This window comes from Triticum urartu, chromosome 1A (genome assembly GCF_056163025.1).
Source record: "Triticum urartu cultivar PI428250 chromosome 1A, HENAU_Tu73, whole genome shotgun sequence".
NCBI lineage: Eukaryota > Viridiplantae > Streptophyta > Magnoliopsida > Poales > Poaceae > Triticum > Triticum urartu.
The window spans coordinates 544,964,986-545,037,074 of record NC_141873.1 but is presented as its reverse complement, the minus strand read 5'-3'; the positions used below and the strand labels follow the sequence as shown (position 1 = coordinate 545,037,074).

At 46.4% G+C, this 72,089-nt stretch overlaps 1 pseudogene; it reads right to left on the bottom strand.

The window, feature by feature from the left end:
• Window positions 1-38,030: 38,030 nt before the first annotated feature.
• On the bottom strand, window positions 38,031-38,620 carry LOC147992459 (uncharacterized; annotated as a pseudogene).
• Between the last annotated feature and the right edge of the window lie 33,469 nt (window positions 38,621-72,089).

Sequence of the window (72,089 nt, the reverse complement as noted above, 5' to 3'; positions counted from 1 at the left end):
GCTCTTCTTTCTTGGTTGATAATCTAGATAGCTTCTGATTTGAGATGGACATGCACAATCTGCACAAATGGGGATCCTCAGCAGCCGTTTTATAAGCTTGCCGAATGGACGGGGCTCCGATGCCGGACGACGGCCGGGCCCGGCACCACCCACGCGCATTCACGGCTAGCTGACAAGGGGAATCCACTTTACACAACGATTATCGACTAGGCCATGGCAAAATCACATTTGGAACATCTTTTCCAGTTGCCACCGGCCACCCTTGTGACGCCCCGAGACCGATGTGCCAGCTGTCCTCCAGTTATTCGCTGTTGTGGCCTTGTCATTTGCTTGCGTGTTGCATCTTGCCATGTCATCATGTGCATTGCATCATCATGTTTTTCAAAACTTGCATTAGTCCGGGTCTCCCAGTTCCGTCCGTTGTCCGTTCTAAGCCGAGACACACTTGCACACGCCCGCGGCATGTCTGAAATAGTATTTTATAAGTGGCCGGAAATGTTCTCGGAATGGGATGAAAGTTGTCGTGTGGTCTTATTATCGTGTAGATAGACCGCCTGTCAAGTTTCATCGCATTCGGAGATCGTCTGTTGCCCCAACGGATAACTATAGCGGCAGTATAGCCGGTCTAACGTCGGACGTTTTCGGTCTCCGAAAACTGTTGCCGGACTTTCCCTCTCTTTTCCTCCCTAGACCGTCTTCACATTTCACTACACACCCTCATGCCCTACCTAACCCCTCTCGTCAGCCCGCGGCCCTCCTCGCACGCGCGTCCGAAAAGCTGTCCCGGACCCGACTCGGACTGTCGCCACCGTTGTGTCCGGAACATCCCCAAACATCTACAAAACGTCACCGTTTTCTTATTTGGACTCCCTAGCTATTTTATTCGTAACCATCCGATTTTGATCGTAGGATCCAGATAGTCCCTAACCAAAAATCCAATACTATAAATAACCAGTCAAACCCTAGCCTATCCTGTCCAATCCACCAATCCTCCTCGCCGCCGCCACTCTCTTCATTGGGATCCTCCCAGAGCCATCCACCCATTCCCAGTCGATCCCGACCAACTCCCTCGTTTTCAGCACCGAACCAACATTCTCCTCCCCTCGATCCACCCAATCCCGCAACCTCCTCCTCCCGAGAGCCCCGGCCAGAGTACCACCGAGCAGAGCATCGGCCGACCCCAGCGCCTCGTCTCTTCGAACGAACCAGGGATGAACGCATCGCCATGCACCCTTGCTCTTTCTTCTCTTTCCCTCTCTTCCTCCCTGACCCTTTTCTCGTGCCCGTGTCTCGCAGGAGCTCATCGCGCGCCGACCGTCCCGAGCTCCAATCCGTGACTCCCCTTGCTGGAGTTGAACCCAGGCACCTTCCCGCTACTCCCTGTGCCCTCGTTCCCGAGCTCCATCGAGAGGAGAGGAGCCCCCGCAAGCCACTGCTCCGCCGCTGCCCTCGTGCCCATGACCAAGCTCCTCCCGATCCAGATCGACCCCGCCGCCTCACGTCGCTGCTCCGGCCACCAGGCCTCGCCGGAGCTCCGACCTCGTCGGAGATGAGTAGCCGCCGCCCTGTTTCCTGTCCTCCTCCCTCTGATTGGACTCCCTAGCTATTTTATTCGCGTCCGTCGATTTTGATCGGAGGCTCCAGATAGTCCCTAACCAAAAATCCAATACTATAAATAACTAGTCAAACCCTAGCCTATCCTGTCCAATCCACCAATCCTCCTCGTCGCCGCCACTCTCTTCATTGGGATCCTCCCAGAGCCATCCACCCATTCCCAATCGATCCCGACCAACTCCCTCGTTTTCAGCACTGGACCAACATTCTCCTCCCCTCGATCCACCCAATCCCGCAACCTCCTCCTCCCGAGAGCCCCGGCCAGAGTACCACCGAGCAGAGCATCGGCCGACCCCAGCGCCTCGTCTCTTCGAACGAACCAGGGACGAACGCCTCGCCGTGCGCCCCTGCTCTTTCTTCTCTTTCCCTCTCTTCCTCCCTGACCCTTTTCTCGTGCCCGTGTCCCGCAGGAGCTCATCACGCGCCGACCGTCCCGAGCTCCAATCCGCGACTCCCCTTGCCGGAGTTGAACCCAGGCACCTTCCCGCTACTCCCCGTGCCCTCGTTCCCGAGCTCCATCGAGAGGAGAGGAGCCCCTGCAAGCCACTGCTCCGCCGCTGCCCTCGTGCCCGTGCCCGAGCTCCTCCCGATCCAGATCGACCCCGCCGCCTCACGTCGCTTCTCCGGCCACCAGGCCTCGCCGGAGCTCCGACCTCGTCGGAGATGAGTAGCCGCCGCCCTGTTTCCTCTCCTCCTCCCTCTGATTGTCTCTCCTGACCACTCACTCCCCTCTCCCATTTCTCTCTGTCAGGGATCGAAGCATGGCCGCCGCCCGTCCAAGGACGCCGCCGCCCCATGGATCCTTCTCCGCCTGGAGCTTCTTCACCTGCATCCGCCCCCCTCCGTCCAGATCCGCCGTCTCCGCCTCCCTTCCTTCGTCTCCGGCGAGCAGCCATGCCGCCGCGGCTCTGCTTCCTGTTGAGTAGTAGCGAGCGCGTCAATCGACGAGTCCTGCCCGTGTTGACCGAGCCTCGACCCCCTCCCTTTGCTTCGCTTGCGCAGCCCAGCGCCTCCCCTTCGCCCGTTGACCCCAGCTCAAGCCGGCCCACTCCTCCACCGACTGTGCTTGGCCTGATGTGAGCAGCTCCTGTCCTTTCCTCTGATGGGCCAACCAGATCCGGCCCGTATCGTTTTTTTACATAGAGTGTTTTCCTATTTTTCAGGGAGTTGCACTTTTGCAGATCAGCCCCTAAACTTCATGCATTTAATATCTCACAAATGGAGCATCACATGTAAAAACTTTGTATATGAAACTTGCTTAGTTTTTCATCTAGTTTCATAATATGTCTTTTTCATCCATGTTCAAAATGTTTAATATCCTGTTTGTTTAAATTTGCTTAAATAACGTGCTAAAATGGTTTAATTCATAACTAAATAACCGTAACTCGGAATTTAATAAACTTTATATGTAAATGGGTTAGAAAAATGCCTAGTTTAACATGGTGGCATCACTTTGCATGTTTAACACCCCTAAAATTGTGTTCAGGGCAGAACAGTACCATAACCAAAATATGCATATGGGGATTTACCGGAATTGTTGTTCGTTGCTTCCGGCCTCATTTAAACTTGACTAGATAGATAGTTTTACTTTGCTTCACCTCTTGCCATGCTAACAACATTTAATATTGTTGGGTACATAAACGAGATCGAACTAAATAATCGTTGTGGTGTTCCATCAATATGCATCCCGTTGCATATAGAGCTCCACTTAATTTGTAGGGTTGCTTGTGCATTTTGCCATGCCATGCCTCTTTAAACCGGACATGCATCATGCTTGATTGTGCATCATGCCATGTTTATGTGGTGGTTGTTTTACTATGTTGTTTGCTTCTTTCCGATGTTGCTTCTTCGGGTTGGTTCTGTTAACGTCGCGTTTGTGAGGACCCATTCGTCTACTTCCGTTTGTCTTCTTCATGGACTCGTTCTTCTTCCTTGCGAGATTTCAGGCAAGATGACCATACCCTCGAAATCACTTCTATCTTTGCTTGCTAGATGCTCGCTCTTTTGCTATGCCTATGCTGCGATACCTACCACTTGCTTATCATGCCTCCCATATTGTGAACCAAGCCTCTAACCCACCTTGTCCTAGCAAACCGTTGTTTGACTATGTTACCGCTTTGCTCAGCCCCTCTTATAGCGTTGTTAGTTGTAGGTGAAGATTGAAGTTTGTTCCTTGTTGGAACATGGAGATGTTGTTCCTTGTTGGAACATGTTTACTTGTTGGGATATCACAATATATCTTATTTAATTAATGCATCTATATACTTTGTAAAGGGTGGGAGGCTCGGCCTTATCCCTGGTGTTTTGTTCCACTCTTGCCACCCTAGTTTCCGTCATATCGGTGTTATGTTCCCGGATTTTGCGTTCCTTGCGCGGTTGGGCAATAATGGGAACCCCTTGACAGTTCGCCTTGAAAAAAACTCCTCCAGAAATACCCAACCTTGGTTTTACCACTTGCCTCACCACCACCTACTTTTCCCTTGGGAGTCGCTCTCTCGAGGGTCATCTTTATTTTAACCCCCCGGGCCAGTGCTCCTCTGAGTGTTGGTCCGAACTGAGCTGCCTGTGGGGCCACCTCGGGGAAACTTGAGGTTTGGTTTTACTCGTAGCTAGTCTCATCTGAGTGTGCCCTGAGAACGAGATATGTGCAGCTCCTATCGGGATTTGTCGGCACATTCGGGCGGTGTTGCTGGACTTGTTTTACCATTGTCGAAATGTCTTGTAACCGGGATTCCGAGTCTGATCGGGTCTTCCCGCTAGAAGGAATATCCTTCGTTGACCGTGAGAGCTTGTGATGGGCTAAGTTGGGACACCCCTGCAGGGATTTGAACTTTCGAAAGCCGTGCCCGCGGTTATGGGCAGATGGGAATTTGTTAACGTCTGGTTGTAGAAAACCTGAAGTTGACCTTATTTAAAATGCATCAACCGCGTGTGTAACCGTGATGGTCTCTTTCCGGCGGAGTCCGGGAAGTGAACACGGTGTTGGAGTTATGCTTGACGTAGGTTGTTCTAGGATCACTTCTTGATCATACTTTTATCGACCGTGCTTTGCCTTCTCTTCTCGCTCTCATTTGCGTATGTTAGCCACCATATATGCTAGTCGCTTGCTACAGCTCCACCTCATACCTTTATCTTACCCATAAGCTTAAATAGTCTTGATCGCGAGGGTGCGAGATTGCTGAGTCCCCGTGGCTCACAGATTACTTCCAAAACCAGCTTGCAGGTGCCAATGAGCCCGTGCAGATGACGCAACCAAGCTCAGGAGGAGCTCGATGAAGATCTTGTCCTTTGTGTTGTTTCGTTCTAGTTGTTCAGTAGTGGAGCCCAGTTGGGGTCGATCGGGGACCTTGTCGCATTTGGGGTTCTTCTTTTATTTTGGTTCCGTAGTCGGACCTTGATTGTATTTGGATGTTGTAATGCTTTATTCATGTATTATGTGAAGTGGCGATTGTAAGCCATCTATGTATCTCTTTCCCTTATGTATTACATGGGTTGTGTGAAGATTACCTCACTTGCGACATTGCTTTCAATGCGGTTATGCCTCTAAGTCGTGCTTCGACACGTGGGAGATATAACAGCATCGAGGGCGTTACAAGTTGGTAATCAGAGCCTTCCCCGACCTTAGGAGCCCCCACTGCTTGATCGAATTAGCTGACGAGTTGAGTCTAGAAAAATGTTTTGAGTCATTTAGGAATTATATATCGGAGAGTTTAGGAATTCTTTTTACTCCCCAGTCCCTTCATCGCTCTGGTAAGGCTTCCTGACGTAGAGTTTTGACTCTTCTCTTCTCAAATTTCACTAAAAAAAATTTAGGATCACGCGGGTATTTTGGAATCGTTCCGATCGATTTGTGACGAGAACATTGTTCTTGGTGCCTCCTGTCATTTAGGGGTTGTGGTAGTGTCCCGGGGAGTTGAGCTCCGAGGTGTTGTCGTCACAATTTTATCGTTGCAGTTCTGGAATACCTGAGATTAGTTTCACCGACATCGAAAATCTCTTTTATGCAGTTGTTGGTGAGATAACCTCGACGCCACCCAGTAGTGGGGCGGGAGTTCGGGAGTATTGCCATAACTCGTATAACGGATGCGTTTCGAAGGTTGAGGTAGACAATTTCCGAAGGTTTCTTGGTTATGTGTTGAAGGATGGATACAGCTGGATGTAGGATTTGCTAGTTTTGGGTGAGATATTATGCTTCACCTGTATCCCCAACACCTGATTGGATAACCGGAAAGTTTCGGGAGTTTATAAGTGGGAATTCAAGTAGCTCTTAGGATATCTTTCCGACAGATGTATGATATGAAATTGGGGTTCGACGTCTAGTGGTCCGCCTATCCACGGTTGGTTTTACAGTGGTCTCGTTGTGTCTTAAAGAGTCCTTGGCTATGCCGACTCGGGGACGCTTCGTATGTCATGTGCACTGCCTTGTACATGATGGTGATGTACGATCGAGCCCGTGTAGGCCCCACCACGAAAACTTCGGACGAAATCTCTATCATATGTTTGTTCCGGCTTATTTTGAAAGCCAATCCTTTGTTTTGTTTTGAGTTGTGGTATTCGAGTTGCTTCAGAGACAAATGTGGATTCCATCCCTTTCCTAAGCGGTGTTCTCATATTTGTATGTGAATACTAATCCTTCATGATCATCGAGATTGCCATGTCAATCCTTTTTAACCGGTGTACTTCTCTTCAAGTGGATCCGATCATTGCAACATCCGCAAGATCAAGTATCAGTTCTTCTCAACGGTGTTTGTTTCATCCGTCCCCAAGTTGTCTTTGTTTTCCCGCCCACCCACCCTTTTTCTTCAAGGAATCTGATGTCTTAATCAAGTATCCTCTTATTCATGTGAAGCCTCTTCTTTCTTTTCAATCAATGTTCATACCCGGTGATTCTCATGAAGATTTTAACGGAGCCTCAAGGTCATCACCCTTAATTCTTTTCTTCTCCGGTGGATTCAATTCAGGCTTTTGGTGTTGATCATATCTTTTCCTCGTTTCAGAAGTTTTATCATACCGGTGCACCTCATAATCATCCACTCTTCGCTATTCATTTGTTCCGGAGTGCTCAAGATATCTCGAAGATTCGTGTTTCCACTCTGCATTCGTTCAAGATCTTTCGAGGATGTTCTCTCATTCAAGCCTTTTAATTCTACCGGCACTATCTCTCTTTTAAATCGTTCTACGGTGTTTCTTTTGAGTGGGCCCTAACCCATAGGTCTTTTCCCAGGATCTTACTGACTCTTCTAATTTTTCCCGGAGTTACTCCCAAATTCTTTTCGAAGTTTGACGTAAGAATGAACTGTCATCAGTCAAATGTCTTTCTCCAAGATCTGTCAAATTCTTTTCATCATTGGTTCAACCTTTCCAATCTTAATTCCGGAGTGCCTCTACAATTTTTGGTGGTGCTTCTCATTGTCATCAACATTTGAAGACCGAAGAAATGTTTCCTTTATATATTATCCGTTCTCTCAAAGATTCGTGATTCTAGCTTGATGCCATACTCTCATAATTGTTTTGATTGTCAGAATTTTTTTCATCCTTCCGGAGCAATTCAGGAGTCTTTTCAGTTTGATTCTTTGGAGCCCATCATCTCATAATTATTCATTCCAACTTTCAACTCTCGTTCTCCAAATCATACCGGTGCATCATTCAAGTATTCTCTTATCAGCTCGTGATCTATTCGTTCTCATGTATATAAATTCTCTCAAGCAGCTTCGTTCATTTGCAAATTCTTCCCGGTGATTCGTTATCTTTTATTCGTTCTTTTTCAATTCTTACGGTGGTCCGTTCAAGATTCTTCTTCCTTCATTTATCATATCAATTTATTCGTTGTTTCAATTCTTACGGTGGTTCGTTGAAGATCTTCCCAAGTTTGTGCTATATCTATCTTAATCCTTTCTACGAGAATAAGTAGTATGCCAAAAATCCATTGCTTGTCATCAATTTGAATTGGTGAAGGATAAGCATAATGTAATTCTTATTATTGTTTCATCCAAGTGATATAATTCCTTATTCCGGAGGTTCATCAAAATTCTTGATTTCAGTTGTTTCATCTTTTCTTTTCCGGAGTTCCAAGTTTTTCTGCATTATATCGTCGCGAAGCTCCATTTAAATCATCGCAAGGCTTCACCTTATATTCTCAACTTCTCTTTCTTTTTGTCATCCTTTCGTTTACCAGAGTTCTTCATCAAGGTTCTACATGATGGTTCATAAAGGATTTAATTCCTTCTCAAAGTGTTCATCAAGATTCTTTTCAGATGAGCTCAAGCATTCTTCATCTTGCAATCCGGAGTGCAATTCTTCCTTCCGTATCAATAGAGGTGGTATTATATCATTCCTGATAATTTGAGTTCATGTTTCATGATTCACATGTCGTCAAGAATGAGGTATTTAAACCCATCACTTTCTTCATTGGAATTATCTTGGGTTATATTTCACCTAAAGCTTTCCTTTAAGGATTGTCGCTCTTATGGTGTTTATCAATGATCCAAGTTCTTCAGTTATCCTCCCGGTGAGATAGCTTCTCGTCTCCTTGTTCTTATCAATCCAATTCTTTTTCCCGTGAATGGCAGGTTGTCACCTCATAATTTTGAGATGTATTCTATAAGTCCATATCAAGCTTATCCTTTTCGTTGTTGATAACCCAACAACTTCGTTCTAGCTTTTGGTGTAAGCGTGCTCTCTCAAGACCTTGTTTTTCTCCCCCGTTCATTCAGTTCCATTCTCTCACTTCTTCTGGAGGCATTGTGATGTTGCTCTCTTCAAACCTTCTTCTTGTTCTTGTCAGGATCATGTTCTTTTCGTGTTATCCATTTTACCGGAGTGTCGCGCCCTCTTTTCAAGTTCTCTCATATTATCAAGTTTTGCGTCCCTTCTCAGACGGAGTGCTATCCAAATTATATCATTCTTAATCCTTCTCTATTTTGACTTAACCGGAGTGGTTTCAATATATATCTTGCCCTCCAACCTCAAGGTTTTTCGCAATGTTCTTTGTCCCTCTTTTCTAACGAAGTGTTTTCGACCTTGTTCACCTTCGTTGTATTCTTTTCTCGAATTTGTTCAACCTCTCAAGGTTCTTTGGTTTCACTCGTTTGTCAAAGAAGCAACTTAGTTTTACCTCTTCTCTATCTCTTCCGTTTTCTCTCCGGTGCCATTCTAGATCTCGGGACGAGATCCTCTCGTAGTGGTGGAGTGTTGTGACGCCCTGAGACCGATGTGCCAGGTGTCCTCCAGTTATTCGCTGTTGTGGCCTTGTCATTTGCTTGCGTGTTGCATCTTGCCATGTCATCATGTGCATTGCATCATCATGTTTTTCAAAACTTGCATTAGTCCGGGTCTCCCAGTTCTGTCCATTGTCTGTTCTAAGCCGAGACACACTTGCATGCGCCCGCGGCATGTCCAAAATAGTATTTTAGAAGTGGCCAGAAAATGTTCTCGAAATGGGATGAAAGTTGTCATGTGGTCTTATTATCATGTAGATAGACCGCCTGTCAAGTTTCATTGCATTCGGAGATCGTCTGTTGCCCCAACGGATAACTATAGCGGCAGTATAGCCGGTCTAACGTCGGACGTTTTCGGTCTCCGAAAACTGTTGCCGGACTTTCCCTCTCTTTTCCTCCCTAGACCGTCTTCACATTTCACTACACACCCTCATGCCCTACCTAACCCCTCTCATCAGCCCGCGGCCCTCCTCGCACGCGCGTCCGAAAAGCTGTCCCGGACCCGACTCGGACTGTCGCCACCGTTGTGTCCGGAACATCCCCAAACATCTATAAAACGTCACCGTTTTCTTATTTGGACTCCCTAGCTATTTTATTCGCGTCCGTCGATTTTGATCGGAGGCTCCAGATAGTCCCTAACCAAAAATCCAATACTATAAATAACTAGTCAAACCCTAGCCTATCCTGTCCAATCCACCAATCCTCCTCGCCGCCGCCACTCTCTTCATTGGGATCCTCCCAGAGCCATCCACCCATTCCCAATCGATCCCGACCAACTCCCTCGTTTTCAGCACTGGACCAACATTCTCCTCCCCTCGATCCACCCAATCCCGCAACCTCCTCCTCCCGAGAGCCCCGGCCAGAGTACCACCGAGCAGAGCATCGGCCGACCCCAGCGCCTCGTCTCTTCGAACGAACCAGGGACGAACGCCTCGCCGTGCGCCCCTGCTCTTTCTTCTCTTTCCCTCTCTTCCTCCCTGACCCTTTTCTCGTGCCCGTGTCCCGCAGGAGCTCATCACGCGCCGACCGTCCCGAGCTCCAATCCGCGACTCCCCTTGCCGGAGTTGAACCCAGGCACCTTCCCGCTACTCCCCGTGCCCTCGTTCCCGAGCTCCATCGAGAGGAGAGGAGCCCCTGCAAGCCACTGCTCCGCCGCTGCCCTCGTGCCCGTGCCCGAGCTCCTCCCGATCCAGATCGACCCCGCCACCTCACGTCGCTTCTCCGGCCACCAGGCCTCGCCGGAGCTCCGACCTCGTCGGAGATGAGTAGCCGCCGCCCTGTTTCCTCTCCTCCTCCCTCTGATTGTCTCTCCTGACCACTCACTCCCCTCTCCCATTTCTCTCTGTCAGGGATCGAAGCATGGCCGCCGCCCGTCCAAGGACGCCGCCGCCCCATGGATCCTTCTCCGCCTGGAGCTTCTTCACCTGCATCCGCCCCCCTCCGTCCAGATCCGCCGTCTCCGCCTCCCTTCCTTCGTCTCCGGCGAGCAGCCATGCCGCCGCGGCTCTGCTTCCTGTCGAGTAGTAGCGAGCGCGTCAATCGACGAGTCCTGCCCGTGTTGATCGAGCCTCGACCCCCTCCCTTTGCTTCGCTTGCGCAGCCCAGCGCCTCCCCTTCGCCCGTTGACCCCAGCTCAAGCCGGCCCACTCCTCCACCGACTGTGCTTGGCCTGATGTGAGCAGCTCCTGTCCTTTCCTCTGATGGGCCAACCAGATCCGGCCCGTATCGTTTTTTTACATAGAGTGTTTTCCTATTTTTTCAGGGAGTTGCACTTTTAAAGATCAGCCCCTAAACTTCATGCATTTAATATCTCACAAATGGAGCATCACATGTAAAAACTTTGTATATGAAACTTGCTTAGTTTTTCATCTAGTTTCATAATATGTCTTTTTCATCCATGTTCAAAATGTTTAATATCCTGTTTGTTTAAATTTGCTTAAATAACGTGCTAAAATGGTTTAATTCATAACTAAATAACCGTAACTCGGAATTTAATAAACTTTATATGTAAATGGGTTAGAAAAATGCCTAGTTTAACATGGTGGCATCACTTTGCATGTTTAACACCCCTAAAATTGTGTTCAGGGCAGAACAGTACCATAACCAAAATATGCATATGGGGATTTACCGGAATTGTTGTTCGTTGCTTCCGGCCTCATTTAAACTTGACTAGATAGATAGTTTTACTTTGCTTCACCTCTTGCCATGCTAACAACATTTAATATTGTTGGGTACATAAACGAGATCGAACTAAATAATTGTTGTGGTGTTCCATCAATATGCATCCCGTTGCATATAGAGCTCCACTTAATTTGTAGGGTTGCTTGTGCATTTTGCCATGCCATGCCTCTTTAAACCGGACATGCATCATGCTTGATTGTGCATCATGCCATGTTTATGTGGTGGTTGTTTTACTATGTTGTTTTCTTCTTTCCGATGTTGCTTCTTCGGGTTGGTTCTGTTAACATCGCGTTTGTGAGGACCCATTCGTCTACTTCCGTTTGTCTTCTTCATGGACTCGTTCTTCTTCCTTGCGGGATTTCAGGCAAGATGACCATACCCTCGAAATCACTTCTATCTTTGCTTGCTAGATGCTCGCTCTTTTGCTATGCCTATGCTGCGATACCTACCACTTGCTTATCATGCCTCCCATATTGTGAACCAAGCCTCTAACCCACCTTGTCCTAGCAAACCTTGTTTGACTATGTTACCGCTTTGCTCAGCCCCTCTTATAGCGTTGTTAGTTGTAGGTGAAGATTGAAGTTTGTTCCTTGTTGGAACATGGAGATGTTGTTCCTTGTTGGAACATGTTTACTTGTTGGGATATCACAATATATCTTATTTAATTAATGCATCTATATACTTTGTAAAGGGTGGGAGGCTCGGCCTTATCCCTGGTGTTTTGTTCCACTCTTGCCACCCTAGTTTCCGTCATATCGGTGTTATGTTCCCGGATTTTGCGTTCCTTGCGCGGTTGGGCAATAATGGGAACCCCTTGACAGTTCGCCTTGAAAAAAACTCCTCCAGAAATACCCAACCTTGGTTTTACCACTTGCCTCACCACCACCTACTTTTCCCTTGGGAGTCGCTCTCTCGAGGGTCATCTTTATTTTAACCCCCCGGGCCAGTGCTCCTCTGAGTGTTGGTCCGAACTGAGCTGCCTGTGGGGCCACCTCGGGGAAACTTGAGGTTTGGTTTTACTCGTAGCTAGTCTCATCTGAGTGTGCCCTGAGAACGAGATATGTGCAGCTCCTATCGGGATTTGTCGGCACATTCGGGCGGTGTTGCTGGACTTGTTTTACCATTGTCGAAATGTCTTGTAACCGGGATTCCGAGTCTGATCGGGTCTTCCCGCTAGAAGGAATATCCTTCGTTGACCGTGAGAGCTTGTGATGGGCTAAGTTGGGACACCCCTGCAGGGATTTGAACTTTCGAAAGCCGTGCCCGCGGTTATGGGCAGATGGGAATTTGTTAACGTCTGGTTGTAGAAAACCTGAAGTTGACCTTATTTAAAATGCATCAACCGCGTGTGTAACCGTGATGGTCTCTTTCCGGCGGAGTCCGGGAAGTGAACACGGTGTTGGAGTTATGCTTGACGTAGGTTGTTCTAGGATCACTTCTTGATCATACTTTTATCGACTGTGCTTTGCCTTCTCTTCTCGCTCTCATTTGCGTATGTTAGCCACCATATATGCTAGTCGCTTGCTGTAGCTCCACCTCATACCTTTATCTTACCCATAAGCTTAAATAGTCTTGATCGCGAGGGTGCGAGATTGCTGAGTCCCCGTGGCTCACAGATTACTTCCAAAACCAGCTTGCAGGTGCCAATGAGCCCGTGCAGATGACGCAACCAAGCTCAGGAGGAGCTCGATGAAGATCTTGTCCTTTGTGTTGTTTCGTTCTAGTTGTTCAGTAGTGGAGCCCAGTTGGGGTCGATCGGGGACCTTGTCGCATTTGGGGTTCTTTTTTTATTTTGGTTCTGTAGTCGGACCTTGATTGTATTTGGATGTTGTAATGCTTTATTCATGTATTGTGTGAAGTGGCGATTGTAAGCCATCTATGTATCTCTTTCCCTTATGTATTACGTGGGTTGTGTGAAGATTACCTCACTTGCGACATTGCTTTCAATGCGGTTATGCCTCTAAGTCGTGCTTCGACACGTGGGTGATATAGCCGCATCGAGGGAGTTACAACCCTACACTACGCACCTATAGTCAAAGACCGACGCGGCACCGGCATGGCGATGGCATCGTTCCATAAAAGGGAGGGTACGGCAGGAGCGAGAGGGTCAGTGCGGGCCTCGTGTTGTGTCAACACAGGCAGTTGCATATAGTGTATAGTACCACAAACAAAAGTAATTTCGCTTGAGGCATCCATCGCATGCCTGCACAGGTTCGGATATCCCCCAATGCCGTTGTGGTCGTCCACATTACCGGAAAGATTAGCACGTAGGCAGTACTCTTTATTTGCTAATAAAGCTACATTGAAACCATATGGTCTTGTTTACTGACGACTACAACAAAGATGTAGTTCGTCATATAAAAGAAACAAAAGGAGTAGAATAAGAAAGACGATGACTACATCATGACGCCTTACACGCACGACGGTCGTGCCGCATATATCTATTGTTTAGTTATAAGTTCAGGATACAGTATCGGCTTCAAGTTTGCAATTACACTGACACACGCCACAACACAGAGCTACCAACAGCAAGTACTTACAACTTCTGTACAGACTTAGCACTTTCAACATTTGTACAAACCTAGAGAAGAAATCCTCATATAAAAGCAGGTTAAAGAAATACGGCAATAAGAAAGATAGCGAAGGCCACCAACTGAACGCCGAGCAAAATTATAAAAACCGCCACACATAACAAGATGCCACCGAGACAACCGAACAAGAATGAAACAACGCCGACTTGAAAACCACTAAACGCCATTGCACCGAACACACCAAACAGTCTTAGAGAACCCATGATCCTATCCTGACATAAACAATGTAAACAACATTGCACAAATAATGAAGAGCCGTGGAGGAGCTCCCAGCCAAGGTTCATGTTTGGTGGCACTCGTTGACTGTGGACGCTCCTGAGTTGTGCCATGGGGCCTGGTACACTCGCTCGTGCGGTGTGTTAGACTCTTGCAATGTTCTGGCATTGTGATCCCTCGACGACACCTCACATTTTGGAGTGTGTTTCATGGCGATGGCCCTTGCATCTGCTAGCTATGCGTGCCTTGTTCGGGCGTTGCTTGTACGGTTTTCGGCCTGATTTTCCTCAAAAACGGGGTCAACTTATTCAGATTTTGTATCCGGTTTCCCGTATAAACTAGGTCAATATTTTCTTTGAATGAGATTAAATTTAAGTGGGGTCTCCCCCGATGACCATTCAGAAGATAATCTATGATGACCTATCTTCTAGGTTCCAACTTCCTGGCTAAGGAGTGAAATAGTATGAGTGAACATATTCTGTAAGAGCATCTACAACTAGAAGTATCAAAATCCGGCTCCGAAACGTCCGCGGACGCGTCTGAGCGTGTCCGCGGATAGTTTCCGGACATCACACAAAAATCGCCCACCGCAACTATGTACCTCAAACATGAAATCTCAAATCCATACTAACCATGCAGATAAAAGAACCTACATACTACGTGCATATGTGGACTACTCATCATTAGAGATGTCCACTATCTCTGTCCCTAGCTCCGAGTAGATGTGCACGTGTGGTAGCTTGTCGTCCAAACTAGAGGTGAAGAGCTCATCGATCTCCGCCCTCTGCTGCTGGATGAAGCGTCTGTTGGACTCCACATATGTCTCATGTTGGATGGATTCGAGGATGGCGGTCTGTTCGCCATCTTCGCCTCCTGGGCGACCTTGAACTCCGCCAGGGTGTCCTCCATGCCGAAGCTCGCAGCCAGCTACACCTCCTCCAGCTCTGCCACGTCATTTGCTTTCGGATCCTCCTCCTCCTCCACGGGCTGGGGGGTCCTGCTCCGCCTCCTCCTCCTCCTGTTGCTCCACCGGCTCAGGCGAATCCGAAGGCAGCCCGGCAGCGACACGAGTGGCGCGCTTGGCCTTGATCTCCTTCTCGATCTGCAACAGGCATTCAGGCATCAACATTGCATAGATAGGTGGTGATCCTCTGCTGGGCCATGGTTAATTACGAGGCGGTGGGAAGAAGAGGGAAGCTGGCGGACGGGCTTGGGTTCTGTTGCCGCCGTTCGGCTTAAATAGACAGGCTTGCTCCCTCGGGCAGCACGTCGGAGTGGCGACACGCGACGCCATGAATACATCTGCACTAAGAACTGATGGAGCACTAGTAGAAAACAGGGCTTTGGTCCAGGCCGGGTCAGCCCATTAGTCCCGGTTCAGTGTAGAACCGGGACCAATGTGGGCATTGGTCCCGGTTCGTGAGCCCAGGGGGCCGGCCGGGCAACGTGGGCCATTGGTCCCGGTTCATCTGGACCTTTTGGTCCCGGTTGGTGGGATGAACCGGGACCTATGGGCCTCGCTCCTGGCCCACCACCATTGGTCCCGGTTGGTGACTTGAACCGGGACCAAAGGCTCCCCTTTAGTCCCGGCTCATGTCACCAACCGGGACCAATGAGGTGCCTATATATACCCCCTCGCGCAAGAGCAGAGCACACTGCTCTGTTTTTTCTGGCCGAGGGGGAGAGGGCTTTGTGGTGCTCTAGCTCACCTCCTATGCACATGAGGTGTTCGATGGAATGCCCGAGCCACACTACTTAAGCTTTCTCCTCTTGAATCTCGACCTCCAAACTCCATTTTCCTCGAGATTTGTCTAGATTTAGCGGTCCGTCACGCCCCGTCCCCGTCTTCACCACCGTCGATCACCCGCGCCGATCTCATCACCGACACCACCGTGGTGAGCCTCTTGTTCTTATCTTCTTTCTAAAAGGAAAAATATTCTTACTTGTATGTTTAGATAGATACTTGTATCATTTTCTTACATTTATTATTGCATCTTATATAGTGCGATGGTTTTGGTATCCGCCCCTGTCGGCCCTCGTCCTGTCTATGATTCAGATGTGGTATGTATATTATCTTTATAACTATTGGTTCATTTATTGTTTATGAAAATTATGCCGACGAATGTGACATAGATTTTATTTATCTAGGATGTATGTGAATCGGAAATGCCAACCGACCCTATTGTCGAGAGGTTAAATTTAGTTGAAGAAGAAAACAATTTGTTGAAGGAAAAAATAAAAAAAATTGAGGAGGAGAAGATGATATTGGAGTTGCATGTTGCGGATGTCGTCGATGATCACAAGATCAAGATGGATGCAATGTGCTTGAAGATTAGAAAGATTAGAAAATATGCCATTCATACCGAGGCTTGGTATCATTATGCTGTTGGATCAATTGTTACCTTGGTTGCGATTATGATCGCATTTGTTTTCGCATTGAAATGTTTTACATAGTTTCAATGTATGGTTTAATTAATTAGATGCTCTGGAGAGCTATATGTTGTTAGATGAGAACTATGTATGCACTTTGGTTTTAATGTGATGATGAACTTCTATTAATTTGGACACTTAATTATATATAATGCACGCAAATGAACCGGCAATGGATGTATGGTGACAGACACACCCGCGAGTACATTAAGGGCGTGCATGAGTTTCTCGATGCGGCTGAGGCAAACAAGCAGAATGGTTTTATGTGTTGTCCATGCACTGAATGTGGGAATACGAGGTCTTACTCTAACCGGAAAATCCTTCACTCCCACCTGCTTTACAAGGGTTTCATGCCACACTATAATGTTTGGACGAGGCACGGAGAAATAGGGGTTATGATGGAAGACGACGACGAAGAAGACTACGATGACAACTATGTGCCCCCTAAATACGGTGATGCTGCAACGGGGGGAGCTGGTGAAGATCAAGAGGAACCAGACGATGTGCCCAATGATGCTTCAACGGGTGAAGCTGCTGAAGATCAAGAGGAACCAGACGATGTGCCCGATGATGATGATCTCCGCCGGGTCATTGTCGATGCAAGGACGCAATGCATTAGTTAAAAGGAGAAGCTGAAGTTCGATCGCATGTTAGAGGATCACAAAAAAGGGTTATACCCCAATTGCGAAGATGGCAACACAAAGCTCGGTACCGTACTGGAATTGCTGCAGTGGAAGGCAGAGAATGCTGTGGCTGACAAAGGATTTGAGAAGCTACTGAAAATATTGAAGAAGAAGCTTCCAAAGGATAACGAATTGCCCGACAGTACATACGCAGCAAAGAAGGTCGTATGCCCTCTAGGATTGGAGGTGGAGAAGGTACATGCATGCCCTAATGACTGCATCCTCTACCGCGGTGCATACAAGGATCTGAACGCATGACCGGTATGCGGTGCATTGCGGTATAAGATCAGATGAGATGACCCTGGTGATGTTGACGGTGAGCCCCCCAGGAAGAGGGTTCCTGCGAAGGTGATGTGGTATGCTCCTATAATACCACGGTTGAAACGTCTGTTCAAAAACGAAGAGCATGCCAAGTTGATGCGATGGCACGATGAGAACCGAAAGAAAGATGGGAAGTTGAGAGCACCCGCTGACGGGTCGCAGTGGAGAAAAATCGAGAGAAAGTACTGGGATGAGTTTGCAAAGGACCCAAGGAATGTATGGTGTGCTTTAAGCGCGGATGGCATTAATCCTTTCGGGGAGCAGAGCAACAATCACAGCACCTGGCCCGTGACTCTATGTATGTATAACCTTCCTCCTTGGATGTGCATGAAGCGGGAGTTCATTATGATGCCAGTTCTCATCCAAGGCCCTAAGCAATCCGGCAACGAAATTGATGTGTACATAAGGCCATTAGTTGAAGAACTTTTACAGCTGTGGAATGAAAACGGTGTACGTACGTGGGATGAGCACAGACAGGAGGAATTTAACCTTAAGGCGTTGCTGTTCGTGACCATCAACGATTGGCCCGCTCTCAGTAACCTTTCAGGACAGACAAACAAAGGATACCACGCATGCACGCACTGTTTAGATGACACTGAAAGTATATACCTGGACAAATGCAGGAAGAATGTGTACCTGGGCCATCGTCGATTTCTTCTGACCAACCATCAATGTCGAAAGAAAGGCAAGCATTTCAAAGGCGAGGCAGATCACCGGAAGAAGCCCGCCATGCGCACCGGTGATCACGTTCTTGCTATGGCCAATGATTTACACTACGTAATCTATGGAAAGGGTCCCGGTTGACTAGCTGTTCCGAATGACGCTGAGGGACACGCACCCATGTGGAAGAAGAAATCTATATTTTGGGACCTACCCTACTGGAAAGACCTAGAGGTCCGCTCCTCAATCGACGTGATGCACGTGACGAAGAACCTTTGTGTGAACCTGCTAGGCTTCTTGGGCGTGTATGGGAAGACAAAAGATACACCTGAGGCACGGGAGGACCTGCAACGTCTGCACGAAAAAGACGGCATGCCTCTGAAGCAGTATAAAGGTCCTGCCAGCTACGCTCTTACGAAAGAAGAGAAAGAAATCTTCTTTGAATGCCTGCTCAGTATGAAGGTCACGACTGGCTTCTCGTCGAATATAAAGGGAATAATAAATATGCCAGAGAAAAAGTTTCAGAACCTAAAGTCTCATGACTGCCACGTGATTATGACGCAACTGCTTCCGGTTGCATTGAGGGGGCTTCTACCGGAAAACGTCCGATTAGCCATTGTGAAGCTATGTGCATTCCTCAATGCAATCTCTCAGAAGGTGATCGATCCAAAAATCGTACCAAGGCTAAGGAGTGATGTGGCGCAATGTCTTATCAATTTCGAGCTGGTGTTCCCACCATCCTTCTTCAATATCATGACGCACATCCTAGTTCATCTAGTCGACGAGATTGTCATCCTGGGGCCCGTATTTCTACACAATATGTTCCCCTTTGAGAGGTTCATGGGAGTCCTAAAGAAATATGTCCGTAATCGCACTAGGCCAGAAGGAAGCATCTCCATGGGCCATCAAACAGAGGATGTTATCGGGTTTTGTGTTGACTTCATTCCTGGCCTTAACAAGATAGGTCTCCCTAAATCGCGGTATGAGGAGAGACTGACTGGAAAAGGCACTCTTGGAAGAGACTCAATAATATGCAGGGACGAATATTCTTGGTCTCAAGCACACTACACAGTTCTACAGAACTCTACCTTGGTGACCCCGTATGTCGATGAACACAAGAACAGTCTGCGCTCCAAACACCCGGAGCAGTGCGACGACTGGATTACATGTGAACACATCAGGACTTTCAGCAGTTGGTTGGAAACACGTCTCAGAGGTGACAGCACTGTTTGTGATGAGTTGTACTTGTTGTCCAGGGGACCATCTTTGACTATATTGACTTACAAAGGATACGAGATAAATGGGAATACATTTTACATGACCGCCCAAGATCAAAAGAGCACCAACCAAAACAGTGGTGTCCGCTTTGATGCAGCAACCGAGAGCGGAAAGGATACATATTATGGTTACATAGTGGACATATGGGAACTTGACTACGGACCTGATTTTAAGGTCCCTTTGTTTAAGTGCAAATGGGTCAATCTGTTAGGCGGCGGGGTACAGGTAGACCCACAGTACGGAATGACAACAGTGGATCTGAAAAATCTTGGGTACACTGACGAACCGTTCGTCCTAGGCAATGATGTGGCACAGGTTATCTATGTGAAGGACATGTCTACCAAACCGAGAAAAAGAAAAGATAAGGAAGCGAATACATCATACGATGAGCCAAAACGCCACATAGTTCTTTCAGGAAAAAGGGACATCCTGGGAGTGGACGGCAAGACAGACATGTGTGAAGATTATGAAAAGTTTCATGAAATTCCTCCCTTCTATGTCAAGGCTGACCCAAGCATCCTAATAAACAATGAAGATTATCCATGGTTACGGCGCAATAAGCAAATGACACAAGCGAAGAAAAAGTGAAGACTTTCTCCCGCAACTATTATGATGATACCATGCCAACTTTGTAACACACGAACATGCTACCATTGTCCGTTTTGTACATGCACATGCTATGTGGGTGAAATTATGATACCATCCCAACTTTCAACTTTTTCAGAGTTCATTTGAAAGTGATTGTCCATTTTGTACACGAAGTGCATCAAGTTTTCTCTATAAGCGCATCTATTCTCATTTTTTAGTAAGTTAATCACAAACTTGTGATTCAAACAATTTTCAAAGAATTCAAATTTTAACTATTCAAATTTGAAAACTAATGGCACTAACAGAAAGTTTATAATTTTTCTAAAACTAATGGCACTAACAGAAAGTTTATAATTTTGCTAACCAAAAAGCAAACAGAATTAAAAATTAAAGCAAAAAACAAAAGAAAATAAATAATGCAAAAAACAAATCAAAAAAACAGGAAAAAACTATTTTTATAGTAAAGTTAATCACAAAATAAAATAAATAAAGCAACAAAGAAAACTAAAAAACTAAAAAAGTGTTTTCAAATTTGAAAACTAATGGCACTAACAGAAAGTTTATAATTTTTTTAAACTAATGGCACTAACAGAAAGTTTATAATTTTTTTAAAACTAATGGCACTAACAGAAAGTTTATAATTTTGCTAACCTAAAAGCAAACAGAATTAAAAATTAAAGCAAAAAACAAAAGAAAATAAATAATGCAAAAAACAAATCAAAAAAACAGAAAAAAAACTATTTTTATAGTAAAGTTAATCACAAAATAAAATAAATAAAGCAACAAAGAAAACAAAAAAAAACTAAAAAAGTGTTTTCAAATTTGAAAACTAATGGCACTAACAGAAAGTTTATAATTTTTTTAAAACTAATGGCACTAACAGAAAGTTTATAATTTTGCTAACCTAAAAGCAAACAGAATTAAAAATTAAAGCAAAAAAGAAAAGAAAATAAATAATGCAAAAAACAAATCAAAAAAACAGGAAAAAACTAATTTTATAGTAAAGTTAATCACAAAATAAAATAAATAAAGCAACAAAGAAAACAAAAAAACCAAAAAAGTGTTTTCAAATTTGAAAACTAATGGCATTAACAAAAAGTTTATAATTTTCTAAAACTAAAAGCATAAAGAATTAAAAAATAAAGCAAAAAACAAAAGAAAAATAAATAAAGCAACAAAAAACAAAAAAATGCCACCTACTGGGCCACCACGGCCTAAATACGACTAGAAACCCTACCATGGGCCAGGATTCAGGCCCGCAGCAGGCCTAGTAGGCCCACAGGCATTGCAGTGACAGATTAGGCCCAAAAGCCTGCAGTTGAGAGGAGCTCGGGAGGGTGGGCGCAGCAGCGCTTATAAACCACTCCCGAGCCTTCTCAACTAGCGAGGTGGGACTAAACTTTTGGGCGCGGGGCAGCACAAGGCCATTGGTCCCGGTTGGTGGCACCAACCGGGACTAAAGGGGGCATTGGTCCCGATTCGTGGCACCAACCGGGACCAATGCCCCCCTTTAGTCCCGGTTGGTGCCACCAACCGGGACCAAAGGCCAATTTTCAGCAGCCCAAAGGGCGGGAAGCGGCGGCCTTTGGTCCCGGTTGGTGGCACCAACCGGGACTAAAGGGGGGCATTGGTCCCGGTTGGTGCCACGAACCGGGACCAAAGCCTTTTCTATATAAGCAAACACTTAAGAAATTCCCCCACCCGCCATTCTTCTCTCCAACGCCGCCAGGCTGCTGCGCTGCTCCTTGACACCGACCCCTGCCCCGACGTCGCCGTCGCCTCCCCTAGCCGCCCGAGGTCGCCGTCGCCGCCCGCTCGCCGTCACCCGTGCCCTCGCCCGACGCCGTCGCCGATCGCCGCCCTGCCCCGACGCGCGTCGCGCGCCCCGGCCCGCGCGCCCCCGTCATCGCCGTCGCCCTGCCCCGCCCCATTCCTCGCCGCCGAACGCGCGCCCCCTGCCCCGTCGCCGTCCTTGCCGCCGAACCTGCACCCCTGCCCCTCCCTTGGTCCGTCTGACGCCGCCCCTCCCCTGTTCCTTTTTTTCATATATTATATGCTTGTTTTTTTCAGATTATATATATATATATATATATATATATATATATATATATGTATATATGTGAGTACATGTATTGTGTATGCTGCTTCTTTTCAGATTTTTTTTCATACATATGATGATTTGTATTTTGCTTTTTTATAAAAATGTATATATGTTTGTATGTTCTCTGTGTATATATGTTCATATATGCAAAAAAGTTAGATTTATATATTTAGAAAAGGATTATCTATATATGTTCTCTGATTTAGTACATTTTAGGTTAGTTTCATTTTTAGAAAAGTTTTATATATTTAGGAGAGGAAAAGGAAAATAAGAAGAGGAAAAAGGAGAAGAAGAGGAGAGGAAGAAAAGGAAGAGGAGAAGAAGAAAAAATAGAAAAAAACCTCTTTTTTTCTTCTTTTTTTTCTTCGATCTTCTCCTCTATTCCTTTCTATATGCAAAAGTTACAATTTTAGAAAAGTTTTATATATGCAAAAGTTACAATTTTAGAAAAAGAAGGATAGGAAAGAAGAAAATAAGAAGAGGAAAGAAAGAAGAAGAGGAGAGGAAAAGAAGAGGAGAAATAAATAATTAAGAAGAAGAAAAAAGAAGAAAAAGAAGAGGAGAAGAAGAAAGGAATAGTGGAGAGGAAGAGAAAATAGAATATTCTATTTTCTCTTCTTCTCCACTATTCCTTTCTTCTTCTCCTCTTTTTTTTCTTCTTTTTTTCTTCGATCTTCTCCTCTAGCTATTCCTTTCTTCTTCTCCTCTTTCTTCTTCTTCTTCTTCTTCTTCTTCTTCTTCTTCTTCTTCTTCTTCTTAATTTTTATCGGGAACGAGGGTGTCGAGGATCGCCGAGGGGTCGAGGGTCGGGAACTAGGGTAGAGGGTCGAGGGTCATTAAGGTGTCAAGGGTCGAGGGTTCGAGGGTTCTATAGGGTCTAGGGATCGAGGGTCGAGGGTTCCAGGGTCGTCTAGGGGTCGAGGGTTCCAGGGTCGTCGAGGGTTCGAGGGGTCGAGGATCGCCGAGGGGTCGAGAGAGGTTTCCTAGTGTCAAAGTATTGAAGAAATCCATGGCTTCATCATTAGCCGGAAGTAACCAGGGCATGACGAAGTCCTCCAAAGTTATTTTGGAATGGTGTCCCGGATAGGATAATTTGCCTTTTTGTATGAATTTCAGCAAAGGCCTTCCAAATAACGATATTTGGAACGTATTGCTGAACTTTGTACCAAAAAGCGAATTATCTTATCTGGGACTCCGTTCCAAAATAACTTTGGAGAGCTTCGTACCATCATGCACATGTTACTTTCGCCTAATGATGAAGACATGGTTTTGTTGAATCCTTTGACACTAGGCAACCTTCCGACCCCTCGACGATCCTCTCTAACATGAGAGGAAGAACAGGATAAAAAAAGAAGAGGAAGAAGGAAAAAAAGAGGAGAAGAAAGAATAGAGGAGTTCTTCTCCTCTTTTTTTCTTCTTCTTCCTCTTTTTTTATCGGGAACGAGGGTCGTCGAGGTACATATAGATGTAGTGTCGTCGTTGTCGATATATACCCCCTCCCGATAGCTTCAACACGTGGGGGGGGGGGGTCGAGGCCACTAATTAATATATATGATTCCTTACTATGATTAGGTAGCTAGTTCTACGTTTGGCACTAATATATCCATCTGTCATGTTTGAATAATAATTGCCATGTTGTAAATATTTGTAGAAACTATGGACACCACCCTAGACGAAGCAAAAGAAGCGTTGTTGAGGGACATAATCGCAGAAGGAAGTGATGTTGTCTCGTTGTTTCTCAACGACACCGATGGTCTGGAAGGAGAGGGTGAACAAGCTGGCTACGGTGACCTAATGCCAGTGCAAGAAGAAGAACATGAGGACGGCTCCGGTGACCCAATGCCGGTGCAAGAAGGAGACCGTGATGACGGCTCCGGTGACCGAACCGAGTCCAGCCAGGTATATATATTAGTTAAGCCTGTGCTAACTAGCTGATTGATGCATTCATTGTTTTGGTATGTACACATATTAAATAAGTCTTTGTTCTTTTTTCTAGCCCTCCGGATCGAGCACAACTTCGGTAAAGAGACGAGGCCCGAAGAAAAAGTTGAGCTCGGATGAAAAGTTTGAGATCATAGCAATCGCGCCCGACGGCCAACCGATTGAACCCCTCCGGACAAAGAGCGCATTTGTTGCTCAGTGCGGGGTTCTGGTTAGGGACAAGATCCCGATAAGCATCCAGCAATGGTTTAAGCCGGCTACAGAAGACCCTGAGGTGTCTTATGTCAATGATATGCAGAAAAATGATCTTTGGACTGAGCTGAAGTCAAATTTCACCCTACCGCCAGAGGATAATCCAGAGAACCCAGTTAAAGAGCGATTAATCAAGTCTTTTGCTCTTAAGAGGATGGCAGAACTATTCAGGAGGTGGAAGAAAGAGCTGAATAAGTTTGTCGAAAATAATGAGACACCAGAATTCAAGGGCAGATATGAGAAGATCAGAGATCACTGGCCTGCATTTGTGGCCCACAAGACATCGGAAAAGAGTAAGAAGATGTCGGCGACAAACAAGCAAAATGCTGCGAAGAAGATGCTTCACTATCGCATGGGGTCAGGTGGCTACCTCGTAGCCCGGCCTAAGTGGGCCAAGACTGAGAATGATCTGGTTGATAAAGGGATCGAAGCAGAGACAATTAGCTGGCCAGACCGTTGCCGGACTTGGTTCTTCGGGGCTGGCGGAACCTTGGACCCTGTAACAGGGAAGTGCATTTGGACGAACGATCAAATGGACATACCAGTCAGTAACCTTAAGCAGTATATCGAAGCAGCGCAGCAAGGGAAGTTCTTTCCAGACAGAGAGAACGACGAGCTCACAATGGCCCTCGGGAATCCTGAGCACCCTGGACGGACACGAGGCACGCCAGGATCCATTCTATGGAAGGTTGGGTTTCCGGACGCAGGCGGTTACAAATCCCATGAGAGGAGGAAAAAAGTGCAGCAGACCCAAATGCAGGCGCTGCAAGCAAGGGTAGACGCGATAGAGGAACGAGAAGCAAATCACAGCAAATGTACTGCCGAAGCCTCCCCCGAAGCTACCCCGCCATCTCAGCGCAGAAGCAGCGTGGCTTCCACCGAGCTGCTTCAGCCGGAGCATGCCTTGATGGCTCCTGCCAGCTATCCCGTGGATTCTATCACGGAGTCTCAAAATTGCCACCTTATGACGGAATGGATCAATTTGAAGGTCAAGGCGGCTGTTGGCTCTGTTTATCCTACTGAACCCGACGCAACTTTTCACTGCCGGCCGATTCCAGAAGGATATGCTAGGGTGATGGTGGATGAAATAACAGAGGGATTTGAGGACCTCCAGCTTGACCACCCTACCGGTGAAGGGGAGACTCGGCTGGGGTCTGCTCTGAAGACTCCATGCCTATGGCGGAAGGATCTCATCAACCTCCCGAACTGGACGCCTCCGCCTCCTCCTCCTCCGGCGAGTCAGGGCACTCCGTCTCCTCCACCGCCTCCTCCTCCGGCGAGTGACGATCAGGGCCCTCGGCCGGCTCCTTCTCCGGCGCATGGCGGCACTCCGCCTCCTTCTCCGCCTGCGCCGATGCGCCCGAGCAGCCAGCCTCCTCCTTCTCCGCCTCGTTAGCAAGGGCGGAAGAGACCTGCCGCCGCTCCAGCTGCTCCAGCGCATCGTAGTCCTTCTCCTCCGCCTCGTAAGCAAGTAAAGAAGACAACCGCTCCGTCTGCTCGGTCGGCGTCTAGCAGTACAACCAGAGGCGGGAGGACATACAGATTCGGTCCTTCTCTGAAGACTCCAGAGAAGTTACCATATGAGAGGACCCCGGAGGAGAACGCCGAGATCACGCGAACCGAAGTGGATGACTGGTTTCAAGGGTTGAGAGAAAAGAGACATCCACCTCCGGAGGAGAAGGTAGATCCGGTGAAAGTGAAGCGCACTCTGGCTGCCCTGGCAAAACCACCCAAGTCTCCGCCGAAAGGCAACTATGAGCGCATTATTGCAAAGACATGGGCCGAAGCGGAGCGGTCGGGAAGTACAGTCAGTGATCAAAGGCTGAAAGAACGACGAGCAGCTGGGAAACAAATTGCCCAGCTCCGCGAACAAGCGAAGCAATCGTGCCCCCCCCTCAAGGTGCCTAGCGACATCGTCGATCCGAGGATGGTACCCGGTTATGGCAATGTTGACGATTACCTGCCCGACGATGTACATTATGATACCATGGAGGTGCAGATACACAGATACGAGTACGGGAAGCCTCTCGTCAAAGATGAAAAATCTTTAACAACGATGATGCGAAGATTACATGATTGGTACTTGAAAATCTGTAGAGAGTCTGGGGGGAGGAGTACTTTGTATGCGAGAGTTAAACCGGAGCATGACCTCGTTGGAATTGAACTGTTGCCTATTCCATTTGAGGAGTTCTATCAGTTTTTCAATCAATTGGCCCTCGATAAAACAACGATCACCTGCTACTGTCTGTAAGTACTACTACTTCTGTCATTAAGTCTCTCTATATAGCTCATCTCTTTCATTGCATGTATTTATAATTATCCTCACTATATTATGCAGAATGAAGATCGCCGAATTGAAGAAAAGACAAATCGGTGATATTGGGTTCGTTAACACATATCTCATAGATGCAACTGAGGTTCAACATCGTTCCGGAGATACCGAGGCCAACTTGCTACGATCATTCAAAAAAAATGAAAACAAAGATATAATACTCTTTCCTTACAACTTCAAGTGAATGTTACTGTCTTGTGCATATTCGGTTTCCCTTATATATTAGTCTAGGTTATAGTAATGTAATTGATGAGTTATGCATGCGTGTGCAGTTTCCACTATATTCTCCTAGAGATTAGGCTTGAGCAGGGAGTAGTAACCGTCTTGGACTCTAAACGAAAAGATCCCCAGGAGTATGCGGACATGACTGAAATCCTCAAGAATTAAGTTAAATCGATCATTATCCACCATATCAGCAACTTTGTTCATTTCCTGATATCAAGTAATTGTTTTCTCTGTCCGGCAGGGTTTGGAGAAAATTCACCAGAAAAGTTTCGAGACTGCCGAAGGAGCTGGAATTTAGACACCCGAAAGTAAGTACTATAGTAGCATGTTCCGCGCATCTCCTAGTGATTCAGGCACTAGTTTCATCAATACCATTTAGCATTCTTGCTTATCAGTTTGATTGACCTCTATTTCTTGTAAAGTGGTTGTGGCAGGAAAAAGGGAATGATTTCTGTGGATACTACGTCTGCGAGTCCATCCGCCACACGACCTATGAGCGGGGCGGGTACTCTGACGAACAATATGAAGTACGTAAATAACAACATTCACAATTTTATTTTATTACCATCATTTGTATTGAGTTTCATTCATTCATATATATATGTATTGACCCCCTTCTTCAAATTAGATGCTTCGGAAGCGGGATGAACTTCTAGCACCAGCTCGCATGCGAGCAATTCAAGAGGAATTGACGGCATTCTTTCTTGACCAAGTGATCACTGAAGACGGAGAATACTATGTGGACCATGAGTCCGTATGATTATATTTGTAAGAGATAATTATTGTATATATGTAGCCGGTAGTGTCGGATAGATATACGAGAATTTGTTGTTCGACCAATCTCTCGGAGAAGGAGAGGTGGTCGATATCACTTCTCTCTGTATGCATATATGTTCATGACGATCTTCTGTTTCCTTCGTTTGCTTACTAGCTAACTAGCGTGTCTAGTCCTCTCTATACGTATGTATAGTACGTAGCGTCGACCAAGCACGGACGTAAGAGAGGACACTTCTCTCTATTAATTATAGCTAGATAACACAATATATGAAACACCTAAATTAACCCCCCAAAACCCCCAAACCCCCCCCCCTTCCAAAAAAAAAACAAAAACCCCAGCCACAGAAATGCTGACGCGTGGATGCCTATTGGTCCCGGTTGGTGCCACCAACCGGGACCAAAGGATCTCTTGCCTGGGCTCTGCACACTGCCCACGTGGAGGCCCATCAGTCCCGGTTCTGGATTGAACCGGGACTAAAGGTACAGGGCATTAGTACCGACACTTTAGTCCCGGTTCAGGAACCGGGACTAAAGGCCCTTATGAACCGGGACTATAGGCCCTTTTTCTACCAGTGGAGGCGCCCATCGGACCGCCGGTCTGTGTGTGTGATCGCGGGGGCCCTATCGGTCAGTTCAACGTGGCGGGCGTTCCGGGCGTGTCTGAGTCTCCCCATATCCGCCCTATATATGGACCAGATATGGGGTTTATGGGGTTGCCGGTTAGTCCGGACATTTGGGCCGGGTACGGGAACCTCGGTTGGGTGTGTTTTTTCTGACCAGGCAGCCCGTCCGGGCGCTTGGGGTGGGTATGGGGTCCGGTTGTAGATGCTCTAACAACGGTAAGATCCGAAAAACAATAGTAGTTGATAAAAAAAATATGTGCTCCCACCATCTTCGCTAGCATAAACAGAAATACAATGACAAATAGCGCACATAAACAGAAATAGTTTAAATCCCATTCCAGTGTAGCAAGTGACACGGCTTGCAGACTGTACATAGATACACTGTCATTTCATTCGCAGTTTCGGACTTTCAACAGTAAGCAACTTCTGTATGAACAGTGCTGTCTAATACACACTCGTAGCTGAACTAGAGGAGGAGCAAATCACAAGGTGAGGACGCTTCAAACTCTTCAGCCTCGAGCCATGGTCTGGCCGGGCGGCAAGTAAAATTGAGAAGAAGAAGAAGAAGAAGAAGAAGAAGAAGAAGAAGAAGAAGAAGAAGAAGACCCTGCGGGTGTGGCTAGCTAGAGGCGGTGGGTAGGGACGAGGCCATCGTCGAAGTTCTGGGAGTAGCTCTTGAGATCGTACCCAAAACTCACGGCACGGCGCTTCGGCCGCAGCACGGCACGCTTCACCCTCCAGTAGAGCTGCCTCACGGGAGCTGGCGCCTGCCGCCGCGACTCCGCCCAGCCGTGGCTCATCCCTTCCGTCATCTTCCGGCCGCCAATGCTTCTCGTCACGCGCAATGATCCTTCCAGAAAGGCCATCGGTCCTTGATGAGTGATTAAACACGGCTCTACTGCTCTTCTTTCTTGATTAGGTTGCTCCTGATCTGAGGCACAAATGGGGCTCCTCAGCAGCCGTTTTATAAGCTCGCCGAATGGACGAGGCTCCGACGCCGACATCAACGACGTCCGGGCCTGTCACCACCCACGCGCACTCACAGCTAGCTGACGAGAAAAATCCACTTTACACAAGGATTAGCCCATGGAAAAATCACATTCCGGGCAACTTTTGCCGTTGCCACCCTAAACTACACACCCTACAGTCAAAGTCCAACACGGAATCTGCGTGGCCCAAAGGGAGGGTAACATCCAAATAGCAAGGGGTTGGTGGAGGCCTGGTGCCGTGTCGACACAGGCAGTTGCATAATCAAAAGTAATTTCGCTTGAGGCATCCATCCACAAGTGTTGGTGCTTGCCACCAGTGCTATATCAAATGGTCCCAAGAGAAGAAGCACTCGATCGCTTGCTGGTGCTCAGGTTCGGATATTGCCCGACTTTAATTTGGCCGTCCACATTACTAGAAAGATTGGCACGTAGGCAAATACTCTTTATGTGTTAATAAAGCTATGTTGGAACCATGTGCTCTTGCTTAGTGACGCCTCCTTGTATATCCGATCATGAAGATATAGTTCTTTGGGACAAATCTTCATCAGAAAAGAAACAAAAGGAGCAGAAGAAGAAAGATGATGGCTATATCGTGACGCTTTACTCACACGACGGTCATGGCCCATTTATCCATTATCCATCGTTCAGTTAAGCTGAGGTAGCAGGCTTTTGTACAGACCTAGCATTTTCAGCTTCTGTACATGCCTATAGCAATCGACATAGAAAGCAAAATTCTAACCGCACCGGTATCTACCGGCACATCTGTTGCCCTTCGTTTCCGCATCAAGATTTCTATGCTGACCTGTAGTATAAAGGTACCAAATATTTTGTTGCAGGAATACATTGCAATACACTCTGATAGGGGCCCATGTATAGTAGTTTTTCGTCTGATAAAAGTAGACAAGAACAGATGGCTGCATGCATAGAGACTTTCTCGCCACCCATTGAAAACGTAGCACTTCATTGTTCTTGTGAGGTACTACTTCATAGATATCTTTTCTGGCTACGCGTGCGTGCCCCAGTCTTTGGCCAGATTGGCACGTAGGCAATGCTCTTATGTGCTAATAAAACTACGTTGGAACCATGCATGTGGTCGTGTTTAGTGACAACTCATATCCGGTAACGAAGATATAGTTCTTTAGGACAAATCATCACCGGAAAAGAAACAAAAGGAGTAGAAGAAGAAAGACGATGACTACATCGTGGCGCTGTACACGCACGACGGTCGTGCTGCATATATCTGTTGTTCAGTTAAGTTTCAGGATACGGTGTCGGTTTCAAGTTCATGATTGCACCGACACACGCCACGCCACAGCGCTACCAACGGTAAGTAGTTTCAACTTTTGAACGGACTTACCACCTTCAACCTTTGTACAAGCCTAGCGAAGAAATCCTCGTATATAAGCAGGTCAAAGAAAAACGACAATAGAAAAGATAGCAAAGGCCACAAAACAGCCAGACCTAACAAGAAGCCTCCGAGACTACCGAACAAGAATGGAACAACGCCAACTTGAAAAACCACTGAACACTATTGCACCGAACACACCAAACAGTCTCGGAGAACTCATGATCCTATCCTGACATAAACAATGTAAACAACATTGCACCAATAATGAAGATGAACTGACAAATTAATGTTGTTCTGGTTGCGGGGAACAAACGTTCAAGCTTTTGATTTTGCCTTAGTTCTACCTGTGAGCCTAGTGATGGTAGTAACAGGGCATATGGGATATAGCACAAGGAGTGCACACGATTGCCCTTTGTATCTATCTACTTAGACCAACTTTCCGACGTCTTTCTAACCTCGTGTGAAAAGCGGATAGTTAAAGACAAAGCAATAGTGTTTGAACCGATATATCTATAGGAAGCTTCCCACCAGCATAATCCAATTGGGTAATCAACACATCACATGAAGGACGGGCGTTGTTGGTAGTATGCATGGGATGGTGGTGCATATATCCAAGTCATACGTGATCTGTGATAACTTGGATAAATATTATTGTTTTGAACTTTGAAGGGGGTCTGTACCGCCCCCAAGGCGACTCAGGCAGCGCTGAATCCTCCCGGTACAATCTCCTCCCTCCCGGCTTCTCCTCCCGCACCGCCGCCTACTGCATCCCCCGGGAAAAACCCGCTCAGATCTGGTGACGGGGGCCGGCGGCTCTCAACACGGCACCACCCCTCGAGCAGGAGCTCGGGTGATTGCCGATGACACGACGCTTCCCCGGTGTGCGTCGCCAAGCTCTGCGGTGGTGGTCGATGGCGCGGTGGTTGCGGGCATGGGTCGTCGCTTCAGTGATCCTGTTGGTCCGCACGTGGGCGGTGACAACGGAATAGGGTGCGGCAACGGCTCCGTCAGCTGAACGGGGGACTGCAGCTGCGGCGGTGTTGCTGCTTGGTGGTGCGCTGCTGCAAGAGCTTGGGCAAGCTGTGTCCTGAATCCATGGGGGTCTTCACTGGATATGGAGGTCGGCATTGAAGTGCCCTATGGCTGCTCGATGCCTTTGGTCGATGCTGGTGGGTTCACACGGGCTCCTCTGGTGGGCGGTGTCTCTGCCGGTCGTGGTGGTGCAGTGGGCGCGTGGTACCGCACGCTATGGTGCCGGGCTTTGCTAGAAATGTTGATGGGCGTGGGCGTCTGTGACATCGAGTTATTCTTGTCCTCTGTAATTTAGCTTGGGGTTTTCACTTGTGTAAAACTGTAACAAATAAAGCAGGGCATGTAGCATAGGTGTAGCTCATGTCCTGGGCACTGTTGACATGCTCTGCACACGTATAGCAGGCATGGGCAAGCTGATAGTGTCGTGCTGTACTGCACGACCTGAACACACGCAGTGAGCGTGAGGCTGTAAAGGAGAGAGCAGTGTGTAGCTTCTCCTCACTTCAGTCATAAACCAAAAAATAACAAAAACGAACTCAGCACAAAGTTAGTGCTGGGGGGAAACCATAGAGTACCTGGTGTGCATCCTTTCTCTGGTTGATTTCCTGCTGCTGATTCTTCTCCGACGACTCAAGATCCGAGTCCCGTGTGTGTCCACCGTTAGAAAGCGAGACTTTGGGCCTGTCAGTCTGGCCCGGATCTAGCTGGGCAGCAGTGAGGGATTGTCTGCCGCTCGTCCTGCGGCTTGCCATGTGGTGCATGCTAGCAGGACTGGCTATGCGCGGTCGTTCCTGGCCATGTTGCTTGAGACAGGGCTCCAGGCACAACGCCGCTCCGGTCTGGAGTTCATGGTGCAGAGGTGACTGCTGCTCAGCAGCAAGGTGGTGGTTCTCCGCTGGGAACTAGGATGTGCACAATAGACGTGGCGGCTGGCCTTGGTGGGGACCGGTGGACGTGGCTTACCGGCTGGTCTGCTCAGAGGCGTAGGAGACAATATCAGGCGAAAGTCTGTCTCTGGCTATGGTCGGAGGCGACAACGGTGGTAGTGGTGGGCGTCGCTACCTTCTTGAGGGTGCTACTATGGTGATGTGCTCCTCTCCCCTGTCGTCCCTTGATCCGAGGGAAACCTCATATCCGTGCTCTCTCCGACCGAACGATGGCAACGCCTTGCGCTGTTCTCCTCTTGTGGGCATCATTTTTGGAGTAGGGTCAGCCGGAGGGACAGGTGTTGGTTTGATGGTGGTGGTGCTGCGGCCAGCTCGGGGTCGATGGCGGTTGTTCAGTGGTTTCCTTTTCGGTTCGATGGCGGTGCCTTTGGCGCCGCAGGGCAGCCATCTGTTTCCCCCTCATGAATGTGTCTCGCCCCTGTTGTTGTGCAGGTTCAAGACCCTCCCATGTCTGCCGATGTGTTACGACGAGCTCCGTGCTCTTGATGATGTCTTGCTTAATCTTTGCTCATAGATGGCGCGAGATGGCTCCCCAACTTGCTAATCATTTTGAATTGCCGTGGAGGATCTCCCAGCCAAGTTTCGTGTCCGGTGGCCCTCGTTGACTGTGGACGCTCCTGAGTTATGTCATGGGACTCGGTACGCAAGCCTGTGCGGTGTGTAAGGCTGCTTGCAAAGTTCTGGCATTGTGTTAGGAGTACTTTGTCCGAGCGTTGCATGTATAGTTTTTGGTCTGGTTTCCCTCATAAACAGGGTTAACTTGTTCAGATTTTTTATCCAGTTTGCCTTATAAATCGGATCAATATTTTCTTTGAATGAGACAAAAATAATCTATGATGACCTGTCTTCCAACCTCCTGGCTAAGGAGTGAACATATTCTGTAACAATTGTAAGTTCTGAAAAACAATAGTCGATAAAAATATTTGCTTCCACCATCTTCGCTAACATAAACAGAAATAAAAATGACAGCAGTAGCGAGAGAGTGTATTCTTGCCCGACATAAACACAAATAGTTTAAATCCCACATTCCACCGTGGCAAGTGACACGGCTTGCAGAGTACACAGAAGCACATAGATACGCTGTCATTTCATTGGCAGTTTCAGACTTTAACACTAAACAACTTGTGTATGAACAGTAATGTCTAATATACACTCGTAGCTGAACTAGAGGAGGAGCAAATCACAAGGTGACGACCCTTCAAACTCTTCAACCTCGAGCCATGGTCCGGCCGGGCGGCAAGTAAAATTGAGAAGAAGAAGAAGAAGAAGAAGAAGACCCCGCGGGTGTCAGCTACAGGTGGTGAGCAGGGACGAGGCCGTCATCAAAGTTACGGGAGTAGCTCTTGAGGTCGTACCCGAAGCTCACGGCGTGGCGCTTCGGCCTCAGCATAGCGCGCCTCAGCCTCCAGAACAGCTGCCTCACGGGCACCGGCGCTTGCCGCCACGTCCCGGACCTGCCGTGGCTCTTCCCCTCCATCATCTTCCGGCTGTTGATACTCCTTGTCACGCCCAATGATCCTCCCAGAAACGCCATCGGTCGACCTTGATGAGATGATGCGGACGGGAGCTCACGGTTGATTAAACACGGCTCTAGTGCTCTTCTTTCTTGGTTGATCAGGTGGATGGGAGCTTCTGGTCTAAGATGGACACGCACAATCTGCACAAATGGGAATCCTCAGCAGCCGTTTTATAAGCTCGCTGAATGGACGGGGCTCCAACGCCGCCGACGACGGCCGGGCCCGCCACCACCCACGTGCACTCACGGCTAGCTGATGAGGGGAATCCACTTTACACAACGATTATCGACTAGGCCATGGCAAAATCACATTTGGAACATCTTTTCCCGTTGCCACTGGTCACCCTAGTACCCTACACTACACACCTACAGTCAAAGACCGACGCGGCATCGGCAATGGCATCTCTCCCATAAAAGAGAGGGTACGGCATGGTCGGTGCAGGCCTCGTGTTGTGTCGACATAGGCAGTTGCATAGTAGTACCACGAACAAAAGTACTAATTTCGCTTGAGGCATCCATCACATGCTTGCTCAGCTTCGGATATCCCCCAATGCCGTTGTGGCCGTCCACATTACCTGAAAGATTAGCACATAGGCAGTACTCTTTATGTGCTAATAAAGCTACGTTGGAGCCATGTGGTTGTGTTTAATGACGACTCATATCCGATCACAAAGGTGTAGTCTTTGGGACAAATCTTCATCATAAAAGAAACAAAAGGAGTAGAAGAAAAAAGACGATGACTACATCGAGATGCGTTACACGTACGACGGTTGTGCCCCATATATCTATTGTTCAGTTAAGTATTAGGATACGGTGCCAGCTTCAAATTCGCCCCAACATACAGCTACAAACAGTAAGTACTTTCAACTTTTGTGCAGACTTAGCACTTTCAACTTTTGTACAGACCTAGCGAAGAAATATAAGAATGTTAAAGAAATACGGCAATTAAAAAGATAGCGAAGGCCACAAAAACCGCCACACCTAACAAGAAGCTGCCGAGACTATCGAACAAGAATGGAACAAGGACGACTTGAAAAACCACTAAACGTCATTGCATCGAACACACCAAACAGTCTTGGAGAACTCATGATCCTTTCCTGACTTAAACAATGTAAACAACATTGCACGGATAATGATGAGCCATGGAGGAGTTCATTTTTGGAGTAGGGATCAACTGGAGGAACCGGTGTTGGTTTGATGGTGGTGATGGTGCGGCCGGCTTGGGGTTGATGGTGGTTGTTCAGTGGTTTTCTTTTTGGTTTGGCGGCGGTGCCTTTGGCGCCGCAGGGCGGTCATCTATTTCCCCCTCGTGAAGGTGTCTCGCCCATGTTGTTGTGCAGGCTCAAGACCCTCCCATGTTTGTCGATGTGTTGCGGCAAGCTCCGTGCTCTTGGTGATGTCTTAGTTCATCTTTGCTCATAGATGGTGCGAGATGCCTCCCTAACTTTCTAAACATTTCATGTTTGGTGGCACTTGTTGGCTGTGGACGCTCCTGAGTTGTGCCATGCGGCTCGGTATGCACACATGCGCGATGTACTAGCCTGCTTGCAAAATTCTAGCATTGTGATCCTAGATGACACCTCACATCTACGAGTGACTTTCATGGCGGTGGCCCTTCCATCTGCTAGTTAGGTGTACTTTGTCCGGGTGTTGCCTGTACAGTTTTTTGCCCGGTTTTCCTCATAAACGGGGTCAACTTATTCAGATTTTTGAGCTGGTTCCCTTATAAACTGGATGCATATTTCTTTGAATGAGACTAAATTTAAGTCAAGATGCCCCCCTCCCCCCACCCCCCTAGTGTTCAAAAAATGATCTATGATGACCTGTCTTCCAGCCTCCTTAGGGCATCTCCAGCCGCGCCCCCAACAGGCCCTCCCCAGGCGATTTTGCCGCGCCGGCGCCAAAAAAACGGCCCAGTCGCGCCCCCAGAAGCCCGTTTTTCGTCGGCTCGGGCCAAAACTGGCGCCGGTGGACCCAGGCCGAACCCGGCGCCCTGGGGGGCGCTTGGGGAGCCGGCACAAGCGAAAAAGGCGCGTGGGCCCGCCCTGGCGGTGACCCGAGGGCCTTTTCCCACCGCTTCTTGACGCTTTTCCCTCGCATCTCCTCCGCTCGCTCACCTTCCTCCCGCCATTCCCTCCCTCTCTCCCGCCAAACCCCCTCCAGCTCGTCTTCCAGTCGCCGCCATGCCGTCGAAGAAGTACGCCATGCCGCGCGCGGCGGCAACCACGACTGGCACCGTGGCCCAGCCGAAGCAGAGGAAGCCGAGGGCGCCGCCATCGAAGCCACCGGGCATGTCGAACGGCGAGTGGAGGGTGGAAGTTCAGCGACGCGACGCAGTCACCACCGACCAGCGGAACAGGGCCATTGCCAAGAAGGCCCGCGACAACATGGCGCGTGCGGCGGCGTCTTCCTCATCGGTCGACCACGCGGGGATGATGAATCCACCCGTCGTCAGCCACGCCTAGTACGCGCCCTGGGGACAGCAAGGCGTCGAATCTCCATGGGGATCGTCGTCGCCCGGCTACGCCGACGGCGACGCGCACGGGGGGTTCAACCCAAACGTGACCTTCCCCCATGGCCACCCCGCGACGCGCACACCCTCACCCGCCTTCGTCGGCGTGCAGTACCCTCCATACAACTACTCGCCGCCCGCCGCCTACGCGTCCACACCGACGCCCCATCTCCCCCGTGGGCCGCTGCCCTTCTCGCACCTCGGCAACACGGACGACACAGGAGCCGACATGGACGACATCATCGTGACAGGATCGACCGCGGCCGCCGCGTCTCCCTGGTTCGCCACCCAGGACGAGGTAGTGGATCTCAGCGGCGACATGGAGGCCGAGCTCGGCTACGTCTACGGCGAGGACGCGCACGAAGCGCAGGGACCCGAGGAGGAGGACGAGGACGAGGACCAGGAGGAGGAGGAGCCAGCTCCTGATCCGACGAAGGGGCGCCAGAAGAAGAAGCGGGCGGCTAGGACAGGCGAAGCGCGCATCAAGTGGACATCCAAGGAGGAGGAATGCCTCGCCGAAGCATGGAAAGTCGTCTGCCTCGACCCGACCACCGACACGAACCAGAGCTTCGAGACGTACTAGGACCGCATCAAGGCCGAGTTCGACGAGCGGAAGCTCGTCGACCCGTACTTCAAAGGCGTCTACATGCAGCGCGGCTCCAAGGCGATGGCGAACCATTGGGGGCGTATCCAGTTGGCGTGCAACAAATGGCATGGAATCGTCGAGGAGGTCGCGGCTCGCCCGGAGAGCGGCGCCAGCGTTGAGGATCAGGTACGCACGCCGTTCACCCGCATCTCTTCGTCGTCAACGCCCGCCGCCCGCCAACTGTTTGTTCCTCCGCGCAGCCGCTGCATATGTTCACCATGTATCGGCGCGACAACCAAGACGCCGACTTCAAGCACCTCCACGTCTACAAGCGCATTGACAAGTGCGAGAAGTGGGCGGAAGTCCGACGTACCCTCGACAAGGCCAAGGAGACATACAAGCCGGACGCGACGACTCCGGGCGCGTCAGAGGGGCGGCCGGACGGTCACAAATTGGCAAAGAAGGGGAAAAACGCCGACGCGGCAACCGCGCGAGTGCAGGAGTCCATCGAGCATTAGCGTCTTTTAAGAGCGGGAACGACCAAGTTTAAAATTTCCCGCATCCTGGGACCGGCGCTTGGGGGCGTGACTGGGAGCTAGGTCGCCCCCAGGGGCCGAACTAGCGCCGGCACGCCCCCAGGCCGCTCTATTTAGGCGCCCTGGGGGGCCGAATGGTTGAAGATGCCCTTAGCAAGGAGTGAACATATTCTGTAACAATGGAAAGATCTGAAAAACAATAGTTGATAAAAAATGTTTGCTCCCACCATCTTCGCTAGCATAAATAGAAATAAAATGAGAGAAGTTGCATTCTTGCGTGACATAAACAGAAATAGTTTAAATCCCATTCCACTATGGCAAGTGACGCGGCTCGCAGACTACATACAGGCACGTAGATACACAGTCATTCATTGGCAGTTATCAGACTTCCAACAGTAAGCAAATTGTGTATGAACATGTGTATGAACAGTACTGTCTAATATACACTCGTAGCTGAACTAGAGAAGGAGCAAATCACAAGGTGATAAAGCTTCAAACTCTCCAGCCTCGAGCCTTGTTCCGGCCGGGCGGCAAGTATAATTGAGAAGAAGAAGAAGAAGAAGAAGAAGAAGAAGAAGAAGAAGAAGAAGAAGAAGAAACGGGTGTCGCTAGAGGCGGTGGACAAGGACGAGGCCGTCGTCGAAGTTCTGGGAGTAGCTCTTCAGGTCGTACCCGAAACTCAAGGCGCGGCGCTTCAGCCGCAGCACAGCACACCTCACCCTCCAGAAGAGCTGCCTCACGGGCGCCGGCGCCTGCCGCTACAACCCCGACCCGCCGTGGCTCTTCCCCTTCATCATTTTCCGGCTGCTAATGCTCTTTGTCACGCGCAATGATCCTCCCAGAAACGCCATAGGTCGACCTTGATGAGATGACGCGGACGGGAGCTCAGGGTTGATTAAACACGGCTCTGCTGCTCTTCTTTCTTGGTTGACCAGGTAGATAGCTTCTGATCTGAGATGGACGCACAGTCTGCACAAATGGGGCTCCTCAGCAGCCATTTTATAAGCTCACTGAATGGGCGGGGCTCCGACGCCGATGACGACAGTCGGGCCAGCCACCACCCACGCGCACTCACGGCTAGCTGACGAGGGGAATCCACTTTTATCATCACCGTCTACTGGCATCAAGATCCGTGCTTCACGTGACTACCTTCTGACTGTGTCAGGGTCATTAGGCCCCTCCCAATGCTCCACCTTGTACAGGTGCTAAGCCTTCCACGTAGACAAAAAATCTGATGTGGCAAGTTATTTAAGAGAAGAGAGATGGGTGTGGTGACCCCAGGAAGAACCAATGCTAAGCACGTGAACCTAGACAAAACATCTAAAAGAAGGGAGCCCACCAATACATGAAGAGCTTTAGTTGCTAAATTATTAAATGAAGCAAACTTAGCAACCATAAACTGAACACCTATGCATTGGGGAGTATAGTTGCTAAACTATTTAATGTGCTTAGCACCTCATCTAAACACTCATGCATTGACACTAGCTTTAGGCAGAGCTGACCGGCCAAACTCTTTCTCTCTCCTTCTGCGTTGGGAACAGGCAAACATCTACACCGGTCTGGTGCGCATGGGCCCGACACATGCATGCTCTCTTTCCTCACGCCTCTCTCTCAGAATCTCTGCACACGCATGCTTACTCCCTCTCACACACAGGTCCTTTCTCTTACTTTTTTTATGAACTCCCTCACTGGCGCTCTCTCTCTCTCACGTTTTAAAGAAACTACTTCCTTCTTTTCGGTTTATAAGACTCAATTCAAAAATCTCATCAATCAAAATGATGAGTGGTGGAATATTCTTTGTAATTTGTAAAAACACCAAATTAATGCTCTTGTTTTTCTAAAAAAATATGTTTACGAATGCATTAATTGCAATGCATGCATGCATAAAGTGCATGCATTGATCAGTTTTCTCTTAATACTTGCATGCAATGATTTAATGCACCTTGAAGTTTGAATATGTGATGGAGAATAACTAAATTGAACCTTATAAATGAAAAAATTAAAATTTTGAGATAAACCCTATAAACCGGAAAGGAGGGAGTACTACGTTAAAGAAATGTATTGCAGAGCACGATAGTAAAGTACACTCTTTCATATAAGTTGTTGTACTGACAGAGTCAGAGAGAGCTCGTGTGAGATTTTTTAAGAGAGAGAGGGAACGTGAGGAGAGAGATGAGAGAGAAAAGCTGCATGCATGTGAGCATGCAGGCCAGCATGAGAGAGAGGCGTGAAAGGAGAGAGATGAGAGTTCATGTGGTGAACAGTAGTCAACGCATCCCATCAAGATTCAGATTTTGCAGATCTCCTTCGGTGTAATATAAGCACTGATCACTCTGACACAGCTGCAAATTCTCATAACACTGCTCATATCTCAATGCGTGGGAGTCCAGAGGGAACGGTTAGGATAAGGGTGTTGTGTAGCCCGGGCTAGGAAAAATCATACTCATGGCAAAATCACCTTTGGAACATCTTTTCCCGTTGCCACCGGCCACCCTACACTACACACCTACAGTCAAAGACCGACGCGGCACCGGCGTGGCGATGGCATCTCTCCCATAAAAGGGAGGGTACGGCAGGAGCGAGAGGGTCAGTATAGGCCTCGTGTTGTGTCGGGCAGTTGCATACAATATATAGTACCACAAATAAAAATAATTTTGCTTGAGGCATCCATCGGATGCTTGCTCAGGTTCAGATATCCCCCAATGCCGTTGTGGACATCCACATTACCAGAAAGATTAGCACGTAGGCACTACTCTTTATGTGCTAATAAAGATACATTGCAACCATGTGGTCGTGTTTAGTGACGGCTCATATCCGATCACGAAGATGTTTTTTGGGACAAATCATCATCTTAAAAGAAACAAAAGGAGTAGAAGAAGAAAGATGATGACTACATCGTGACGCTTTACATGCATGACAGTCGTGCCGCATATATCTATTGTTCAGTTAAGTTTCAGGATACGATGTCGGCTTCGAGTTCGAGATTGCAATGACACACGCCACAACACAGAGCTACCAACAGTAAGTACTTCCAACTTCTGTTCAAACTTAGCACTTTCAACTTTTATATAGACCTAGCGAAAAATCCTCATATATAAGCAGGTTAAAGAAATGTGGCAATAAAAAAGATAGCAAAGGCGACCAACTCAACGCCGAGCAAAATTATAAAAACCGCCACATTAACAAGAAGCCACCGAGACTACCGAACAAGAATGGAACAACGCCGACATGAAAACCACTAAACACCATTGCACCGAACACACCAAACAATCTCAGAGAACCCATGATCCTATCCTGACATAAACAATGTAAACAACATTGCACAAATAATGAAGAGCCGTGGAGGAGTTCCCAGCCAAGGTTCATGTTTGGTGGCACTCATTGACTGTGGACGCTCCTGAGTTGTGCCATGGGGCCTGGTACACTCGCTCGTGCGGTGTGTTAGACTCTTGCAATGTTCTGGCATTGTGATCCCTCGACGACATCTCACATCTAGATGTGTCGTTTATGGAGAAGCCCCATCCGTATGCTAGCTAGGTGTGCCTTGTCCGGGCGTTCCTTGTATGGTTTTCCTCAAAAATGGGTCAATTTGTTCATATTTTTTATCCGATTTCCCTTATAAACTAGATCAATATTTTCTTTGAGTGAGATTAAATTTAAGCGAGGATCTTCCCCGGTGACTATTCAAAAGAAAATCTATGATGACCTACTTTTAGGTTCCAACCTCCTGGCTAAGGAGTGAAATAGTATGAGTGAACATATTTTGTAAAAGCATCTACAACTGGAAGTATCTAAATCCGGTCCCAAAACATTCGCGGATGCGTCTGAGCGCGTCCGCGGATAGTGACCGTGTTGGCTTTTGATCGCTAGACCAAATTGCCCAGGAGCTACAGAACGTACGTGCAAAGCTAGCTAGCTAGCTAGCAGCTGGATGGATTCCTGTACGTGCCTGTGCACGTCTCGCCGTATGCGCGTACGTGAAGTAGCCTGGCCTTGTGAGGGAGTCCTAAATTAGGGGGTCTCCGGACAGCCGGACTATATCCTTTGCCGGACTGTTGGACTATGAAGATACAAGATTGAAGACTTCGTCTCGTGTCCGGATAGGACTTTACTTGGAGTGAAAGGCAAGCTAGGCAATACGAATATGTATATCTCCTCCTTTGTAACTGACCTTGTGTAACCCTAGCCCCCTCCGGTGTCTATATAAACCGGAGGGTTTTAGTCCGTAGGACACCATATAATCATACCATAGGCTAGCTTCTAGGGTTTAGCCTCTCTGATCTCGTGGTAGATCTACTCTTGTAATACTCATATCATTAAGAACAATCAAGCAGGACGTAGGGTTTTACCTCTATCAAGAGGGCCCGAACCTGGGTAAAACATCGTGTCCCCTGCCTCCTGTTACCATCCGCCTTAGACGCACAGTTCGGGACCCCCTACCCGAGATCCGCCGGTTTTGACACCGACATTGGTGCTTTCATTGAGAGTTCCACTGTGTCGTCATCATAAGGAAGATGGCTCGCCTCGTTGTCAAGGACAACATCACCTCTGGGGGAGCCCTGCTGTAGGCCAAACTCTTCGACTTGGCGGCTTTGTCATGACCGCCTGCTCGGCCGCTGCGCCGACGATGACCTCTCGGGTCATTGAAAATAGCCTCCACATCGGCTCAAAGTTTGCCGAGTAGATGGATCCAATGGAGCTCTCCTCTTTGAACGAGCTCTTGGATCACATCGCCGCTCTGGGAGTCACTACAGACTACGATCGGATCGGGCTTAAACCCGACCAAAGGGAGATTAACTCTCTGTCGGTCACACATCAAATAGCGGTGGTGGAGGAGCAATGCGGCGATTCTCCCTCTATCCTGAGGACGAACTATGCCCGGATTCCCGAGCTCTCCGAACAGGATACGCGCTCGCGGGAGGACGCCGCCCTAACCCTGAATCCAGAATCAGGCCGCATACCGAACCCGCAGGGCAATATCCCGGAGCCCGAACTTCCAAGATCGGAAACTCCCCTGCCCTGGGATCACAGATTGGGTCTGGACTTAAATCCACCCACCCACCCAGATACAAACTATCTTTCCCACATCAGCAAGCGCCCCAAGAGACAGTACATCACTATTGGGCCAGATTCATCCTTGTAATGAACAAGGTCAAGGACTGTCGTGAGGAAGATGCAATTTTGCTCTTTTGCAGCAATTGCATGGACAAGGGAGTCCTCAACGCCATAAGCCGCCGTGACGTAACACACTTCGCTGACTTGGCGGACATAGTATGGAAATACTGTGCGATGGAAAGTGCCTGGAGAACCCAAACGCAATTTTGGGACAATCCGGCTCTGACAAAACCCCTAGTCCAAACTAAAAGGGCGCACTCTTATAAGTCGCCCGACTCAATTACAAAGAAGCAAAAGCCCACTACAAGGCGTGGAACCGTATTGGAGGGATGGCTCAACGGGCCCTGCAAAATTCATAGTACAGCGGATACCATATCAACACACAACCTTAGAGTATGTTGGGTACTCCGGCAGGTTGCCAAAAGCGGTGAGGATCTCCTCACCCAAAATACCTCAGAGCACCTCCCCATGGATAATAACACAGTATTAACAGTGTTCGAGACCTTCGCCTCAAATAATAGGCGTAAGAGAGCACTCCGCGGCCTTGCCGAATTCTAGCACGTGGCAGCAATAAATTCATGGAGCGGCACGGCTATCACCTTCAACGCCAGTGAAGAACCTAAATTCCGAACAGCCCGAGCACCAGCCGCTTTGGTCCTCAGTCCAATTGTGGACGGCTTTTGGCTCACTAAGGTGCTCATGGATGGCGGCAGCGGGTTAAACCTCATCTATGAGGGAACTCTCCAAAAGATGGACATAGACAGAAACCGTATTGAGCAAAGCAGTACGACCTTCCGAGGAATCATCCCTAGTCGGGAGGCACGTTGCGCTGGGAAAATCACACTTGATGTGGTATTCGGCACTCCGGAGAATTACAGGTCCGAAGAAATTACATTCCATGTGGCCTCGTTCAGTAGCGGATACCACGCCCTTCTAGGGCGGGAGGCGTTCACAATTTTTCAAGCCATACCCCATTACGGGTACATGAAGCTCAAAATGCCCGGACCAAAGGGAATTATCACTCTAGCTAGTGATCCGTACATAGCACTCCGTGTCGAGAACAAAACAACCGCACTAGCCCTCGAGGCATTATCCGAAGCCCTTGTGGTGGAGGAGTTAACAGCGCTGCGCTCCACGGTGGATAGGGACGACGTGATACTAGACAAAAGATCCAAGTCCACCTCTTTTAAACCAACGGACGAAATAGTTAAATTCCAAGTCCATCCAACGGACTCTACAAAAACAGCATCCATTGGGGCACAGTTAGACCCCGCTGTAGACGCCGCACTACGGGAGTTTCTGCGTGAGAATTGGGACATATTCGCTTGGCATCCTTCAGACATGCCAGGAATCCCACGCATATTGGCTGAGCATAGCCTTAATATTCTAATAGGATTCAAGCCGGTCAAGCAGACTCTTCGGCGTTTCTCTGAACCTAAGCGACAAGCCATGGGAGAGGAGCTGGCCAAGCTACTGGAAGCCGGATTCATTAAAGAAATAAAACATCCGGATTGGCTAGTAAACCTGGTGATGGTACCAAAAAAGGAAAAATCCTGGCGCCTATGTGTCAACTTCAAAGACCTTAACAAGGCTTTCCCAAAGGATCCCTTCCCACTCCCTCGCATCGATCAAATCATCGACGCTACCGCAGGACACGAATCACTGTGTTTCCTCAACGCATATCTGGTTACCACTAGATTAAGATGGCGGAGTCTGATCAAGCTGCAACAGCATTTATAACACCATACAGCCCCTTCTACTTTAACACAATGCCCTTTGGGCTTAAAAACGCCGGTGCAACATATCAGCGCATGATCCAGACATGTCTGGAAAAGCAGATCGGCAAGACTGTGGAGGCATACGTAGACGACGTGGTTATTAAAACCAGACACGTCGACTCTTTAATAGACGACTTGAGGCTCACGTTCACCAATCTCCGAACATACGACATTAAGCTCAATCCAGAAAAATGCGTCTTCGACGTTCCTGCCGGAAAGCTCCTGGGCTTCATCGTCTCTAGTAGAGGAATTGAAGCAAATCCGGCTAAAATCCGAGCTCTGTCATAGTTGGCTACCCCAACTGACCTCAAGAAAAATCCAAAAATTGACTGGATGCGTGGTGGCTTTATGCCGCTTTATCTCCCGATTAGGATAAAAGGCACTTCCCCTTTATCGCCTTCTTAGGCGCACCGAACACTTCGAATGGACGGACGCAGCCACGGCCGGACTGGAATAAATCAAAGCCATCCTGGCCGCCAATCCAATCCTGGCCGCGCCAACTGTTGGCGAACCAATGCTATTATATATAGCGGCAACTCACCAAGTTATAAGCGCAGTGCTCGTCTTCGAACGAGAGACCGATGGACATAAATTCCCGCTTCAAAAGCCGGTATATTATGTATCCACCGTCCTCACTCCATGCAAATCACGGTACCCACATTACCAAAATATAGCATACACGGTGTTTATGGCATCTCGGAAATTACGACACTACTTTCAAGTGTGTTCGATCACGGTGGCATCCGAAGTACCACTCAATGACATTAAACAACCGTGATGCCACGGGCCGGATTGCCAAATGGGCTATTGAGCTCCTCCCATTCGAAATAACATATAAGCCACGACGAGCCATTAAGTCGCAAGTACTGGCCGACTTCGTAGCCGAATGGACAGAAGCCGAACTCCCTAAAGAGTACGGAGCATACTCCAATTGGATCATGCACTTCGACTGCTCTAAAATGCTGGCTGGTCTAGGGACTGGCGTCTGACGTCCCCCACCAGAGACACGGTGCAATACGTGCTCCAAATACTATATATGGACTCCAATAACGCAGCCAAATACGAGGCCCTACTACACGGCCTCCGGATGGCGGTCTCCATGGGCATCCAACGCCTAGAGGTGCGTGGGGACTCGAACCTCGCAATATCCCAAATAAATGGAGACTTCGATGCCAAGGATCCAAAAATGGCGGCATATCGCAACGCCATCCTCAAAATATCAGCTCGGTTCGAGGGGCTGGAATTCCACCACGTGGCTCGGGAAAACAACCAGGCAGCGGACATCCTAGCTCGTATCGGCGCTAAACTCAACCCTATCCCACCAAACATCTTCCTGGAAAGACTATTTAAACCATCCGTGGTATGGGAAGGGGACACCGGCAAAATTAGTCCGGACCCGGCCAAAACCCCAGATACCGAATACTCTGACACAATCGGAGGCTCTGCCACCGAAATAACACCTTCAGCCCACGTGATAATGGCCGTCATTGCCCCGTGGACAGAACCATTCCTGGCCTACCTAACTAGACAGGAATTACCAGAGGACCAAAATGAGGCTCGCTGCATAGTGCGGTGATCTAAAGCCTACAAGGTCCATGAGGGAGAGCTTTATAAGAAAAGCACAACCGGAGTCCTTCAAAGGTGCATCTCCGAAGAGGAAGGGCGGAAGCTGTTGGCAGAAATCCATGCAGGACTCGGCGGCCACCACGCAGCAGCCCGGGCCCTTGTAAGTAAGGCCTTCCGTACAGGTTTTTATTGGCCGACGGCCCGGGCAGATGCACAGCATCTGGTTCAACATTGTGTCGGTTGCCAGCTTTTTGCAAACCAAAGCCACATGCCACCTACCGCCCTCCAAACCATCCCCATTACTTGGCCCTTAACGGTCTGGGGGCTCGATATGGTCGGACCCCTCAAAGGGGGAACCCATAAGAGAAAATACTTACTGGTCATGGTGGACAAATTCACCAAATGGATAGAGGCCAAACCTGTCAAAACGGCTGAATCCGGACCGGTGATAGACTTCATATCCGGGATTGTACACCGTTATGGAGTTCCCCACAACATCATCACTAACAACGGCACAAACTTTACAGCCGACGAGGTGAAACTTTGGTGCAGTAACATGGGCATCAAGCTCGATTATGCTTTTGTCTATCACCCGCAAACTAATGGTCAAGTTGAACGCGCGAATGGTCTTATCATGAATGGTATTAAACCCAGATTAGTCCGGTCCTTAAAAGAATCATACACCCATTGGGTAGAGGAGCTCGACTCCGTACTATGGGGGCTGCGGACCACGCCGAATCGCACTACCGGATACACACCGTTTTTATGGTGTACGGCGCTGAGGTGGTACTGCCTTGCGACTAATCCATGACTCACCTCGAGTGCACATGTACGAAGAAAGAGAGGCCGAGCTCGATCGGCAGGACAGTTTGGATGCCCTGGAGGAGGAGCGCAACGTGGCAAAAGCCTGTTCCGCATTCTATCAACAACAGGCTCGAAGGTATCAAAGCAGAGAAGTGCGGGCCAAAACCTATAACGTTGGTAAACTAGTTCTGCGCCTGCCGGAGAAGAAAAAGAACAAGCTCAAGCCCAAATGGGAAGGTCCCTTCATTATCGACCAGGTTCTGACCGGTGGAGTGTACCGTCTGCGGGATGCATCGAATAATCGACTCGAGCCAAACCCATGGAACGCAGCCAGAGTATGAAGATTCTACGCCTAGCGCCGGACTCTATGTTCGTCTCCTTACCTCCATGAATTTTTTGCACATCTATTTTTTCATCTTTCTTTCTCTCTTTTCTTTTCAAAGCCCTAAAGGTCTAAACCTGTGTCTTGGTTACACAATCTTGACGCGCTAACCGCGCTCAATATACCTGGGGGCTTCCTATACAAAAGCTTAATCTAATTATTTTTCCGGGCTTCATGCCCCGCACATGTGTCATCCTTCCGCATGTACCTTTTTCTCCATTATATGCATCGATATTACTTAAGTTTTGGCCAAGCTGGGTTGCCTGGCTCTTGTGTTTATGCCCTACGTTCCCGTTAATTCGGCTAGGGCATAAGGGGAGCACCTCTGTGATTGTTACTGCCGGGTCAGCCAGATGCGTACCTCAGACTGGGTGAAGCCGAAAGCTAGTGTTCTTAAGGGAATATTCGTTCGGTGAATAAAAGATGACTTCCATTTAAATTACTACATGCCCCCAGATGTTTTTAACCTGCGACTCGCAGCCCGGACATGCACATTAGGGCATGCGTACCCAGGGAAAGGAACCCTTAACGGAACTATTCTCCCTGGAAGATGTTTCTTACTACCTATGTAATATAACATAGCTAGTTGGGTACTTGTCTGTTCAAGCACTTATGACTCCTACGCCTGGTTTCCATGCATACCCCGGTTTTTATATAACCGAGTGGGTATTCGGATACACTCCGGACTATCGGGTCTAGAGGTCGAAGCGAAAAGGTCCGCCATGACAAATGATTTACAATCCGGCTAGGGACATTACATATGTCACTTGAAGTACACAGTCACTAAGACTGATTAAATTCTTCTTCTATACCAACCAATAGGCTGTCTAGCCTACAATCCTGTTGGGAATACTTTGCGGCTAACTCTACTTGATCATACACTAAACTGACAGGGATTTCTTTCCCATCGGGCCCCACAGGTCCGACCTCAGCCATGTGGTTTCGGTCAGCCTTGGTGTATCATGTCTTCACCATAGCCCAGGCTTCCTGTGCACCCTGTCGACAGGCCGATATCTTCCATAACCGGAAGCGCCGTCGTGCTCCCTTCAACTTCTTTATAAGCTCCCCCATGCCTCCTGGCGGGGACGCGGACGGCCACAAGGCTTGGGCAATACTCTGCATCACCTGTCGAACTTGTTCGTGCAGTTGTGAGAGCTCTGGCAGAAGATCACCCGAGGACCCAGGCATCTCCTCCGCGGGACGACCCGTCAGCCTACCTACAGACATAACGCTGTTAGCAGGCTTCTTCGCCGAACTCCTTTAAAAAGTTCGTTCAAGCACTTACTAAAAATGCCACGCTGAAGCCGTTTATTCTCCTTCATGGAGTCCGCAATCTGGGCTCGGACATCCTTCAGTTCCACGCCCAGCCGGATATTGGCATCTTGGAGATCGTTTTTCTCCTGCCTGACTCGCGTCAGCACACGCTCGCCAGCGTTTCGCTATCGATCATCACGTGCCGTATCCGCCTCCACGGCCTCCGGATTCACTCCGGGCCACCTGCAACATCTATTGTTAGGTGTGCATGTACGCCGCATACTACCTGGTACTGATATTCTTTGCAATAGACAAAAGAGTTACCAAGGGGACCCTTTGTGGACTCCTTCAATGCGGCAACAACGGCTTCCAGCTGGGCCTTGCACTCGTCCAACTCTTGAGATAGTTGGGAATTCTTCTCAGTAAGAACCTGCACAAATATTGATCCTTAAATCAGTTGCGTCAACTGTTTCAAGTCTCAGGGGCTACTGATACATATAATCGTCAGATTTACTTACCTGTACATCCTTTACATCCTGGTCCATGGCTCTGGCTAGACCATTTTGAGCAGCACGGAGGTACGCGTCTCCAGAATTGAAGGCATCAAATGCCTCTGGTGAGAAGCAAGCGTCACGGAGTACGGCCCGGCGACGCCTATGAATCATGGCGCTCTCCACTTCTGAATTTGTAGCGGCCAGTCTATCCGCATCCTCTGTAGGAGGAGTATCCGGCATCCGCCCCATGTCGGCTTCCGCCTCTATGTCCGGCCCTGGAGCCCGACTGGTGGAAGCATGATCGGCAGCCTCTTCGGACATATTCCGGCGAGTGTTTTTTCTATCAAAGAAACATGGACGTCATTACATTTTGATAAAGACGACAACCACGGAGTGGGGTTTTTTGTCATACCTCTGCGCCGGCGTCTTTGTCCTGACCGCCTTCCTTTTTGGCCTACCCGGCCTCGGTGCCTCTTGTTGGCGAGTTGCTGCGGGTTCGGCATGGCGTCCCGAATGCCTTCCCTGTAAAACACCATATGTATATGGTAGGTGAAGTGTCTAAAAGGGGATCCTAGTTTTTTGAGTTGGGATTTTGGTTTTTCTTACGTGCGATGCAGGGAGCAGTCCGGGATAGTCGGCCGTAATGGCCACCATGGCATCATCACAGCTCAATTGATAGAACTGCCTGTCTATCATCTCCACGAATATGTCCGGATCTTCTTCGAGTCTGGGACCGAGGGCCCGGTCAGGATCCTCTGGTTGTGGAGATGGGCTGTTGACCTCCCTTACAGCTTTTCGCAATTCCTGCCGTAAAATGGCAAGGTAAGTACCTACGACAAAAAATGCGGGAATAATGGGAGTAAGGAGATATAACTCACCCAGCTTGGAGGGTTGTACATGGAGAATCCATCCCGTGGCTTGATGCGGATGCACTCCTCTTCCTCTCCCTTGAACAACTCGGACATAATTTTTGCTAAAGCAGCAGCGGAGTCCGGTCCCTTACGCCCGCAACGGGTGGCATCATCTTCCCCGTTAAAACACCACAGGGGTGCCCTCGATATTAAAGCGGCTGCACTCCCCGCATTATGCATATTGACATAACTTCGATTACTGTCAATCCTAATTGAGCCAGCGCTTTAATCCGGTTCATCAGGTAAAGGACTTCTCCGTTGTCTTCCTCCTGGGGGCTCCGTGGGTGCCAGCTTCGGCGTTTCTTCAGAGGAGCATTGTTGAACTCAGGAAGACCCTGCCGAACAGGGTCCGGAAGCGGGACGTCCTCCATATAAAACCATTCCGAAGGCTAGTCTTTGGACGTCTTCTTCAGAGTACCAGACAAGTATCCGGTTTCGGCGATGCGCCATATTTCGGCTCCGCCCACTTGATAAAGTGACCCCTTCTGTGTGCGAGGGATGAGGCAAAATAACCTCTTCCACAGCTCGAAATGAGCCTCACAGCCCAGAAATAACTCGCAAAGGGCAACGTAGCCGGCGATGTGTAATATGGAAGCAGGGGTGGAATTATGTAGTTGGAGGCCGTAAAACTCCAGGAGCCCGCGGAGGAACGAATGAATTGGAAATCCGAGTCCCCTTAATAAGTAGGGAACAAGGCACACCCGCTCCCCTGTAGAGGGGCTGGGGAAGCTCTCCGCTTGCTCCCCGCCATTGTAGGTGGCGAGCCCGGCTCGGACGGGAACCATATACGCTGGAGGGAGGAATCCCTAGGTCTGCAGTTTGACTAATCGACTGTGTGGGACGAAACATCTCTCCCAATCACCGGGCTTAGGGCTACGGGGACGGGAGGAGGAGCTGTGGTGGTCAGCCATGTTGGAATGGATTTTTCCGAAAAGCGCTCCGATGGATTCTCGCTGTGGGAGGATGGTATGGATTGGATCTGAGAATCCCCATCCCTTTAATAGATGATTTATTTATCTGGCTAGGGGTGTGAATATAAAAACACCCTGGCTCCTCGTATTCATTCGACGCGTGGAGGATAGCCCTTATTGGGCGCAGAAGCCAAGAAGTCCAACATTTATGGGTCCGGACACTGCTTGACAAACATTCAAAATTTGAGAAGAACCCGCCTTGCAATGCCGAAGACAATACTGCGTACCGGACTTGACGTCATTGAAGCCTGGTTCGGGGGCTACTGAAGGAGTCCTGGATTAGGGGGTCTCCAGACAGCCGGACTATATCCTTTGCCGGACTGTTGGACTATGAAGATACAAGATTGAAGACTCTGTCTCGTGTCCGGATGAGACTTTACTTGGCGTGGAAGGCAAGCTAGGCAATACGGATATGCATATCTCCTCCTTTGTAACCGGCCTTGTGTAACCCTAGCCCCCTCCGGTGTCTATATAAACCGGAAAGTTTTAGTCTGTAGGACAACATACAATCATACCATAGGCTAGCTTCTAGGGTTTAGCCTCTCTGATCTCGTGGTAGATCTACTCTTGTAATACTCATATCATCAAGAACAATCAAGCAGGACGTAGGGTTTTACCTCTATCAAGAGGGCCCGAACCTGGGTAAAACATTGTGTCCCCTGCCTCCTATTACCATCCGCCTTAGATGCACAGTTCGGGACCCCCTACCCGAGATCCGCCTGTTTTGACACCGACACCTTGCTTGCTGGATCGATTCAACGGGACGTCTCAGCGAAAAACTCCTGCTAAACTTAGAGAACGAAACGATAGACGAGACTGATTGGTTTTCATGGCTAAAGGCCTGTATCAAGCTTTTGCTTTGTATTTATTTTCTCTTTTTCTTGGTACAAAGGTTAAGGGGTGCGTACCTATATATATTGGCTAGCCAGCATAAGCTAGCCTACTCTGTGTCTAATCCTAATCCTACACGGAGACGTACACATACACATGTAGTACCCATACAGATATGAAGACTAAGCCACATTTAACTCTAACATTCACCCCCTTGAACACGACATCCTCGTTACGACCTGGATCCCAGACATGATTGCTGCTATTTATAGGCATTGCTTTTGCCGTTCTTCGTAGCATTCCAGTGACTGACTTCAATGCCGTCAGCTCATTCGTAGGTTGACGACAACACTTCTTTTTGGTCGCATCTTGAAACTTCACCTATTCTTCGGTGCTTGATAGATTGTTTTTCGGATTCTCATGGAGACATCTTTTGAATCCGAGCGAGACCAATCTTCTCTTTAACTTTGAGTTTCAAGCTCTTGGCGCTTGCTTCAGCCCGTAAAGTGTCTTCTTGAGCTGGTAAACTTTCCCTTCTTCGCATTTCTTCTCGTAGCTGAAGGGTTGTTCCACGTACACTTCTTCTGTGAGGTCTCCGTTGAGTATTGCGGATTTAACATCCATATGATGAACCTTCCAATCCTCTTGTGCTGCCAAAGCTAGGAGTACTCTCACCGTCTCGATTCGAGCAATCGGTGCAAACACCTCCTCATAGTCAACTCCTTGATGTTGTACGTAGCCTTTTGCAACGAGTCTTGCCTTATACTTCACAATGTCATCCTTCATGTCCTTCTTCAACTTGTAAACTGATTTCAAACCTATTGCCTTTTGGTTCGGAGGTCGGGTTACCAAAGTCCACGTGCCATTGCTCTCGATCGCCTTCATCTCCTCATCCATGGCGTGCGTCCAACTTGAACTTTTGCTCGCCTCCACGAAGTTCGCTGGCTCTTCAACACCGAGCAAACATAGTCTGGAGTAATCGAGCGTAACTGGCTTTGCGTACTTGTAGACTTTCTTGAGGGTCTTGTAGCGATGAAGCCTGGAAGAATCTATTGTGGCTTGCGAAGGAGGCGACACAAATTGTCTCGGTGTCGATGTACTTGAGGAAGACGACTGAGTCTTGGGCATGGTAGATGCTGGATCTTTGGCATCCACATCATCGACATCCTCATCGTTGGCGTAGTCGTTGTGACCGTGACTATCATCTTGATTGTCGTCGTCACTATGTGCCTCCTTGTCGATGTCATTGCCGAGCCGAGATCTCTGCCCGTGTCATTGTCGCTATCATCTTGCGACTTATGCGCGTCGTCATCGGTGTCGGCACTATGGTGATCACTGCCATTGCGGTCACCTTGGTTGGGTGTCTTGCCAACCACCTGGATGGCCTCCCCTGCATCATCATCAATTGGAAATTCAACTATGAATATGTTACCATTTGGAGCATCGTTGGCTGCTGTGCTCCAATTCTAGGCTTTGCTTTCTTCAAACACGACGTCGCATGAAATCCGTAGACGCTTGGTTCGTAGATCGTAGAGGCGATATGCCTTGGTGCCGGAACTCCTCTCGTATCCAATAAACACCATCTTGGTGCTACGATCGGCAAGCTTTAAGAGATGCGGCTCCGCCGTCTTCACATGTGCCACACACCCAAATGTCCGTAGATGAGACACATTCGGCTTCCGTCCGTAAATTGCTTCATACGGAGTCTTGCCGATCACCGCCTTCATTGGAGCTTGGTTGAGAAGATCGACCGTTGTCGAGACAGCTTCTCCCCAAAAAGTCCCCGACAGATTCTTGCTCTTGAGTAAGCTCCTTGCCATGTCAACGATGGTTCGATTGCGCCTTCCAACAACCCCGTTCTGCTGTGGCGTATAAAGTGCCGTGAGGAACCTCTTTATGCCAATCTTCTCGCAATAGTCATTGAACTCGTTCGATGTAAACTCTCCGCCGCAATCTGTCCGAAGAGCACGAACCTTCATCTTGTGTTCCATCTTCATTGCAGCCTTCAGCTTCTTAAACGCTTCAAATGCCTCATCTTTAGATCGTAGGAGAACGACCCACATATATCTCGAGTAGTCATCTACCACTGGGAAGAAATACTTCTTCCCTTCGTGAGTTGCTGGGGTGATAGGGCCACATAGATCATCATGGAGCAGCTCGAGTGTATCACTTGCACGATAGGTAGACTGAGCAGGGAATGGCATGTGGTGCTATTTTCCAACCAAGCACCCCTCACAAACTCGATGAACATGGTTCATACGTCTCCAACGTATCTATATTTTTTTATTGTTCCATGCTATTATATTATCTGTTTTGGATGTTAATGGGCTTTATTTTACACTTTTATATTATTTTTGGGACTAACCTATTAACCGGAGGCCCGGCCCAAATTGTTGTTTTTTTTGCCTATTTCGGTGTTTCGTAGAAAAGTAATATCAAACGGAGTCCAAACGGAATGAAACCTTCGGAAACGTGATTTTTGGAACAAACGTGACGCAGAGGACTTGGAGTGACGTCAAGAAACGAACGAGGTGGCCATGAGGCAGGGGCCACGTCTACCCCCCTGGGCGTGCCCTCCCCCTCGTAGGCTCCTCGTGGCTCAACCGACCTACTTCTTCCTCCTATATATGTTCACATACCCCGAAAACATCCAGGAGAACCACGAAACCCTATTTCCACCGCCGCAACCTTCTGTACCCAAGAGATCCCATCTTGGGGCCTTTTTCGGAGCTCCGGTGGAGAGGGCATTGATCACGGAGGGCCTCTACATCAACTCCATCGCCCCTCCGATGATGTGTGAGTAGGGGCGGAAACGGATCGGATGCGGGTCGGATAGTGCTCTTACCACTTTCATTTTCATATTTTCAAAACGAATACGAATCCGAATACGGATGTTATCGGATACGTATGCGGCTCAGATATTATTCGAATACGGATACGTATCGGATATTTTCTTGATTCGGAACGGATACGAATAATATCTACATATTGCTTAAGTAAATTAGTCGATAGCTATGTGACCTAAAATAATCAACTTGTGACATACAATAAGTCAATGATAAATAGGTTTATGAATAAATACTATTGTAATGCATAATAATTTATAAGTTTAATCATACAAAAGAGTAAAATTTGACCACTTATTTGGCTTTTATGTTGGATAATTGGAATATTGGGCCTAGAATTTAAAAAATTACCTCCCATAATCTTATTCGGATACGGATATATCCACTTCCATATCCATATTTGTGTCAAAATCTCCTACCATATTTTATTTTCTATTTTTTTAATAAATTCAGATACGGATAATTTCCATTTCCATTTTGGTTCGGATGCGGATGTTTCGGATACGAATAGGCATTTTCTTGAATACGAATATCGGATATTTCGGATTATCCGCTACCACTTTCCACCCCTATGTGTGAGTAGTTTACCTCAGACCTTCGGGTTCATAGCTAGTAGCTAGATGGCTTCTTCTCTTTCTTTGGATCTCAATACCAAGTTCTCCTCGATTCTCTTAGAGATCTATTCGATGTAATCTTCTTTTGCAGTGTGTTTGTCGAGATCCGATGAATTGTGGGTTTATGATCAAGTCTATCTATGAACAATATTTGAATATTCTCTGAATTCTTTTGTGTGTGATTGGTTTATCTTTGCAAGTCTCTTCGAATTATCAGTTTGGTTTGGCCTACTAGATTGATCTTTCTTGCAATGGGAGAAGTGCTTAGCTTTGGGTTCAATCTTGCGGTGCTTGATCCCAGTGAAAGAAATGGAAACGACACGTATTGTATTGTTTCCATCGAGGATAAAAAGATGGGGTTTATACCATATTGCATGAGTTTATCCCTCTACATCATGTCATCTTGCTTAAGGCGTTACTCTGTTCTTATGAACTTAATACTCTAGATGTATGCTGGATAGCAGTCGATGTGTGGAGTAATAGTAGTAGATACATGCAGGAGTCGGTCTAGTTGTCACGGACGTGATGCCCATATACATGATCATACCCAGATATTCTCATAATTATTCGCTTTTCTATCAGTTGCTCGACAGTAATTTGTTCACCCACTGTAATACTTATGCTATCTTGAGAGAAGCCACTAGTGAAACCTATGGCCCCCGAGTCTATTTTCCATCATACAAGTTTCCAATATATTTTATTTTGCAATCTTTACTTTCAATCTATATCATAAAAATACCAAAAATATTTATCTTATTATAATCATCTGTATCATATCTCACTGTTGCAAGTGGCCGTGAAGGGATTGACAACCCCTTTATCGCGTTGGTTGCGAGGTTCTTATTTGTTGTGTAGGTACGAGGTGACTCGCGCGTGGTCTCCTACTGGATTGATACCTTGGTTCTCAAAAACTGAGGGAAATACTTACACTGCTTTACTGCATCACCCTTTCCTATTCAAGGGAAAACCAACGCAGTGCTCAAGAGGTAGCAAGAAGGATTTCTGGCGCCGTTGCCGGGGAGATCTATGCCAAGTCAAGACATACCAAGTACCCATCACAACTCTTATCCTTCGCATTACATTATTTGCCATTTGCCTCTTGTTTTCCTCTCCCCCACTTCACCCTTGTCGTTTTATTCACCCTCTTTTTCATTCGCCCTTTGTTTTGCTTGCTTCGTCATTATGGCTAGTGCTTTATCTACTTCTTTATCTCTCGAGAATGAGTTCCTTAATTTTAAACAAAGGGAGGGAGAAAATCTAAAAGATGCTTGGTACAGAATTTGCAGTGCGCAAAATAGATCTACTAGAAAGCAATCTACTTCCGTTCTTCTTCGCAATTTTTATGTAGGCATCACTCCTTGGAATAGATATATGCTTGATACCATAACCGGAGGAAATTTCTTGGGTAGCCATACTTTTCATTCTTATAATGCTATCATAGATTTGTTTGGCCCACCACCTCTTTTGGGTAATGGAACTATTTTAACTTTGGAACACATGATGCAACGGCTTGAAATTATTGAAAATAAAGTTGCCACCGTAGAGTTGATTGAAAATTTGGATAGAAAGATCCATAACCAAATTACCCAATACGGATCTAAGGTAGGAGTTGCTCTTAAATTTTTTAAAGAAAAGAAACCTATGGTTAATGAAAAGATAGATCAAGATTCCACTAGAATTGATAAAATTGAGGATATTATTACCAACCTAGGGTCTGCCTTTTCTTTTGTGAAAAATACTCCTTCTAATGCTAAGATTGCCAAATTGATGTATGTTCCTAAAAATAAGGGTGAAACTTCTAGTAAGGGAAGTGCGGACCTCAAATCCATAAGTGTTCACCCCAACTTTCTCACTATCCTTAAGGAACCTTTTGCTACAAATGATTTTCTTTATTTCATGCCTATGAGTTTGATAATTAATAAAAAGAAAGAAACCCCCAAGAGTTATAGGTGTCTTATTGAAGAATTGCCTAAATGGCAATACCTAGATGTATCTTCGCTTTTATGCCTAGCTAGGGGCGTTAAACGATAGCGCTTGTTGGGAGGCAACCCAATTTTACTTTTATTCCTTGCTTTTAGTTCCTGTTTAGTAATAAATAATTTATCTAGACTCTGTTTTGGTTGTGTTTTTTGTGTTTAATTAGTGTTTGTTCCAAGTAGAACCGTTGGGAAGACTTGGGGAAAGTCTTTTTGATCTTGCTGTAAAAAACAGAAACTTTAGCGCTCACAAGAATTGCTGCCATTTTTTATTGGAGGGTGCTATTTAGTTAATTATTTTTTAAGATGATTAATATATAAATTCCTCAAGTCCAGAAATTTATTTTAGAATTTTTGGTGTTATATAAGTATTTGAAACCTACAGATTACTACAGACTGTTCTGTTTTTGACAGATTCTGTTTTTCACGTGTTGTTTGCTTATTCTGATGAATCTATGGCTAGTAATAGAGTTTATGAACCATAGAAAAGTTGTAATACAGTAGGTTTAACACCAATATAAATAAAGAATGAGTTCATTACAGCACCTTGAAGTGGTGGTTTGTTTTCTTTTACTAACGGAGCTCACGAAGATTTTCTTTTAAGTTTTGTGTTGTGAAGTTTTCAAATTTTGAGTAAAGATTTGATGGATTATGGAACAAGGAGTGGCAAGAGACTAATCTTGGGGATGCCCAAGGCACCCGAAGGTAAAATCCAAGGACACCAAAAAGCCTAATCTTGAGGATGCCCCGGAAGGCATCCCCTCTTTTATCTTCGTTCATCGGTAACTTTACTTGGAGCTATATTTTTATTCGCCACATGATATGTGTTTTGCTTGGAGCATCTTGTATGATTTGAGTCCTTTCTTTTTAGTTTACCACAATCATCCTTTCTGTACACACCTTTTGGGAGAGACACACATGAATTGGAATTTATTAGAATACTCTATGTGCTTCACTTATATCTTTTGAGCTATATAATATTTTTTTGCTCTAGTGCTTCGCTTATATCTTTTAGAGCACGACGGTGGTTCTATTTTATAGAAATAATTGATCTCTCATGCTTCACTTATATCATTTTGAGAGTCCTTTAGAATAGCATGGTAATTCACTTTGGTTATAAATTTTAAATGCTAAGAGAAGTTGGATGCTTGATAGATGGTTTTGAGATATAAAGGTGGTAATATTAGAGGTGTGCTAGTTGAGTAATTGTGAAATTGATGAATACTTGTGTTGAAGTTGGCAAGTCCCGTAGCATGAACGTATGGTAAACGTTATGTGACAAATTTGTAGCATGGGGTGTTCTTTGATTGCTTTCCTTATGAGTGGCAGTCGGGGACAAGCGATGGTCTTTTCCTACCAATCTATCCCCCTAGGAGCATGCACGTAGTACTTGATTTTGATGACTTGTAGATTTTTGCAATAAGTATGTGAGTTCTTTATGACTAATGTTGAGTCAATGGATTACGCACTCTCTCCCTTCCATCATTGATAGCCTCTTCGGTACCGTGCATTGCCCTTTCTCACCTTGAGAGTTGGTGCAAACTTCGCCGGTGCATCCAAACCCCGTGATATGATATGCTCTATCACACATAAGGCTCCTTAGATCTTCCTCAAAATAGCCACCATACCTACCTATTATGGCATTCCCATAGCTATTCCGAGATATATTGCCATGCAACTTTCCACCATTCCATTTATTATGACATGCATCATCATTGTCATATTGCTTTGCATGATCATGTAGTTGACATCGTATTTGTGGCAAAGCCACCTTTCATAATTTTTTTCATACATGTCACTCTTGATTCATCGCAATCCCGGTACACCGCCGGAGGCATTCACATAGAATCATATTTTGTTCTAAGTATCGAGTTGTAATTCTCAAGTTGTAAGAAAATAAAAGTGTGATGATCATCATTAGAGCATTGTCCCATGTGAGGAAAGGATGATGGAGACTATGATTCCGCCACAAGTCGGGATGAGACTCCGGACAAAAACTAAAAAAAGAGAAAAGAGGCCAAAAGAAAAAAAGAAAGAAGGCCCAAACAAATAAAAAAAGAGAAAAGAAAAATAAATGAGAGAAAAAGAGAGAAGGGACAATGTTACTATCCTTTTTCCACACTTGTGCTTCAAAGTAACACCATGATCTTCATGATAGAGAGTCTCTTATTTTGTCACTTTCATATACTAGTGGGAATTTTTCATTATAGAACTTGGCTTGTATATTCCAATGATGGGATTCCTCAAATGCCCTAGGTCTTCGTGAGCAAGCAAGTTGGATGCACACCCACTTAGTTTCTTTGATGAGCTTTCGTACATTTATAGCTCTAAGTGCATCCGTTGCATGGCAATCCCTACTCCTTGCATTGACATCAATCGGTGGGCATCTCCATAGCCCATTGATTAGCCGCGTCAATGTGAGACTTTCTCCATTTTTGTCTTCTCACACAACCTCAATCATCATATTCTATTCCACCCATAGTGCTATGTCCATGGCTCGCGCTCATATATTGCATGAAAGTTGAAAGAGTTTGAAAAGGCTAAGTATGAAACAATTGCTTGGCTTGTCATCGGGGTTGTGCATGATTAGAGCATTTTGTGTGACGAAAATGAAGCATGGCCAAACTATATGACTTTGTAGGGATAAGTTTTCTTTGGCTATGGTATTTTGATAAGACATAATTGCTTGATTAACATACTTGGAGTATTACTATTTTTATGTCAACAATAAACTTTTATCTTGAATCTGCCACAACAGAGAAAAATACATTGAAGAATATTCTAGAAAGCATTCCACATCAAAAATTCTGTTTTTATCATTTACCTACTCCAGGATGAGCAGGAATTAGGCTTGGGGATGCTTGATACGTCTCCAACGTATCTATAATTTTTGATTGTTCCATGCTATTATATTATCTGTTTTGTATGTTAATGGGCTTTATTTTACACTTTTATATTATTTTTGGGACTAACCTATTAACCGGAGGCCTAGCCCAAATTGCTATTTTTTGCCTATTTCAGTGTTCCGTAGAAAAGGAATATCAAACGGAGTCCAAATGGAATGAAACCTTCGGGAACGTGATTTTTGGAACAAACGTGATCCAGATGACTTGGAGTGGACGTCAAGAAACGAACGAGGTGGCCATGAGGCAGGGGGTGCGCCTACCCCCTGGGCGCGCCCTCCCCCCTCGTGGGACCCTCGTGGCTCAACTGACCTACTTCTTCCTCCTATATATGTTCACATACCCTGAAAACATCCAGGAGCACCACGAAACCATATTTCCACCGCCACAACCTTCTGTACACAAGAGATCCCATCTTGGGGCCTTTTCCGGAGCTCCGCCGGAGAGGGCATTGATCACGGAAGGCCTCTACATCAACTCCATGGCCCCTCCGATGATGTGTGAGTAGTTTACCTCAGACCTTCGGGTCCATAGCTAGTAGCTAGATGGCTTCTTCTCTCTCTCTGGATCTCAATACAAAGTTCTCCTTGATTCTCTTGGAGATCTATTCGATGTAATTAATCTTCTTTTGCGGTGTGTTTGTCGAGATCCGATGAATTGTGGGTTTATGAACAAGTCTATCTATGAACAATATTTGAATCTTCTCTGAATTCTTTTATGTATGATTGGTTTATCTTTGCAAGTCTCTTCAAATTATCAGTTTGGTTTGGCCTACTAGATTGATCTTTCTTGGAATGGTAGAAGTGCTTAGCTTTGGGTTCAATCTTGCGGTGCTCGATCCCAGTGATAGAAAGGGAAACGACACGTATTGTATTGTTTCCATCGAGGATAAAAAGATGGAGTTTATATCATATTGCATGAGTTTATCCCTCTACTAAAGGAAATATGCCCTAGAGGCAATAATAAAGTTATTATTTATTTCCTTATATCACGATAAATATTTATTATTCATGCTAGAATTGTATTAACCGGAAACATGATACATGTGTGAATACATAGACAAAACAGAGTGTCACTAGTATGCCTCTACTTAACTAGCTCGTTAAATCAAAGATGGTTATGTTTCCTAACCATAGACAAAGAGTTGTCATTTGATTAACGGGATCACATCATTAGGAGATTGATGTGATTGACTTGACCCATTCCGTTAGCTTAGCACTTGATCGTTTAGTTTGTTGCTATTGCTTTCTTCATGACTTATACATGTTCCTATGACTATGAGATTATGCAACTCCCGTTTACTGGAGGAACACTTTGTGTGCTACCAAACGTCACAACGTAACTGGGTGATTATAAAGGTGCTCTATAGGTGTCTCCAAAGGTACTTGTTGGGTTGGCGTATTTTGATAATAGGTTTTGTCACTCTGATTGTCGGAGAGGTGTCTCTAGGCCCACTCGGTAATACACATCACTTAAGCCTTGCAAGCATTGCAACTAATGAGTTAGTTGCGGGATGATGTATTACGGAACGAGTAAAGAGACTTGCCGGTAACGAGATTAAACTAGGTATTGAGATACCGACGATCGAATCTCGGGCAAGTAACATACCGATGACAAAGGGAACAACGTATGTTGTTATGCGGTTTGACCGATAAAGATCTTCGTAGAATATGTAGGAGCCAATATGAGCATCCAGGTTCCGCTATTGGTTATTGACCGGAGATGTGTCTCGGTCATGTCTACATAGTTCTCGAACCCGTAGGGTCCGCACGCTTAAAGTTCGATGACGGTTATATTATGAGTTTATGTGTTTTGATGTACCAAAGGTAGTTTGGAGTCCCGGATGTGATCACGGACATGACGAGGAGTCTCGAAATGGTCGAGACATGAAGATTGATATATTGGACGACTATATTCGGACACCGTAATGGTTCCAAGGGTTATCGGATATATACCGGAGTACCGGGAGGGTTACCGGAACCCCCCCCCCCGGGGGGGGGGGGGGGGGGGGGGTTATTGGGCCCCATGGGCCCAAGTGGTGGAAGAGGGGAGGCAGCAGGAGGTGTCGCGCGGCCCCCTTGCCCCAATCCGAATTGGGAAAGGGAAGGGGGCGGCGGCCCCCCTTCTCCTTCCTTCTCTCCACCTCCTCCTCCCCCGTTCTCCTAGTTGGAATAGGAAAGGGGGGCAAAACCTACTTGGAGTAGGATTGGCCCCCCTTGGGCGCGCCTCCTCCCCTTGGCCGGCCCCCTCCTCCTCCCTCCCTTTATATACGAAGGAGGGGGGCACCCCATAGACACAACAATTGATCTCTTGGATCTTTTAGCCGTGTGCGGTGCCCCCCTCCACCATAATCCACCTCGATCATATCGTAGCAGTGCTTAGGCGAAGCCCTGCGTCGATAGAACATCATCATCGTCACCACACCGTCGTGCTGACAGAACTCTCCCTCTAAGCTCGGCTGGATCGGAGTTCGAGGGACGTCATCGAGTTGACGTGTGCAGAACTCGGAGGTGCCGTGCGTTCGGTGCTTGATCGGTCGGATCGTGAAGACGTACGACTACATCAACCGCGTTGTGCTAATGCTTCCGCTTTCGGTCTACGAGGGTACGTGGACACACTATCCCCTCTCCTTGCTATGCATCACCATGATCTTGCGTGTGCATAGGAATTTTTTTGAAATTACTACGTTCCCCAACATCTACATCGTGTCATCTTCCTTGAGGCGTTACTCTGTTCTTATGAACTTAATCAGGGTCGTACCTAGAAAATCAGAGGCCCTGTGCGAATCAAAATTTAGGCCCCGACATTAGAAAGGGCGGATTAAAATGTATAATGTGTTCTCATCCCAGAAATATAATGTTCATGTAGAATTACACCACCAGATGCACAGGTTCAAGATAGAATTACACCAATGGATGTACTAGTCTACTTATAAACTAATAAAAGAATAGGGTGCAGAGAACTGCCACAACCTTACCAGGACTCTGTAGTTTTAGATCATAGGAGACTGCAAATAAAGCTCGGACGGTTCATTGTAGGTCAGCTACAAAGCAGTGCAAGGGGCAACTCCAATCGCTACAGGGTTCTAAATGATGCACAAGAGCACATGAGAATCGAGAGGAAAACTCCCCAATATATAGAAGATTGGAGTACATGACCATGCCAGTTTGCTACCACTAATGCCTTTCGTTTGGGAAATCAGAAGCATTAGTCCTGAGGAGAATTGGAAAACAATCAAGATGGGTAGGAAACGATGGGTCCATGAGTTAATTTGGGGCCTGTGAAATTGATTTTTTGGAATAGCCGCAATGCATTTGGAGAGAGAGAGGTGATGGATTGGACGGAGAAGCAGCTGCCTTGGGGTCCGACATTTCCATCATTTTTTACTCCAATTAATGATCTGTTTAACACCTTAATTACCTGCAGCCCCCCCCCCCAATTTTTGGGGCCCTGTTCAACTGCTCCGGTTGCACCTGCTGACATACGGCCCTGAACTTAATACTCTAGATGCATGCTGGATAGCGGTCGATGTGTGGAGTAATAGTAGTAGATGCAGGCAGGAGTCGGTCTACTTGTCACAGACGTGATGCCTATATACATGATCATACTTAGATATTCTCATAATTATTCGCTTTTCTATCAATTGCTCGACAGTAATTTGTTCACCCACTGTCGGTGTCAAAACCGGCGGATCTCGGGTAGGGGGTCCCGAACTGTGCGTCTAAGGCGGATGGTAACAGGAGGCAGGGGACACGATGTTTTACCCAGGTTCGAGCCCTCTTGATGGAGGTAAAACCCTACGTCCTGCTTGATTATTCTTGATAATATGAGTACTACAAGAGTTGATCTACCACAAGATCGGAGAGGCTAAACCCTAGAAGCTAGCCTATGGTATGATTGTATGTTGTCCTACGGAGTAAAACCCTCTGGTTTATATAGACACCAAAGGGGGCCAGGGTTACACAAGGTCGGTTACAAAAGAGGAGATATACATATCCGTAATGCCTAGCTTGCCTTCCACGCCAAGTAGAGTCCCATCTGGACACGGGACGAAGTCTTCAATCTTGTATCTTCATAGTCCAATAGTCTGGCCAAAGGATATAGTCCGGCTGTCCGGAGACCCCCTAATCCAGGACTCCCTCACCCACCGTAATACTTATGCTATCTTGAGAGAAGCCACTAGTGAAACCTATGGCCCCCGAGTCTATTTTCCATCATACAAGTTTCCAATCTATTTTATTTTGCAATCTTTACTTTCAATCTATATCATAAAAATACCAAAAATATTTATCTTATTATTATCATCTCTATCAGATCTCACTCTTGCAAGTGGCCGTGAACGGATTGACAACCCCTTTATCGCGTTGGTTGAGAGGTTCTTATTTGTTTGTGTAGGTACGTGGTGACTCGCGCGTGGTCTCCTACTGGATTGATACCTTGGTTCTCAAAAACTGGGGGAAATACTTACGCTGCTTTACTGCATCACCCATTCCTCTTCAAGGGAAAACCAACGCAGTGCTTAAGAGGTAGCAATGGTCGATAAACGGCATCCCAGATACCATGTTCGACATCTTCTTCAAGGCGTAGAAGTTAATGTGTCCGAATCTAGCATTCCATAACCGGAAATCATCATCACTCATGGCGAGCCAACACTCCGGTTGAGATTGATCAAGGCTGAGGATATAGAGCCTGTTTCGCGTGCAATTCTGATGACCCACAAGTGTAGGGGATCTATCATAGCCTTTTCGATAAGTAAGAGTGTCGAACCCAACGAGGAGCAGAAGGAAATGATAAGAGGTTTTCAGCAAGGTATTCTCTGCAAGCACTGAAATTATCGGTAACAGATAGTTTAGTGATAAGGTAATTTGTAACGAGTAACAAGTAATGCAAGTAAATAAGGTGCAGAAAGATGGCCCAATCCTTTTTGTAGCAAAGGACAAGCCTGTACAAACTCTTATATAAAGGAAAGCGCTCCCGAGGACACATGGGAATTATCGTCAACTAGTTTTCACCACGTTCATATGATTCGCATTCGGAACTTTGATAATTTGATATGTGGGTGGACCGGTGCTTGGGTACTGTCCTTACTTGGACAAGCATCCCACTTATGATTAACCCCTATTGCAAGCATCCACAACTACAACAGAAGTATTAAGGTAAACCTAACCATAGCAGGAAACATATGGATCCAAATCAGCCCCTTACGAAGCAACGCATAAACTAGGGTTTAAGCTTCTGTCACTCTAGCAACCCATCATCTACTTATTACTTCCCAATGCCTCCCTCCAGGCCCAAACAATGGTGAAGTGTCATGTAGTCGACATTCACATGACACCACTAGAGGGATGACAACATACATCTCATCAAAATATCGAATGAATACCAAATTCACATGACTACTTATAGCAAGACTTCTCCCATGTCCTTAGGAACAAACGTAACTACGCACAAAGGATATTCATGTTCATAATCAGAGGGGTATTAATATGCATAATGGATCTGAATATATGATCTTCCACCAAGTAAACCAACTAGCATCAACTACAAGGAGTAATCAACACTACTAGCAACCCACAGGGACCAATCTGACGTGTGGATACAAAGATTGGATACAAGAGATGAACTAGGGTTTGAGATGAGATGGTGCTAGTGAAGATGTTGATGATATTGACCCCCTCCTGATGAGAGGATCGTTGGCGATGACGATGGTGATGATTTCCCCCTCCCGGAGGGAAGTTTCCCTGGCAGAACAGCTCCGCCGGAGCCCTAGATTGGTTCCGCCAAGGTTCTGCCTCGTGGCAGCGGAGTTTCGCCCCGTGAGCTAGCTTATGATTTTTTCCTCGATGAAAGACTCCATATAGCCAAAGATGGGCATCGGAGGGCCACCAGGGGGCCCACGAGGCAGGGGGCATGCCTAGGGGGTAGGGCGCGCCCCCACCCTCGTGGACGGTGGGTGGCCCCCCTCTGGTATTTCTTTCGCCCAATATTTTTATATATTCTGAAAATAATTCCCGTGGAGTTTTCGGACTTTTGGAGATGTGCAGAATAGGTCTCTAATATTTGCTCCTTTTCCAGCCCAGAATTCCAGCTGTCGGCATTCCCCCTCTTCATGTAAACCTTGTAAAATAAGAGAGAATAGGCATAAGTATTGTGACATGATGTGTAATAGTAGCCCATAATGCAATAAATATCAATATAAAAGCATGATGCAAAATGGATGTATCAACTCCCCCAAGCTTAGACCTCGCTTGTCCTCAAGTGAAAGCCGAAATCGAAAAATATGTCCACATGTTTAGAGATAGAGGTGTCGATAAAATAAAATACAGACATGAAGTCATATGATCTCTTATGCTAAAGTAACAAGTCATTCACATACTCAAGTATGAATTAGAAACTTCACGAAAAACCAACAAACTATAATCTCAGTCATTGAAGCAATTGTAATTTCTCATAACATAAGAAAGAATCAATATTAGAGCTTCTCAGCAAGTCCACATACTCAACCATCATTTAGTCTTTCACAATTGCTAACACTCACGCGATATTTATGGTTATGAAGTTTGAATCAGACACAGAGAAAGATAGGGGCTTATAGTTTTGCCTACCAACCTTTTACCTCAAGGGTAATGTCAACAATAATAGTTCATGAAAACTCACATCCAATTAGTTATATATACCTGGATCTTTCCAACACATTGTGCTTGCCAAAGGATAAAATATAAAAAGGGAAGGTGAAGATCATCGTGACTCTTTGCATGAAGTAATAGACAAGAATAAAAGATAGGCCCTTCGCAGAGGGAAGCAGAGGTTATCATGTGCTTTTATGGTTGGATGCACAAAATCTTAATGCAAAAGAACGTCACTTTATATTGCCACTTGTGATATGGACCTTTATTATGCAGTCCGTCGCTTTTATTTCTTCCACATCACAAGATCGTATAAAGATTATTTTCTCCACACTAATAAGTCATACATATTTAGAGAGCAATTTTTATTGCTTGCAATGATGACAACTTACCTGAAGGATCTTACTCAATCCATAGGTAGATATGGTGGAATCTCATGGCAAAACTAGGTTTAGGGATATTTGGAAGCACAAGTAGTATCTCTACTTGGTGGAAAGAAATTGGCTAGAAAGAGAGGGAAAGGCAATCTCAACATGTTGGATGATCCATGACAATATAATTTATCTCAGATGTAAGAAAACATAACCCATTACGTTGTCTTCCTTGTCCAACGTCAACTCTTTAGCATATCATACTTTATTGAGTGCTCACAATCATAAAAGATATCCAAGATAGTATATTTATATGTGAAAACCACTCTTTCTTTATTACTTCCTATTAATTGCAACGATGACCAAAACTATGTTTGTCAACTCTCAACAATTTTTATTCATCATACTCTTTATTTGTGAAGTCATTACTCTCCATAAGATCCATATGATCTCTTTATTTCTTTTCATTTCTTCTCTTTTATTCTATTCTATTCCCTCGAGATCATAGCAAAATAATAAAGCCCTTGACTCAACACTAATCTTTATTATATAGCTCACTAACTCGATTACATAGAAGGATCATAAAGCAAAACTAAAAACTAGATCATACTAAAACTTTATTCTACTAGATCAAGATATTACCAAAAGGATCGAACTAAGAAAAACTGTAAAGATAAAAGTGATGGTGATACGATACCGGGGCACTCCCCCAAGCTTGGCAGTTGCCAAGTGGAGTGCCCACACCCATGTGTTTATGTCTCCTTCCTCAGAGGTGGTGATGATGGGGTTGTTGATGATGTAGGCTTGTCGTCCATCTTCCAAGGCATAGGCTCACCATCATAGAAGGATGATCGAGTCTCCGGGATCCTCAAATCTGCAGCCAAACTCATCCTCTTGAATCTATATTCATACTCACAGTTTTGGTTTTGCAGGTCATAGATCTGGGCTTGGAGGCACTCGATTTTCTCGTGAAGCTTGAAGATGGTCTCCCCATTGTTCTTGTCATCCAGCTTATGGATGTTCGTGAACTCCATGATCATTATATGATTGGAGTCGAGTCCACGTTCCACCATCTCCTGGCACTTGAAAACTTGTTGCTCCAATGCCTCGAGCCTTGTCTCCACGCTTCCAGTCCTCCTTGGTCCCTCCACATCACGGATGTGCAGCAAATTCTCACGCATCTCAATGGTCTGAGGGTGTTGCAGCACCTCCGCAAGGTAGGGATTGATGACCTTCTCAAATAACATGTCCTTGGGGGCACTTGAATAAGCCATGGCGATCTATTCTGTCCGAAAAACAGCTCGAAACAAAGATAGAGGATATTTGTATGACACGGTGGTCAAAACCTTTGGGAGATTATATAATGAATTTTTACCTATCAAAAGAAGTATCGTGCAAGAAAACGGAGTCCGGAGAGCACACGAGGTGTCCACGAGGCAGGGGCGCGCCCAGGGGGTAGGGCGCGCCCTCCACCCTCGTGGAAGCCTCGTGTCTTTTCCGGTCTGCTTCTTATTTTCCTATTTTCTTAAATATTCCAAAATAGAGAAAAATTGCCATTAGAACTGTTTTGGAGTCGGTTTACTTACCGTACCACGTACCTATCCCTTTTTGGAGTCTGAAATGTTCTGGAAAGTGTCCCTTGTGTATTCCTCCGGGGTTACCGTTTCAATAACATTAGTTTCAACATTTATGGGATTACCTGAGATATAATGTTTGATTCTTTGACCGTTCACCACCTTCGGATTTGTGCCTTCGAAGTTGTTGATTTTTATGGCACTGGAACGGTAGACCTCCTCTATGACGTAAGGACCTTCCCATTTAGAGAGGAGTTTGCCTGCAAAAAATCTTAAACGAGAGTTGTATAACAATACATAATCACCTACATTAAACTCACGTTTTTGTATCCTTTTGTCATGCCATCTTTTAACTTTTTCTTTAGACAGTTTGGCATTCTCATTAGCCTGGGTTCTCCATTCATCAAGTGAGCTAATGGTAAAAAGCCTCTTCTCACCGGCAAGTTTGAAGTCATAGTTGAGCTCTTTAACAGCCCAATATGCCTTATGTTCTAATTCAAGAGGTAAGTGACATGCTTTACCATAAACAATTTTATATGGAGACATACCCATAGGATTTTTATATGCAGTCCTATATGCCCATAATGCATCATCAAGTTTCTTGGACCAATTCTATCTAGATCTATTAACAGTCTTTTGCAAAATTAATTTAAGCTCTCTATTGCTCAGTTCTACTTGACCACTAGACTGTGGGTGATAAGGAGATGCAATTCTATGATTAACATCATAGTTAGCAAGCATTTTACGGAAAGCACCATGAATAAAATGTGAACCACCATCAGTCATTAGGTATCTAGGGAGTCCAAACCTCGGAAAAATAACTTCTTTAAGCATCTTAATAGAGGTGTTATGATCAGCACTACTAGTTGGAATAGCTTCTACCCACTTAGTAACGTAATCAACATCAACTAAAATATGTGTGTACCCATTAGAGGAAGGAAAAGGTCCCATATAATCAAAGCCCCAAACATCAAATGGTTCAATAACAAGTGAATAATTCATAGGCATTTCTTGACGTCTACTAATATTACCAATTCTTTGACATTCATCACAAGACAAAACAAACTTACGGGCATCCTTGAAGAGAGTAGGCCAATAAAAACCGGATTGCAATACCTTATGTGCAGTTCTATCTCCAGCATGGTGTCCTCCATAAGCCTCAGAGTGACACTTGCGTAGGATCTGTTCCTGTTCATGCTCAGGTACACAACGTCTAATAACACTATCTACTCCTTCTTTATAAAGGTGTGGGTCATCCCAGAAGTAATACCTTAAATCATAGAAGAACCTTTTATTTTGCTAGTATGTGAAACTAGGTGGTATAAACTTAGCAATAATGTAATTAGCATAATCAGCATACCATGGAGCGGTACGAGAAGCATTTATGACAGCTAATTGTTCATCAGGAAAGCTATCATCAATAGGTAGTGGGTCATCAAGAACATTTTCTAACCTAGACAAGTTGTCTGCAACGGGGTTCTCAGCTCCCTTTCTATCAATAATATGCAAATTAAATTCTTGTAGCAAGAGAACCCATCTAATAAGTCCAGGTTTAGCATCTTTCTTTTCCATAAGATATTTAATAGCAGTGTGATCAGTGTGAACAGTTACTTTAGAATCCACAATATAAGGTCTGAACTTATCACAAGAAGATACAACTGCTAAAAATTCCTTTTCAGTAGTAGCATAATTTCTTTGGGCACTGTCTAGAGTTGTACTAGAATATTGAATAACATTTAATTTCTTATCAACTCTTTGTCCTGTAACAGCCCCTACTGCATAATCACTAGCATCACACATAATTTCAAATGGTAAATTCCAATCAGGAGGCTGAACAATAGGTGCAGAAACCAAAGCTTTCTTAAGTATTTCAAATGCTTCTACACAATCATCATCAAAGACAAAAGGAACATCTTTTTGTAAGAGATTAGTCAGAGGCCGAGAAATTTTAGAGAAGTCCTTAGTGAACCTCCTATAAAAAGCGGCATGACCAAGGAAACTTCTTATACCTTTAATGTCCTTAGGACACGGCATCTTTTCAATAGCATCAACTTTAGCTTTATCAACTTCAATACCTCTTTTAGAAATTTTATGCCCCAAGACAATACCTTCATTAACCATAAAGTGGCACTTCTACCAATTCAAGACAAGATTAGTTTCTTCACATCTCTGGAAAACTTGATCAAGGTTGCTTAAGCAACCAAAAAAATTAGTTTCGTAAACGGAGAAATCATCCATGAAAAGCTCAACAATATTTTCACAAAAGTCAGAGAATATAGCAGTCATACATCTTTTAAAAGTAGCAGGTGCATTGCATAAACCAAAAGGCATACGTCTATAAGCAAAGGTACCGAAAGGGCAAGTAAAAGTTGTCTTTTCTTGATCCTCTTTTGACACGGGTATTTGAGAGAAACCAGAATAACCATCTAGAAAGCAAAAATGTGTATGTTTGGATAATCTTTCTAGCATTTGATCAATAAAAGGTAACGGGTAATGATCCTTTTTAGTAGCTTTATTTAATTTGCGGAAATCAATTACCATTCTATAACCTGTAACAATTCTTTATGGGATCAATTCATCTTTATCATTAGGAACAACAGTAATACCTCCCTTCTTAGGGACACAATGAACATGACTTACCCACACACTATCAGCAACGGGATAAATTATACCTGCCTCTAGAAGCTTTAGTATTTCTTTTTTACCACTTCTTTCATCTTAGGATTTAACCGTCGTTCGTGATCAACAACCGGTTTAGCGTCTTTCTCCAATTTTATTTTGTGCTGGCACAGAGTAGGACTAATGCCCTTAAGATCATCAAGAGTATATCCAATAGCAGCACGGTGCTTCTTCAGAGTTTTCAATAATTTCTTTTCTTCATGCTCTGAAAGGTTAGCACTAATAATAACAGGATATATCTCTTTCTCATCAAGATAATCATATTTAAGAGTATCAGGCAAAGGTTTAAGCTCAAACACGAGATCATCCTTAGGTGGAGGAGGATCCCCTAGGATTTCAACAGGCAAGTTGTGTTTCAAAATAGGTCCGTGTTTAAAGAATACTTCATCTATTTCCCTTCTTTCATTCATAAACATACCATTTTCATGGTCTAGCAAATATTGTTCTAAAGGATCACTAGGAGGCACAACAATAGAAGCAAGACCAATAATTTCATCTTTACTAGGCAATTATTTATCATGGGGTTGTCTACAAAATTTAGCAAAATTAAACTCATGAGACATATCCCCTAAACCAACAGAAACAATATCCTTATTGCAGTCTATCTTAGCATTAACAATATTCAAGAAGGGTCTACCAAATATATTGGGACAAAAGTCATCTTGTGGGGAATCAAGAACAAGAAAATCAGCGGGATATTTAACTTTCCTACACAAGACTTCAACATCTCTAACAATCCCAACTGGTGAAATAGTATCTCTATTGGCAAGCTTAATTGTAACATCAATCTCTTCAATCTCAGCTGGTGCAATATCATGCATAATTTCTTTGTATAAGGAATGAGGTATTGCACTTGCACTAGCACCCATATCACATAAGCAATGATAGCAATGATCTT